This window comes from Cebidichthys violaceus, unplaced genomic scaffold (genome assembly GCF_023349555.1).
Source record: "Cebidichthys violaceus isolate CVI_PGR_0920_01 unplaced genomic scaffold, fCebVio1.0.p SCAF_15, whole genome shotgun sequence".
In the NCBI taxonomy this organism is placed as follows: Eukaryota; Metazoa; Chordata; class Actinopteri; order Perciformes; family Stichaeidae; genus Cebidichthys; species Cebidichthys violaceus.
In genome coordinates this window covers 3,587,435-3,659,523 of record NW_027176318.1, presented here as the reverse complement: position 1 = coordinate 3,659,523, position 72,089 = coordinate 3,587,435, and the positions used below count along the sequence as shown (strand labels likewise).

Genomic DNA, 72,089 nt, shown 5'->3' with positions numbered 1-72,089 from the left:
CAGTTTCCCACTGACAACTGCAATTACACACAAACACAGTTAGACATCACTGTTGATGAGCCTTACCCAGCGAGCTCGCTGAAATGGTGGAGTTCTCTTTACTTAGTAAGGCTCAGTGTGTCATTTCTGATGGTTTTGCTACTGAGCTGTTGCACTCTTCTCTTGCTTGTGCCTTATTTTAATCATCAAACCTTTTCGGTGGGAGTAGATGACGCTTAAAACAGACTGTGACTGAAACAAAAACATTAGTTGTTGATTGAATGCAGAAAGCTGATTTAACATCCGGAAGTTATTACTTTTGAAGTGCTTATATGGTACCTAGTACCATTTCATTTCATAAAAGGTCATTGCAATGGTGGTATACAAAAGTGAACCATAAAAATGCAAATTGAGATCTTTAAAACTGATTGGGATGGGTAGGAGGATTGAAACTTTAAAAAAAGATTCTCCATAGTTGTATTAATATTTGAATGACTTGTTATCATCTAAGATGATATACTCAAATTTAAACTTTTACTTGTTACGAAAACAAAGTTTTACAACGCACACCACCAATATGCGCATTCAAAGGGAAAAATACCATTTGTCAGATTAATGGCAAATACAACAAAGGTGCTCTGTTTACTGAATATTCCAGCCACTCTCTGTCTTTGAACCAAGACCAAGGTACAACAGCAATATCAAACTGTTCAGATAAATGATAGAGCCCCGGTCACATCTGGACTCGCTTCACATTTTAGCTACATGGAAAGTTATCTGGACAGTGTTGTTTGATAGTACATAGCCTATATAATATTAAAACACATATCAACAAACATTATTCTAAAAAGTGAAATGATTTCTTTAAGGAGTTGTCTGTGCTCTACTTTAAGATCAATTCCTAAAAATATTTTGAGAACGTTTCAGCCAGTAAACTCTTTATCTAGGCAGTAATCTGGCACCAAAGTACACTTTTCAAAATGTTACAATTTGCTACAAAACATGCAGCCGCTGCTGTCACTCCGCTCTTTGATTTTGTTTCGTGACCTACAAGCTTCGAAGCGTGCAGATTTACTTGAGCTGTCATCCCTTCAGCCTCCCTTGTTCTCTGTCTCAACACTTCCTCTCCTCCTCTCTCCTACTACTGTCTTACTCTCCTTGCTGTGTATCCTCTTCGCTTGCTATAGCTAAATGCAAAAAAATATTTTCTAGCATACATTTCCAAATGACACATCGGTTGATGTTCAAATATGCTGATTATTTTGGTAATTATAAAACATACGTACAGCCCCAGTTAAATAGACAACCATTATGTCACAGCTGACATAATGTCTACCTCTGAATGACGCTGCTGCCCATCACATGATTGCATTGAACAAGAGACACCTCCTCGTGGCATTCTAAAGTGTTGCTATACCACAGTGCTGACATGGCTTTTCTCTTTTTGCCCTTTATGAAAGCTAGCGTTAGCTTTGAGTACAGCACGCTATATAGTTAAATTGGTTTACCATTTCAACAAAGATGTGAAAATGGTAAAAGGGACAAATGCCTGCCTCGAAAATAACGACAAGTGTTTTTTGCTATACTTGATTGAAATATACCAAGCAACAAAGGTTTACCCACCTTGTGCTCCAATGTCCTGCGTCTGGAACAAACCTGGGCAAATCAGCTGGCACACTATCTTCTGCCAGTATGTCAGTTTCAGACAGTTTCACGAAAGGGTTTTCAGTATTTGTAAAATTCAAAAATATGAACACTGAAATATTTGATATAAAATACAAAACAATTTCTATCCAATCCATCAAGTAAAAATTCCTAATTACCTAATTAATAGTGTTTAAATAAATGTATCTGAAATAATACCTATCCCTGAATAGAAGTATTAAATATGCCTATTCAGTTATTTCTCATCCAATCTAGAACTCTAGAAAATACTATAAGAAGTCAATGTAACATTTTGTAAAATCTATCCAGATAGTCTGAGAAGTCTCCAATACAATGGAGGTGAAAGGTCCTCAAAGTTCTGAACAATTCAGCCCAGTGTCTTAACACTTGGAAAAGGAATTTTTTCCATGTTGGATGATTTCACATCTCCCATTTACATCCAGTGCCAATACAGGAAGTATTGTGCTCTGTATGTTGAGCAACATCGTGGATTAGCATGTAGCTTGTCTGACAGGATACAGGAGCTTGAGTTCTATCACAGACCAGCAATTACAAGAGGCCTTTTAATTAAAGTGACCATGTTCTAACCTTGAGCAGCCTTGCAGAGAGAAGAAGAATTAAAAAAAAACACATTAGCATTAGATGTTAAAAAAAAAATATATATATATATATATATATATATATATATCATAAGTATATCATTGGATGTAATCTGGGGTTTCACAGAATCGAACAATATCAATAGTCTTGTTAGGATTGGGAAAATGACCAACACTAACTTATTGGATAATCAGTATAATATAAATAACCGTTTTCATTTACAAAAATGTTATCAGTGACAACTACTGGCACTGTGTCCTGTGGACTATCTCCTTTGACATTAGAAAAACATGCTGCTGTTGAATTTCTCAAAAAGTTTTGGCTGCTCCATAAAGCAAATCATATTTACCTCCATTGTACTGGTGTAGCCATACAAAGCAAAACTATCTTCATACCACTTGAAGGAATGTAACAAAAAAAAAAAACATACAAAATTGAAATACAATCAATCTTTTTTTGAAGGACACAATGTTTTGGTGTGAAACCATTTGTGATTCTTATCATACAAATACTTTTTTCTCTGTTCTTCCTCTTCCAACCCAACCATCAAGATGAATGCTTCTCAGCATTTTCTGAGGCTTTTGTTCATTGAGAGCTTCAGTTGTATGTAGCAAGGCTCCACTCAGCATGGCATTTACTGCTAACCAAACAGCTCACAAGTAGTGAGGAGAATCAGTGCCTCAATCAGTCAACATGAAGTCGTGGATGGACACAATCATGTTGAAATCCTACATTGTAAGCAGAAGTTATGCCTTATTTTCATGCAATACACATAACGGATCAGTGAAAAAATGGAACAAATAATGGCTGCTTTGGAACAGATGCTCATCATATTTTGTATACGTTCCATATGTTCCATGACAGAAACATTTCACATGGTTCCAGCATTTCCTCAGACATGTGCTGAATGATTCACAAAACATGTAGAGTTTTTGAATGGCCATTAAAAACATGTAGAGATTGGACTGAGTAAACATTATACACCTTCAATGAGGCGCTGGAACAAGTAGATGCAGAATACATCTGTGTAAGAAATGGGCTATTAGGAGGAACATTAAAGAAGAGATATTTTTACTAATACAATGCTAAGTGAATCATAGTAAACTAGAGTTAGCACTCATGCTTTGACATGACTCAAGCAACTGTCATTACCTCTTTCGGCAGTTACTTGGTTTGGTTTAGCCTCATTTGCGACCTCAGTATCCCACTAAGGGTTGCATTCCCTCTGCAAACCTTAGTGGAAAATCCAAAATGTTCTCTTTTTTTCACCAGGCAAACTTTGCTCATTCTGTGAGATGATCACAAAAATACATTTAAAGATGACACCTGCTGCTGGAAATGATATTTCATTTATCTTTTTACGCATTCTAACATACAGGATACTAGGAAACAAAGCGGGCTGTCTTTGGGTTAGTTTTCCTACTCCAACAGCTAATGCTAGAGTTTATGACTGTAGTCTAGTTTCTAAATAATGTAGTGCTAGCAATCATTAGCCAGCAAAGTAGGGCTGGGTATCAACTGAAATGTTTGTGCAGCACTGAACACCCAAATCAAAGGTGTGATCAGATCCAGATGTTGGTTTCTTCTTTGTCTCAATAGTTTCTGTTTTAAATCCAAATTTTGATTAAAAGCTGAGTGCAAACACACACCTATTCTAGTCGCTGGCATACATTAAAGAAACAAATCAATGGGAAAGATCCACATTCATAACTCCATTTTTGGCCAATTCTAGACTCTATTTTACTTTTACAAAGCCCATGTTCGGCTGCTTATCTTTGGAAAACATTTGGCTTTTAAAATTCATCATGTGAAGTGAACTTGTGAACAAACTCATAAAAACTGAGCAAACTCAATTTGCTGATGAAGGCCGTGAGATGCAGTTTAAAGGGCGGCACAAAATAGGGAACACTATTTTGTCAAACTACTGTTCCCTTGGTTAAAATATTGTTTTGTTTACAGTATCAAAACTCTGGTATCACACTGACACATATTCAAAAATGTCAAATCAATTACCAGCCCTATCGTGATGATAGCTGATTTATATCATTTCATAAAAGAAAGATGACATATTTCATCTATAGAACACACATTTTGGACACTTTCAAGAGACATTGGACTGCACACAGATGTGGCATAAATGTGAACTTAACAACCTGGACCTTTTCTCTTCCACCACAGCAGTTATCAGATGGTGCATCCTAGTTCCATCAAATGTTTGATGCATATATAACCCAATAGTATTATCATTTACCTCACATAGTCGTATTGTTTTTGTGCTCTGAAATTCAAAAATAGAAGTGTTAAATACCCCATTTCCCTTGATGAGACATGAATGGACACAATATTTTTCTTAGTTATGTGAAATGTAGAGTTGAATGTGTGATGTTTCAAAGCATTTATGGAAGTTTGCTATTTGTGTCTTGTGAAGGTTTGTGGTTTTACAAGAAATGTTAGCAAGCCGCTCTTTTTTTTTGTTATAGCACTTTTTGTAAATTGAATACCTTTATTTCCTCCAATACTTTTTGTTTAAAACCTTTATTACAAATGTATAGATTATATATTTAGCTCTTTTAGAGAACAATAACATGTAAATACAATATAAAATGTTTTATTTTTACAGGTACAATTTTGACAGTGTTTTTCCTATCAAAGTGTCATTTTTGCTTTACTTGCACAAGTGTTCTGTGTATCTCATTGAGGGGTCTTTTAACAAACAATGTACCTTAAACACAGATTTTTGTTGGCCTGGTTTTTCAGAGGGCCTTCTTTGAATATTCAAGTGTTGGTTTAGGTGACAGCACAAGCGATAATCAAGCTTGGATGGACGGTTCTATAGCACTTCATTATATCATCCTTTCATGGGTTGTTAAAAAGACAAACAATATATACTGTATGTTCACTAACTCGTGGGTGAGTTTGTCCTCTTCTATCATCCTTTGACCTCAGTGTGACATTATGAAAAATATTACTTGATTTCTTAGTGGTTTCTGCCTGAAGCTATTAGATGACAACAAATTTTCCAATCAGCTAACTGCGTCAACAACTTGATGTATTACTCATATGACAGAATCCAGGCATTTGATGTGGAGAGAATGAAAGCAATAAAGTGTGGATCACAGTTGAGAAAAACAACTACATTGGAGAAAGTAGATCCACATTTCAGCTCACAATTCTAAAACTAATCTGAACTTTCCTGGGAAAAAGGAAGTCGTAAAAGCAGAAAGTCTCCCACAGTCGTGTGGTGACCAGGAGACGCTCTTCAGTGAGAGGCACAGACCTTCAGCAATTCATGTCAATCTTCTTTATAAGCTGGTACCAGTGAACTTTATTGAATGTGTATGTAAGAAACACTGCAATACTGCAATATATATTTTGGTATTGGATCAAGCTGCTAACATACTTCTAAAGCTCCTTAAGGTGCTACAGACCTCTTTTCTAGTTCTTTAATGTATCGTTTGTACAAACAAAGTATCCCGTTTAGCTGAACAGTTGGCGTGTGTGCCTGGTTGTACTATATAGCTACATATATTTGATTGTACTGTGACTTTTGTAGTCTTTTTACAGACTTGCCTGTAATATCACATGCCCCCCCCCCTCTCCACCTGTGTGTTGTGATACTGGGACTCTGAGTCATGGTGGGAGATTGTTGTGAGTGAAGTCACTCTGCAGAGATGAAGACGTCGGTGCTGACGCTGACAAACACGACTCCACGTGATGCCATTCAAATGAGCTGAGGAAGTTCAGAAACGAACTGCATTCCAGCCATGTTGGTTTTGTTATACGTTGCATTTCATTAATGCCATCCTGTGACAATGATGGACTCATTGATAATTCTCAATATTTTACTTCAAATCTATTTTACAAACTACTGTTGTATTTTTTATAAATATAGGCAAAGTTATTCACATAAACATATATGTATATATATAAGTAAATATATATGTATATGTTTATAGGTTGTAAAATAAAAATGAATGCTGCAGCATTTATCTGTTGTTTTTTAAACATTGACATCATCCAAAGAGGCAGATTATTTATTGTCTGGCAGAATAACCTGATTTGATTTACATACCTTGCTGCTATGAGATGAAAGAACTGCAGTTGTCAACTCCAGTGTTTTTACACAATGAAAGTTCAATAAACGAAAGAGAAGGATCCAACTGCAGGTCTGTTTGGTCATTCCTAAAAATGTGTCATTCACTATGATTTTGTCTTCTTTTGTGTAAATTGGTGGTTCTGTCCTCATGTCACATGAGCCCACATGGAGTCACTTTAATTACTCTGAGACCCAGATATTGCGAAACCTTTAAAGTAAAATTTCAAAGAGAAGAGTCTACAGCATTTTGGCCAGGTGTCAAACAGATAATCACCTGCTTTGATAAACATTTTACAGTTTTTATAAGAAATGCGTAGAAACGGTGTTTGCGGTGGTGACTGTCCCTTTGCTTCACTGTCATTTCCCTTCTGACAAACTAGGCTCATCAAGACCAACTACCTGACAAAAGACAAAGAATATTAATACTTTTATGCAGGAATTATCGACCTATGGAGGGACCTCTATCTGGCAGGCAGAGATCCCCCCCCCCATCTTACTATCAATTTAAACCAAAAATCCAGAAACTCTTTATGGAAGCTTAATTTAAGTGTACTTGAAAGCCCGCTAATCAAAGAAGCACAAGAGGAGGAAATTCAAGTCTATTTGGAATATATTGATATATTGGCTCTGATTATGGGGGAGGTGGAGATGCAATTCAAGGTGAGGGGAAATATTATTGTACATATTCAAAAAATAAAGACAGGAAAGATTGAATAAACTAAAAGTAAGACAAAACATAAGTACAGCATGGACTTAAATGATGTGCTAAACATTAAAATAGTTAAAAATGAGATTAAAATGAGATTGATGAAATATAATTCTCAAACAGAAATATTTGGTATTCTTTTAATTCATGATGGGATGCTGATTCAATAAAATATTTTGGTGTACAACCAAAAGACCTGGCAGGCTTATCCAACATCTGTTTTGGAAATCTGAAGCTCAAGGCAGATGTAAGACGATGGCATTTTAATCCCCTCCAGAGTATAACTTTGAGAATGGAATCAGTGAAAATGAATATTCTGCCACCACTTCAGTACCTTTTTAAAATGCTGCCTGTGGAAGTGACAACCCAACAGTTTGTGAAATGGGACAAACTCATATCTAGGTTTATATAGAATGTCAGAAAGCCAATACTTAAGTACACTTTAATTGACTACGGTTCTTCCATTGACGCAGTCCTAACAGTGCCAGAGGATCTATCTCATCGTAGTATTTATATGTTTACAGGAATCAGACTAATTGCTTCCAAAATGATTTCAAAAATCGGTGGTATCCACCACCCATTTACAAAAAAGAAAAAGAAAGGAAGTTTGATAGGTGAACACAATTTATTTATTTTTCTTATTGCATTATGATTAGGACTGATAATGAGGATATGGAGTGATTGTGCCACTGGCTTTATTTCCACTTTGCTAATTTATACAATCCTTATGTGCAGGTGGTGAAGATTAGATGAGGTGACTGGAGGAGGTGTTGACATCACCATGGTGACTTCTCTGCTCCAGAGAGCTCTGATACTCTCATCAGATAGTTTACAGTCTGTCTGTGTGCATTATGCTGAATCTGTCACTATGGAATAAACCATGAATGAATAAATAAAGCCATGTTCACCGCAGCGATTTTACTCACAAACACTTTATGAAAACTCATATCATACTTAGTGATATCTGCACAGTATTAGAAGATTATTGAAAACTAATGACGCTCTGTTCTGCAGTTTTTTTAATGTTAGTTGACGTTATTTTACAGAAGATGATAATTTCACCAGCTGCTCCACAGCTGACCACGAGTGTCGGTAGTCCGGTCTCTCCTCTGTTCTCCGTGGTGCAGACAGTGCTGATATTTTAGTTGGTTTATATCTTTAACAATTGAAATGTGCTTTTAGTTATGGCTCTCTACAAGCACAAATAAGACTGCTGGTTTGACTGTTTATGATAAAGTGGATCAAAGTGCAAAGTAACGTGTTATATGAAGTGAAATTAGATGTGTGAGATGTGTCTCACACATTTCATTTCTACAATGCGGCTTCTATTCACCACATCATCATCTGGGTCGCTGAAAGAAGAAGTAGCTTTTGAGATAAATTCCATAAAGTCCTCATTTGAAAGTTATTGAATGCCATGGAGCACCGTAATAATCAAATACTATAAAATGTATATTCACTTCCAACAGCCAACAGCTGGAATCCCCACCTAGAACAAGGAAATGTGAGCGTATATCTGCCAGAATGGAAAACAAGGTTTTTAAAAACCAACTCCAATTTGGGCCATATATATTAACAAGAAGCACTGGAGTGTGAACGATAGTATAATGAGTGTATCTTGTTAGTAGACCGAACTGACACACAGAATAGAACAACCCTTTGTGGTAAACAAAGAAGAAGTGTCTCCCCCAGGCGAGACATGCCATTAAAACCATGATAGCCATGACTATGATGTTTAACTCCTGCAATCTACAGCTACTTGTGACAATGTCACATAATTGTAAACATGCACAGAATTAACAGAACCTTCGTAACAGAATAACCAAAATGCTAACTATAGCGTCCAACTCTGTTATCTAGCATCTGCTGATCCAGCTGCTAGCTCTAGCATAGTTTGTCCGTGTGTTGTTTCACCTTTCCTTGCAATGGTTCTATCAACTCTTTTAGTTATTTACGGACAAAGAAAATCTCAGAACGGAGACTGGGAGAGATGTCAACTTTCAGGGAGTCCATCGTTGTTTTCAAAAGTTCAGCATTAGCTTCATCCACCTGTTGAATAGCCGGTACAGGAAATGGCGAGGCAAAAGACAATTTGATTGGTTTGGTTTATAAAAGTCCCATAAAATAAATTCAAAAAAATATGTTCTATGTTTTTCAGCTATAAGTGACCAGACTACATTTTTGTTACATTCTCAGGAGCAACGAGGTAAACCATCTTACATCCTTGGCACTCAGCAGCGTCCCTAAAACATTTTTTTTTTCATAGAAGATCAGAAGAGGACCTGTATATTAAAGAGAAATGTGACAGGGAAAGTAATAGGGTTTTATCTGGAGAGGAGTGGCATATGATCTGCCAAATACAGTGAAAATCTACAATCTCCCTTATTTGGAGGGAATTTTGGTTGAAAAGGTTTGGTTTGATTCTTCACAACTAATTCAGATTGTTTAAGGCAATGCGAGGAGGCTAACAGTGAGAAACATTACCATATATTTTGCTCCTGTCCCTATGGCCGCTTATTGGACGAATATCCATGAGACTTAGAGAAGGTATTCAGAACCACATTTCCTTTTAGATTTGATGTTCTATACTTATGTAATATCCTTCAAGAGAACTGAAAAGGTAAAACACTTATGACGATTCTGCTTGCTGCATTTTAAAAAAGCCATACCGCTCAAGTGGGTAAAGCCCCAAGCTTTGGTTGAAGACTGGATAGACATAGTTCATCAAATGTGGAAAGTCAACATACTCTCCCACAATACACCAGGCAAAAATGACCAATATCATCTAAGTGGATTGATTTTATCAGACGACACAGACAAGACTTGAGGCGTAAGACACATGTGAGACAAATGTGCAGTGGCGACTGGTCATTAAGGACATAGCCTGTCATCGGAGAGAACAATCCCTTCCTTCCACTAGGGGTCCGTGTCCTGTTAGCTGTCTCTTTCTGTCTCTTTCTGTCTTTCAGGTAGTTGCTCGTCAGCTGATGAGCCACACCTGAGCCTGGTGGGAGTTCCAGCTATAAAGACTCAGCACCTGAACAGGGATCTCGGCTCTTCCTTGGCTGACACGGCTGCTGTTTAGTTTGTTTCAGATGGTTTCACACATGCTGACTCTCCATGTTTGTTTAGTTTTGCTTATGTATTCTTTAAATAAATGTGCTTGTTTATTACTTTTATTACGTCTGGTCTCTCGTCCATGTTGCAGCCTTTGAGCCAGGTTGTATCACTGTGCATACAAATTATGTTATTATTAATTCTCAAAGCTTACTATCTGCTATAATTGATCATCTATGAATATAGCATCTTCCTAAATTGCATATAATTTGTGTTAGGATTTAATTTTGTCGTCATGTTGAGTAGCAAGTGTCTTGCTGTTTCAGACTCGGTGCACACCACCCACTGGATATTTTCATCACTCAAACTGTTGGACGGGTAAATGTCGCTGCCCAAATTGACAGTTTATACAGGCGCAACATTGAGCAGCATAACAGACAGGTGGAGGAAAACAGACATGTGGAAAATGGAGGGAGAGAGAGAGAGAGAGAGAGAGAGAGAAAGAGAGGAAGAGAAGTTGGACTATTGCACACACTTTTTCTGTAAGGTAGTAATTATTATAATAATTTGAATGTTTACGTTATGCATGACGTGTCACAAGTATTCGGTACAGCCATAGGCTTATGATGATCACATATTGCATTCTTAATTCAGGCTTGTAATTTTGTAACTTGTGTAAGTACTCACTTTTGCTCTCTCTGTCTGTCTGTCTGTCTGTCTGTCTGTCTATCTGTCTGTGTCTCTCTGTGTGTGTGTGTGTGTGTGTACAAGACCTGACCTGGTCTGTCTGTAACTTGTGTAAGTGCTCACTTTTGCTCTATCTCTCTCTCTTTTCTCTCTCTCTCTCTCTCTCTCTCTCTCTCTCTCTCTCTCTTTCTCTCTCTCTCTCTCTCTCTCTCTCTCTCTCTCTCTCTCTCTCTCTCTCTCTCTCTCTCTCTCTCTCTCTCTCTCTCTCTCTCTCTCTCTCTCTCTGTGTGTGTTCAAGACCTGGCCACTCAGTCGTGGTTGGTGCCCCATTTGCCACTGCAGATGTGCATTACTTGACTAACATTCATCCCATTATTATTTCTTTTTTTGTTCTTCTTCTTTCCATTTGTATCCATTTGTAATCCAAAGAAAGTCTGTTTCCCTTGGAGGACACAGGGCTGCATGCTGCTGTTGATAGTTGTTCTTGCTTCTCTCCTATCATGTTGTATCATGTCTGAAGATGATACAACATGTGAACAAATCTTAAAGGTTGAGATTTGTATTGAATGGTTCAGAAGGATGCATACTGAATTAAAGAAGACCTAACTTGTGTAAAACAGTATGTAAAGCTCATACCTACCAATGTGAGCAAGGCAAGCTTAACTTCAGGTACCCGATCCTGAGAACGTGAGCCTCCCCCAGGGGAGCCACGCCGCTGTACTCCAGAACAAAAAGCCATTCGACTACGACCTCAGATCAGACGAGACAACCCGCTGAATTTAAGCATATTACTAAGCGAGGAAAATAAACTCACCAGGATTCCCTCAGTAACGGCGAGCGAAGAGGGAAGAGCCCAGCGCCGAATCCCCGTCCGGGAACTGCACTAAGCTGGTTTAACTCCTATTTATCAGATCAATTTTTATATGTAAACAATGAAACATTGATGAACACCGTTAGTCATGGAGTTCCACAAGGTTCTGTGATTGGACCAATTTTATTCACCTTATATATGCTTCCTTTAGGCAATATGATCAGAAAATACTCTATAAACTTTCATTGTTATACAGATGATACTCAATTATATCTATCGATCAAGCCAGATGAAACCAACCAGCTCGCTATACTTCAAGTATGTCTTAAGGACATTAAAACCATGACCTGCAACTTCCTGATGTTAAACTTAGACAAAACTGAAGTTATTCTACTAGGCCCAGAACACCTCCGAAATCAACTATCTAATGATATAGTTTGTCTAGATGGCGTTGCTCTACACAGTAAAGAACTCAAAGAGTTATCTTTGATCAGGATATGTCCTTTAACTCCCAGAAAAAACAAACTTCAAGGACTGCCTTTTTTCACTTACATAACATTTAAAAAATCAGGCACATCCTTTCTCAAAGCGATGCAGAAAAATTAGTTCATGCATTTGTTACCTCTAGACTAGATTGCTGCAATTCCTTATTATCAGGCTGCTCCAATAAGTCTCTTAAATCTCTCCAGTTGATCCAGAATGCAGCTTGTGTACTAACAAAAACTAAGAAAAGAGATCATATTACTCCTGTATTAGCTTCTCTGCACTGGCTCCCTGTACAATCTAGAATATAATTTAAAATCCTCCTCCTCACCTACAAAGCCCTAATTGGTCAGTCACCATCATATCTTACGAAGCTTACAGCACCATATTACCGGTGTGAAGCCGGTAACGGCCCCCGTCGTGCCGGGGTCCGGTCTTCTCGCAGTCGGGTTGTTTTGGGAATGCAGCCCAAAGTGAGTGCAAACTCCATCTAAGGCTAAATACTCGAGACTGATAGTCAACAAGTACCTTAAAAACTTTGAAGAGAGTCAGGAAGGTCCTCAGCCTTCTTTATGATTACACGACCAAGTCTAATCCTGTCTGAGACATTGAAGTAATTAGTTTATTTAATCCTTTGGCAATGCCAAACAAACCCATCAAAACCCATTTCTATCCATTCTCTATTCCACTGTTCACATTTACAGGGAGCTATCCCAACATGAAAGGTCACAAGTCTGATAAGTAATGTGTACAAAGCTCTAGTTGTCCCTGCATCAAATTTAAACTGAGCCAGGCTGTACTTTATGCTGAAGGCCAACTAATTATCTTTCCTGCTCTCACTGTGGTCTGTTGCCTTAACGTTCATGCTTCTCTCCCTTTATGCTTTATGATGTGTGTCTGCTTGGAAAGTTCAGAATTTGTATGTAACTGCTACTATTTCAGGTTGTCATCAGTCAATCCTGCACAGAGACACTGCAAAGCACCTCACAAGTCTATTTTGTTCTATAGATCAGACAAGGAGGTCAACGTGATCATAAGGGAACAGAACAAAAGAATAGCACCGTTTTCCATGAACAGACTGATGGCAGCCCATTGTGAGCGATCTTGTGTCATAATCTCCATTTTACACCGACGTGGTGTTTAGAATGTGATCATCTGTTCCTGCATGCTGGAAAGGTCTTAGTGAAAACACTGAAAAGGACAAGCTCAAGCTCTGAGCTGTGTAACAGGCTCCTCGGTGGAGCTCCCTCCCCCAACCCCCAACCCCCAAGCCTCATGCTGAATCCACTGAGTGAAATTTGTTAGCGTGCACTTCTAAAACTGGACACTGCACAAAAGTGCCCAGCTGTCTAGTTGCTAATTAGGTAGCCCATGGTATGCACACAGTTATTTAGTAGTAATATTATTGTGCTGTAATACCACAGGATGCATAAAGTGTGTCATTTTACCCCGCCCTCCCCTACTACAGAGAGCGTAAACTGAGTTGAACCATCTGGGTGAACCCGTTGAACCCAAACAGAACGCATTACATACTCCTCAACACTAAGTGGCGGTGTGACTGGCTGGCAGCTGTTTTTGCGTGTGTCCGTGCTGAAAAGCTTTGAGACAACACAGCTGCTGATCAGTCAGCAGCAAGCTTCAAGCTGCACACACAAGCCTCTAATCCGCACGATGCCCTCTCCGATCCCCGTGACCCGCCTGCTGCCCAAAGACATCCTCCCCAGCCTGGACATCGGGACCTGCAGCAGTCCGCTAACCAAGTACTCCCTCGGTACCACCTTACAAGTCCCCGCTCAGAGACTCCACGGCAAAATTGCCAGCCGGCTCTGGTCCACTGTGATACACTGGAAGGAACTGCGCTCCCTGCAGCCTGTGGGCTCCGGAGGGTTCGGCTCCGTCTATAAGGCAGAGTACCTCGGGGACACCGTCGCGCTGAAGAGAGTCAAGAAGTGCACAAAGAACAAGCTGGCGTCCCGGCAGAGCTTCTGGGCCGAGCTGAACGCAGCACACCTGCGCCACCGAAACATCGTGCGCGTCATCGCCGCGACCACCTGCGTACCGTCGGATTTTGGAGACGAAAGCAGCATTGGAACAATATTGATGGAGTTTGTGGGGAACATAAATCTGCAGCAGGTCATTTACGGCTGCGCAGAGCCGCTGGGGGAGGACAGGTGGCTCCGGTACTCCGCAGACATTGTACGCGGCTTGCGGTTCCTTCACTCCCACAGCGTTGTGCATCTGGACATCAAACCAGCCAACGTATTGGTGTCCAGTGAAGACGTCTGCAAAATTGCAGATTTCGGCTGTTCTCTCAAACTGGAAACTGGATGTGAAGTGAGCGCCATCAGCCCCCATCTGAGCCACATTGGCGGCACGTACACGCACAGAGCTCCGGAGCTGCTGAAGGGCGAGGGGCTGACTCCTAAAGCGGATATCTATTCTTTCGGGATCACCTTGTGGCAGCTGATCACCAGAGAGCAGCCATACACCGGTGACAGGCAGCACGTGCTCTACGCGGTTGTGGCGCACAGCCTGCGTCCGTCTGTCCAGGACCATCCGGTGTTTCGGTCGGAAAAGGGGCGGCTGTGTAGGACTGTGCTGAGCCGGTGCTGGAGCGCAGAGGGCTGCTGCAGACCCAGTGCCGAGGAGCTGCTGCCTCACCTGGAGCAGCTGCGCTCCCAGGTGTGACTTGAGTTTTCTAACTGGTGCACAGATGTGCGGACAGCTGTGGGTATCATTACATGGACATGTTTTAGGAAGAAGATTTTTGAAGGTTCTCTGAAGTGGCTCCTAATGATTAAACAGCCAGTGTACCGGTTAACCAGCCAGTCATTCTACCAACAGGCTGCTGTAACAGGACTTTTTTTCGAAAGCAGATTTACTATTGGTGTCTTGAAAAAAGGCAGATGATTCCTTTAGTTTTAAGCAAACACACTTTGACTCAAGGAGTTGGTCTAGATACTTGTGTCCTTATTTCAACTTCATGGCAGAAATTCTTGACTTGATGAGAGAAAATCAACTTTTTAAAACTACATTGTAGATTCACTGTTGGTTAAAGTCAAGGCTACAACACTGGTCCCTTTTTAAATACAAACCAATGTTTTAAAGTTGATTTAGTCCTGCACTGCATAACACTTCACTGTCGTTTCATTTGACAACTCAAACAATCCACTAAGTTACTGTGAGAGTTTGTTTTAGCAAGTTTTCTTAAAATATGGAATCAATGTGTCGTGAACTGAGTTTTTGTTGCTATGATGAGATTGTATTGTGAGATTTAAGTGTGATAGGTTTCATTAAAATGTATTTTTATACTATGTATTGTGCTTATCAGCTCTTCCTCACATCATGCTTACAGGTTAACGGTTGGTCTAAGGGCTCACATGTAGAGAAAGACCAACACATTTACACCCATTCATTATAGAGATTCTGGTTAACCAGAGCTGCTCTCAAGCTGAGGAACCCATCACAGGCATGTGAGGAACATAAGACGTCTTTTAGATGGGCTCTACCTCCCTTGTATCACGATGGCTTGAAGTAAACAATCGCATGAACACTGTTCCAAGAAGCCCTTTAACGGATATGTTGGATCAGCTTTGCAGAGAATACCACAGAGCCCGGTTTTATCTAGACGGTGGACCGTAAAAAGACCTGCATCAGGTTTCACTTCACTTATCCACACAACTCAGCTTCTTGAAACAGGCACGATGGTCATACATTGTTAGGTCAACCTAAAAGTTTAACATTTCAATACAAAAGTTTGTAAGTTTCTATATTCAGAAGAAGCTTAATTGTTGTTTTACATCCTGGACAATGAAAATATACAAAAACTTAAGAGTGTGTGTGTGTGTGTGTGTGTGTGTGTGTGTGTGTGTGTGTGTGTGTGTAAAACAAATCAAATGTACATGTGAACGTTTTAAGTCCATCATGTTAAGAATTGGATGATTTCATCGTGTTCATGTTGTGTGGGTGTTGAGACAGACTCTTATCTTTTATATCAGCTTGGCATCAGATATTTGCTAAATCTTTTCCTCCCTCTGACTTGGTGTTGAAACACCGCCACCTGCTGGTCACTGACTAAAGACAGAGACCTGTCCTATAACTTGTACGAATGTTAACGCATGGCCACTCAAGCTGACAAAAAGGACCCAGTGTGTACGAATCTGTTGGCTGCTGTGATGCAGCCATGACACGTCTCCTTCTGGAGGCCTGCTATTGGCTGATTTAGTGCTCAAGGGAGGGAATTCTGGGTAGACATGAGTGTAGTCATAATTTAACTCAGAAACTTTAATCAAAGTTCCTCGTATCTACTTTTTATTACGTTTTTGTGACTAATAAGTCAAAGTTTAGGACCATTCTGAAGACTATTTGTTAGAAGTTGTAAACGTAGTAGCTCAGGTCCACATTGGAGACGGGATGTATGGGTAAGGGAAGAAATAGTGTCATTTAATAGAACAAATATTACAGTCACTTGATGGACTCTCAGCATGAACGTTATCTGAGTGCTAGATGCTGCACTACCCCCTTCAAATATCAGATCAACCTTTCCTTTATCTTTATTGCAACTGCTTCACAAAGTATCTTCAATAGACACACACACACACACACAAAATCAAATGAGTGGACAACAGATTACAAGTTACCTGCAGACTTAATGTGCTACATACGTGACAGACAGCTTTATCGGGTACAGTGCATTGAAGCGCTGCATGGAGACTGCGAGGAAAAGTCACTTACAATCACCGTCAGACATGAAAGAATTGTACTGTGAATAATAGTTACTGGAAACACCAATCACTACTATTCCGGACAACTAACATTCTGCTGTTTTTAGAAAACCAGACTACAAATATGTCTCACTGTCACTTTAATATAATACTGAGACCAATACAATAATCATGGAGAGCAAAGTGATTCTACTGATCTTAAAAAAATGCTCATGGTATAACTCTCACTTTTCAATGAATGCTGTACTTTTATTGACAGCCTGTAGAAATATTATATTTAAGTGAAGGAGGCTTATACAGTACTCTAATCTGAGCTGGTTGTGGTTTAATCAAAGATCAATTCTATTTTAATAATGAGAAACCCATTACTGTCCTGTGACTACAAATTGTTTGATCATGTCAGTGTCTTGCTGGCAATTCAATTAAAGTTGTCTTTCCCATAATTCAGATGCATTTCTGCCAAAATGTGTTGCTACACTTGAGATTCAACTAACACAAGGAAAACACAGTGGAAAAAAAAAAAGTGTTTCGTTAGTGGTGGCTCATTCACTGTGTGAAAATGACTCCATGGTCAGAGTTAAATCCAGAGTAAAGGGACTGGGTTTGTCACTGGTCTGCTTGTGTGTCATAAGAATTGAAGCAGACAGAGCAGAGAAACACAAAATACTTCCTGCATTGCAGCCACTGCTTTTTGGACATTTCAGTCCAGTTTGAAACTAGATTCTGACATGCCTGAGATCGATGGTCCGTCACAGTGAACCTTCCTGTTACCGATACATTACTGCTGCATGGTAATGCAAGTGTTGTGACTTTGAGCGTCGTTAGATTTGATAATGAACATGAATGCTGTGTACCTCCCTGCCTGAGGGTGGAGCTGTACATTGTGTCTGTGTTTTCTTTGTCGAGTTGCAGGTGATTGGACTGGAGACTGTTTAGGCCCGAGATAAGAAGGGCCAAATCCCAATGTCCCCCCCTTACGGACTCACGGACTTTGAGGCGCGCTCCCGCAAAGTCCGTGAGGGTTTAGGGCTGTCCCACTGTCGGATCATCGAGGGTTTCAGGCTCTCTGGCAGACATGTTGAGCCCTTTATGAACCCTTTCCGTAAATCAGCATGGTATGCTGACTTAGCCTAAGGGAATTACCCACAAGTCATTATACACAATACATATTATGGACTGTATGGCAGCAGCACTGGCCATTATTGGGAGTGGGGGAGAGAGGGAGACCCATCGTTATTGTTACACATCTCAGGTTTCCCTCGACCGATCAGTGAAAGAATGATTGATTTCAAAGCTTTTGTGAGATGATGGGAGAAAGATAAATGAATTTATTGGTGAACTGAATAATATATACTATATTATACTATAATAATACCTGCTGTGTGCAAAACAAAAAGAAAGAATCTAAATCAACGTCACACGGATAGGATTGATTAGAGCATGACACTGTATTAAGTGGTACAGTAATACAGACCTGGCACTCTGGACACAGATAATACCAACTAGTGACTGCCTCATAAATAAATGAGTTCTTCTTTGCCAATTCAGTGTTCAAGAATAAAAACCCTATTGAAAAGCAATTTATATTTTATGAAATGTACCAACCTATCAACAGAAATACTGCACATAATTAAAGAGGTACTACAGCAATTTAGTATTGAACGTCCATTGGATTTAGAAAAAAGAGTGTCCATAAATCTGTGCAGAAGAAGCCCTGACATCAAAACTCTGGACCTTCCACTTCCAATAATGTCATTCTGTGGTGTGTTTTCATGAGACCACCCCTACCTGTAAACACCCACATCTTTAAAAGGCTTCCTGCAACACATCTGTATTCTCCATCCTCTTGACACCACTATGACATCATCAGGGCTATGTTCCTGGACTTGACAGATTCAGAGCCGCAGAAGACATTATGCAACTGTTTCAACAGACTGAACTAGTGACATTTGCGGAGTCCCCCTTTAAAGTGTCTCAGTGTACCGTCTGCCAGAACACAAGGACAGAAATAAAGTATTGGTGGAGAATATTCCATTTTACAATTTAGATGGACAAACATAACATAATAGTCATACAAGGTCCGTAGTGAGAGTGAATAGTAACAGCGAATAAGTACACAATTCACAAAAAAACTGTTCACAGTTACAAGGTAAGAATAATAGAATCATTGCTTCAATAAAACGGCTAACTTTGACAACATATGTGAATATCCCAATAAAGGAGCAAATCACATGATGGTAACTCTCTCAGGTGAAACGTGGGCAGCCGAGCCCACTGGCTCCAGGCGCTGGCAGTGGTAGTGACTGCTGTCCACGCCCCGGCGGATCTGGTGAAGCTTGCGGGCCACACAGGGGAGCAGCATCAGCACCTTCCCAAGTATGACACACACTGGCAGGGCCAGGGCCACCACGAAGCTGGGGGGCAGGTAGAAACGGTAGGCTTCCTCCTCAAAGGCTCGCTTCCAGCCAAACAGCAGGCCGTGGAAGGTAGCGATGAGCAGAGCGATGTAGCCCAGTGTGGACTGTAGCAAAGACAGGAAAAGTCATGATGGTACATACATACAGCAAATACTCATAATAGTACACATCTTCTTAGATTACATTTTCTGAGGATATCATTATTAGACGTCATAGAAAAAAAGACTCCCGTTATGAACTTTTGAAGTATTCTTCGGTATGTAAGTAATTCTGTGTCAGTGTTTGCACCTGTATGAAGCTGAACTCCCTCCAGTTGAGCGTGCTGTGGACAGAGGGAATGGAGGTGATGGCCAGGAGCGACAGCAGCCCAAGACTCATGATCCCAAAGGAAACGTACATCTCCACCCTCCACACCTCCTCCTCGTTCCATGCATTCTCAACATTAGCATGGACCTGCCAACACAAAGGATGCTCAAGATGGAATTCAACACAATCATCATTACATTACATTACAGTCATTTAGCAGACGCTTTTATCCAAAGCAACTTACAATTCAGTATCTATCTACACACTGTAGACGCAGCTACGGGAGCACTTTTGGGGTTAAGTGTCTTGCTCAAGGACACATTGACATGAGACTAGTAGAGCAGGAGCCGGGGATCAAACCGCCGACCCTCTGATTGAAAGGCGGCCCTGCTCTCCACTTAGCCACGGTCACATCATCTTTCACTTTTTGTTTTATGCATGGCCAGATCAACCTGCAAACGGTGAGCTGCTTTGCCCCTACAGTGTTTACAGGAATACCTGCAGGTTTGCTGTGTGTTACATTGAAAGTGCAAAAACTGAAATATTGAGGTTCTAAAACTAGATTTGTACTACCCCAAGACATAGTAATAATACCTTAAAACCCTTCTGATGTCAGTATACAGAATATTGCGCATCAGTGGTATGTATTCCCAAGATAAAAGTTAAATTAATAAAACTACACAGAAGTGTGCATGGACCCTCATGGACGTGAGCAGCATTTATGTAGTGTGCTGATTTCACATGTGTAAAACAGGTAGTGGGTACAGAATCTGGTTATGTATAAGTTGTGTGTACGGTTTTGAGATATTTGCCATCACTAACTTGTATTTGCATTTCCTTGGATGTATTCATTAGTGGAAATATATAAACTGTATTCCATCACTTTTATTTGATTTTTCAGGTAATATTTGCCCAAAGCCTGTCCAAAGCAGTGTAAGTGTGTAAGCTACATTGAGATCATCATGGTAAGTGATTGAAGACGGAAACACTGCCTCTTCACATTGCTCAGCTCTCAGTGACATGCAGTTATCAGATTTGGAAAAAAAAGTTACATTTTACTGCATACACTAAAATGTGAGACTAGTCTATTCATAAATGAATCCATTTTGAACCTCCTGTCCATCAAATGGCTTTCTTTCTGAGAGTGAGATGAGAAGGTGGATATTAATCTCAAGTCTGTATGTTTAGTACGGGATGCACACTGGAAGAGGGGATAGTTAGTCTTGTTTTACACAAAGATTGGACTCGGGGAACCAGCTATCCTGGCTCTGTCCAAAGTTATACGAGACTAGGTGGTAACCTAGTACATGGCTGGACCGTCAATGGTCAATGTGCTAAATTGTGCCATATTGAAAAACAGAGTGTGTCTATAATTTCTGGATAATAAATGTCCATCCGCAATTTTCAGTAGTGGTCCCAGTAACATTTGTTCACTGAAGTAGAATCTCACTTGACATTGAGCTTTCAGTCAAATAAATGTGGGCTGCTTCAATTTAATGAATTCAACAATATAATCATGTTATCTTCAATAATGAACTACTTCAGTGGATTACGTCCTACTAAAATATGACCAAGTATATTTATCAGACAGTGAGAAATTAAAGCCTGTCTCTAACATACGCCGGCTTCAAATAAAGGCCTGGCACCTTCTGCAGTTGATGTAAGTAAAGGCTCTGGTCGCTATTAGGGAATATATGGTAATTTAGTTCTTTTTCCAGTGACAGTAATAGCTGTCTTTTTAACAAGCTAGTTTAGCACACCCACAGCCTAACAGCACCTCTGCAATCATTTTAATTTAGGCTACAAAACTGTATCTGTCTAGATATTATGTGTATAGTCTTTTAGTCCCATAACAGACATGTATGTATTAGGAAAGAGGATCAGATTGATCACAGAATTTTTTTTTTTTGTGGTGGCAAAGTTGTTATCAGCAGAATGGCCCTCTCATTTTAAAAAGAGCAACAACCAGTGGATGAACTCCAACTAGACCCAACAATGATGTACCTTCATCACTCACTCAACCAATGATGTACCTTCATCACTCACTCAACCAATGATGTACCTTCATCACTCACTCAACCAATGATGTACCTTCATCACTCACTCTAATAATGATGTACCTTCATCACTCACTCAACCCATGATGTACCTTCATCACTCACTCAACCCATGATGTACCTTCATCACTCACTCAACCCATGATGTACCTTCATCACTCACTCAACCAATGATGTACCTTCATCACTCACTCAACCCATGATGTACCTTCATCACTCACTCAACCCATGATGTACCTTCATCACTCACTCAACCCATGATGTACCTTCATCACTCACTCAACCAATGATGTACCTTCATCACTCACTCTAATAATGATGTACCTTCATCACTCACTCTAATAATGATGTACCTTCATCACTCACTCTAATAATGATGTACCTTCATCACTCACTCAACCCATGATGTACCTTCATCACTCACTCAACCAATGATGTACCTTCATCACTCACTCAACCAATGATGTACCTTCATCACTCACTCTAATAATGATGTACCTTCATCACTCACTCTAATAATGATGTACCTTCATCACTCACTCAACCAATGATGTACCTTCATCACTCACTCTAATAATGATGTACCTTCATCACTCACTCAACCAATGATGTACCTTCATCACTCACTTGGTTACAGACTTTTGCGTTTATATGACTGGTCCCCACTTTGCTGCGGTCCAGCAAACTTACACCTTCATACCAACACCTCTTAAGCTTACTGATTAACATGTCATTAACATTCGTTATGTTGTACACAGAGATGTAAAAATTAGAATTTGTTTTTATTCGAAAATGTATAAAAAAATTAGCTTTTATTTTCTGAGAACACCAGCGTATCATCCACATATTACTTCTGTGCAGCATCTCTACCTATAGCGCTCGTTACCAGATACAGTTTTTTTCTTCTTTTTTTTTTACAGGCTTAATGTTTCCCAAACCTGTCAACCTCACTGTGACGACCAGCCTTCAGGAGCTAAGCTTTTGCTAAGCTAGCCTAAATACACTGTACTTAAAGGACAGACACAGACAGAGAGATTTGTGTTGATCTCCTCCTTTTACTGGTATCATTGGAGCAAATAATTATATTTCTGAAAATGTTGAGCTCTTCCTTTCATTTTGGTGAAAAAAGCCAGCTTTATGTGGGTGGACAGTCAAATGAATGAGTATCAGTGTTAGAGCCTTGCACCCCACTGACCTGCTGGTAGGCAGTGTTGAGCAGCAGGTACCTCTCAGACCTCCTCATGGGCAGACAGAGGCTGTAGACAACATGGACAGCAGCCAGGAAGAAGCTGAGGAGACCCAGCTGTTTCCGGCTCTGCAGCCAGCCCTCCAGCCAGTGTGGGAAATGCCTGTACTTTGTACCATAGTAGAGCTGGTGGGCGGCTGCCAGCTGGCCTGCCAAGTACACCAGGGCCAAGAGAGTAATGGCAACAGTGGGCAATGTCCGGTTCACCATCTCTATGGGGATCTTGTAGAAGTCACTCTGCTTGTATTTCACATATGGGTGGATGATATCTCGTACAAAAGAGTAAGCAAAAAAGAAAATGGAGAGGGCTACGGCAGCAAGGACGGGGCCCTTCCAGCCAGGAAATAACTGTATGGGAATGTTCTCAATATCCCGCGAGGAAGACAGGGTGCCCATATCCACCGGCAGGAAGTTGAGCTGGCGGGCTAATTCCATAATCTGCCTGCGAGCCTCCACCGAGTCGCTGCAGATAAACACCTACACAGAGCCAGCATCACAGAGAGGAAGATGGGTTAGACATACAGCGAAGGCAACCAGGAAGGATGGTGAGCACTGAGAGGTGAGGACATCTGCCGCTGGAAATAGTCCCCAGCAAATGCACTTAGTCCTCCTGTTTGAGTGAACTATTTTCAAAAACAAAACTATTATATCTGTGAACTGTTTTTAAAGACGCAGGTCTACAGTAAGACACAATAACAAGTTGTTGGTTATGCCCTTGCATGGGATTTGTTGACAAGAAGATAAATATAGACTAAATCAAATAAAAGCCTTGCAGCAGTTTAATACGTGCTCTCTCTGTATATGCAATCTTATTACCTTAATTCTCTTAACACTGGCGGTATAAATGTATTGTTAAGTTTCAGCTACTATTACTGTACGTCACGTCTTCTCTTGAGGATATCTGAAAACAAGTTGGTTTGTATTTGCTACCCTTTGTCACAGAGCTGTGAAGACTGCCTTCCTTTTGCCATGCTGTAAGTTAAGCTCCTGCCTCAAGTAAAGTTCCCCTTTCGTCTTCCTACCTGCTTGCCTTGTCAGTATTTGTCCGTACATATCATCTGTCACTGTCAAAAAATCCTCTACGCTGTTTATGCACTATATAGACATCTTTACATGTACATACTGTACATCATCATCCAGTCCATGTATCTCTAACTATCCATTTATCTATTCCGAAAGTATTTCTTTGCTCTATTTGTATTGTTTACAACGTACAGAACACTTGACTTGGATATAGATGTTTCATTTTGTATTTTATTGTTTTCACTACTTGTGTACACAACAGTCTTGTCTATTCTTTACCTTTATCCATCCAGCTTTGTTGTCCTTGTCCCTGACTGCTATCTCTAGTTCTGTGTAAAAACATTGAGAGAGATGCAACCTGGCCAGTAAAGCTAATTCTGATTCTTTGTTGCTGGAATTCTCAGACAGTGGCTCCCTGAGGGCTGTAGACCCCCTGGTTGAGAGCCACTGATCTAAAGGAAGGATGGGACTTTAAAGTTGGTCTCACCTGTTCATTACACCAGCAAATGCATTGTAATATCTTGCTGCAGTATTGCTGATAGCAGGAGTTCTCCATGAAACCCAATGCCCAATTTTAGGTTTAAGAAGCTTCGTAATTGCAGGACTGAAGTTGTGCAGTTTTTATAATCCAAACCATGGATAAGGAAGCTGACTGGCTGGGGGATTATTTGAGAAGTTTTTTCCTATCACTAGGAGCTCTATTATTGTGACTTTCCTGTATAGGAATTAATTTGCTCTGGAAAGGCTCACAAAGCTTTTTTTTTTTATTAATAATCCGTGCCTAAATCATAACAGTATTAATGTGTCAGAGAGCACGCAATGCAGTACTGTCACTGTCTCCGTCACATACAGAGCGTTGGCTGCCATCTCTCCCATCACAGAAGACATGGAGCCGATCAAATCATGATGGCTGTTCCACTTCTTTCCAAAGAACACTGACTTGTTTCAACGTCTACTGAAACAAAATGGTATTAAAGCACAGGGGTGTACTATGAAGCATCTCCAACACAGCCAGGCTTTATTTGCGCTCGACAAAACCTAAAAGCCCGATCAGAGATAACGGGTGTCATGACGACGGCTGTCTGTCTTTGTGAAGCAGGTTTTCTTCATCAGACTCTGTGCGGGTTCCCCATCATTTGAGTCTTCTACCTCACAAAATGGACCCATCATGTACCGCCGACTTTAGTCAAGAGGATACTTATGAATAATGTAAAAAAAATTGAATAGCTAAATATAACGCTGTTTCAGCAGATAAGGCAAGAGAGGAATGCTGACGCCTTCTGTTTATTCCTAACTTGACAGCTGCCCATTCTATGGCTCTTAAACTCAAACTTTATATTACATGGTCATATACATACAGGTACTTACATGGAATTTGACCTCTGCATTTAACCCATCCTCAGCACCTAGGAGCTGTGAGCGGCTGTGAAGTGCCCGGCAAGTAACTTGGGGTTCAGCATCTCGCTCAAGGACACGTGGACGGTAGGAGCCTGGGATCAAACCGCCGACCTTGTGGTTAAAGGACATACTATCTACGACTTTAAAGAAGGTTTCTTTTATAACCAGCATGGACAAATGGCCAGAGAACACTACAAACATATTCAGCAATTCACTCAGAGCAAACAGCCCGGCATACAATGTCCTGAATGCATGTTCCCCCGGCAAAACAACGCAACGCAATGCAGACACTACTGTAATTACACGTCTTCGTCCTGTGAAGTTTGCATACATAACATGTTTTCTCAGCTGACAATCTATATTGTTCATAGAGAATATGGTGATGAAAAGCCAACTATTCGGTCTCTAAACACTCCTCCCCCCGAACAGAAGCTTCTTTTCATTCTGAAACTCTGAACAGAACCTCCTATGGAGCAGGTTAGGCGTGCAGAATAAAGAATCATGGCGATCTAGCCAGGTTAAAAGAGAGCCATCTTTGTGACATTAAGAAATTCTTAACATATCGGATCACCCACTACATTACAGTCATTTAGCAGATGCTTCTATCCAAAGCGACTTAGAATTCAGTTTATATCTACACACCGTAGACACAGCTACGGGAGCAATTTGGGGTTAAGTGTCTTGCTCAAGGACACGTTGACATGAGCGGAGCAGGAGCCGGGGATCGAACCTCTGATTGAAGGACGGCGCTGCTCTCCACTTAGCCACTAATCTCTCCTCATAGTGCACCCCTCTGACAACCGCGACTCCTGACACTTGGAATGGAGTTCTGACGAAATCATAAGAACTTCAGCTCCAAGCTGATTTCAACCACAAGTTGTGGCAATCGAAATATGCTCAGTTGTCATGAAGCTGGCTCAGGTGTCAACACATGACTCACAGTGAGCGTGGAACCGCAGTCACATGAACAGCTGCTGTGTGAATCATCGTCTTTGAACAGAGAAGAACCAGCTGTTCTCATGTGACTGACGGTCCACACTTATGTGACTTGATGATTGCAGAGCCGTCTCAGAGAGATAAAGTGAAAAGCCACTGAAATGTCCAGAAGAAGCTTGTAAGTGGACCTTGATTATTTAGTTTGTTTTTTCAAAGAGTAGAACATGAGTGATTGTACCTGTGTGCTGGCGTCTTTGGGGCATCTCTGCTGCATTGCCCAGGCTGAGATTACGTTGAAGCCTTTGACCGCAATGGAGTCTGGCAGCAGTGAAGCCAGATACTCAGCGTTAGACTCCGGATACTGGTTCACCCTCCTGTTGTTACTCACATCCACCAGGATCTTACCTGCAGAACAACAAGAAGAAATCATGATTTCTCTAGTTAAAGACATTCATATATACTAAACTGTCAGCTGCACGATATACCTTTCTCAACTATTTGGGATTGTATGAGTGAACTATGTGCAATACTAGATAGTCAAACCCTCTTTGGCGTTGCTTCTGACTTTGTTTTTGTCGGCAGCATGTAGTATGAATGCAAATGCTTAAAATGACGATGCATCGTTGCATATGTATGAGGTGCTTCAGCGCAGTCACTCTAATCATAATTATTACTATTTTGCATCTTATTGAGGATCCAGAATGAAGTTCAAAACCTATTCTGCCTACAATAATTTGCAATGTAGGTCTAAGTATTGTGTAATTTTGCATCTGAAAATTCTAATATGAGCCTTCAACAGTCTGAGGTACTCAAATCTTCCAGAGTAAGTCTTTTTGTGTCACTATTTCTCTGCTGCAGCTCAGCAATAAAACATAAAAAGGCAACTTTGTTCCTAAAAAAAAAAAAGTATTTGGAAGATCCTCATTTGTATGCCTCAGGCTGCTGATGATCTTCAACTGAACTTTATAATGTGGATATTGTCCCTTATTTCTCACATTGAAATCATACTGCAAAGGGATCCCTTAATGGACAGAATGAGAGATTAAGGAGGCCAAAACATATTTCAATATGGCATGTGGGTATTAAGATAAACTTCAAAAGAACCTTTTATTTCATATAGAGCAAAGTCATTATAGTGTAGTCTATGCCTCAGTGTTATCAAGTGGTTACCAGTCTATTAGACTACCTTGTCTATTAAACATACTACTTTCTTTCAGTGAGCCATTGCTTTGCTGTTTTGTGTATAGAGGTATTATTGGAGCACCTGTGACAGTGGAATTTGTAGTTGTAGAAAATTGTCACGCATGCCTAGAGGCAGGAAGAGAAGTAAGAGACACGGTGTCTGAATGTGTTTTGCACCATATTCACTGCAGTAACTGTAGCAAAAAATGTGAGCGTGTGAGTTTCTTAATTTGTCATTTTTAGAAAAGGATGCATTTGAGTCACGGTGCAAAAGTGAAGAGAAATTGTTGTGATAACATTGACAGTTAGTGTTCTCGGTGTGATGTATGTTATTTACCCTCCAGTAGATGCTTGAGGTCCCACAGGACCGAGTAATGCTCACGGCGGATTGCCAGGAACACGATGCTGGCCTTCCCCACAGCGTCTTCATGGTGTGTCACATCCACCACGTGAGGAAATGACTGGGCCGCCAGTTTAGGATGGCGGCTGCCCACCACCACATGGAAGCCACAGCGCAGCAGGCGGATGGTCAGGCACTTGGAGAAGTCCCCTGAGCCCAGGATGGCCACTGTGGACTGGGCAGGCAGACAGACAGTCTCTGGGTCTCCAACTCTGCTCTTTGTGCCGTTGGGCAGGAAACAGGCCTGCGTGTGTCGGAGGTGGTGGGAGGACGGGGCCGTGAGGAACAAGGGGCTCCTGCTGCCGCCCATCATAGAGATGGAGTCCATCCTTCACTTCTTCTGTGGTTGTCTACTTAGGAGGATTTCAGTGGGTCTAAGGGACAGAAGAGGAAAGGAAAAGAGGGGATTGGTTTTCTTGAAGTCCCACATATCATGACAGGTAGACGGAAATAAAACATCTCAGTAGATTATGATGAGCGCTACACATGCTCAGATTTCATGTCTTTAATCAAAAATGAAACTTCAAACCTGGTCTAAACAGATTAATATCAGTCTAATAGAGTGCTGCAGGAATGAGTCATAAAAGCAGGAAATGAGTTGCCCTCCAAGTTCCCTTGTCTCGAAGTCAATGTGTCTTTTGAGAGGGTTTGTGGTTAGATGCATGAAACGGTCTGTGGATAACACAAGCTTAAGACATTGTCAAGTCTTACGATTTAAAATATGTCAGTAAATAATAGATTTACAAGTCTTGAAGGTACCATATTGTCAGATTTTCATATCAGGTTTATATAAAGCAGGTCTAATATCTATACTATCACAGTATAGATACTGTAAAGCTCAATCCATGGAGAAATACACACAGCCCGTATTCAGAAACTGTGCCTTTAAACAAGCCGTCAGGTTTTCCATACAGTTGTGATGTAACAACTATACAATATACATCAGGGGTCACTAATAAGTGGTCCGGGTCCGGACCCAGACGCCGTTGTATCTGGACCCTGAAGATATAGATAATCGAGAATTATTACATTTTGACGAAGCGCTTCTATTTTAACAGGCGCAGCTTTTCTAGCCTTTACGGCACTCGTTACTCAGCCAATCAAGTATGTTTATTCCGATAAATATCCTGACTCGAGTGAGATTTACACTCACGGGGGAGACGGGCGACAGACCGAGTCGTTGGAGAATAATACGTGAGTCAGAGAAGTTATTTCACATGACCTTCTCCAAAAAGAGAAATGTGGACAGTGAAACCAGAGAGACCAGAGTCTTTAACCAAGAACGAACAGACTTTGAAATGTTAATTCTTCCCACAGGCAGCATGTCTCATATGTTCAGAGACCATGACAATTATTAAAAGCCATGAATGAAGCACCACTACGAGACAAAAGCACAAATCTTTTGAGCAAACGTACTATAGTAACTAATTCCAGCAACTAGCCACTCGGCTGGGAAAAGACCATGTTTCTTACTCGCTTGAATAAAGAGATTCCAGGCTCTTTCACTTTTGGGTGAGGTTCCGGTTTCATTTAAATTTTGGTTTGCAAATGATGATATGATATGATATGATGACTGACTTATCTTCCTGCTGTCTCTCTGGTATGTGCGATCTCCCCATCACCCATGCCTCATTACCTGTCTGTTGCACCTGTGCCCCATAATACAAATGATCTGCCACACTAATCCACGCTGCCCGTGGCCAACCTGAGGTAGGCTCCCACTATAAACAGATATAATACACAGGCATAACTAATGGCTCCTACACGTACCCACTCACAACAATAAACAATCTAAGAGCCCAATATGATCAGAATCCTAAAACACATTCATTCACTGTCCAACAATGACGTTAACAGAGAGGAATAGAGCTGAAACAAGTGGTTTAATAGCCACAGATAAAGTCCCTGAACACAACTTTCTCTTATTAGAAAATGAGAAAATAATAATATGGTGGCTTTTTTTGGTTGACATTACTTCACACCTGAATTTAAAGCTGCAGGACAATTCAGTGAAATTACTTTTTCTAAGATTAAAGTACTTTAATTTAAGAGGCACATTTTTCAAAAGCTTTCTGTTACGTCATTTATTCTTTGATCCATCCTTTATTTTACTTAAAATGAGAGACCATTTACTTATTAATAGCGTATGTATTATTTATAATTCATCCAGTTTAATTTGAAAACTGAAATAATCATAAATATTGGTGAGATATTATTTAATTGAACTTTCTGTATTTGATTTGACAGTCAGTTGTTGACTACATACAGACGTTAATACAACTGTTGGCTAATTCCATATATATATGGGACTAAATCATAGTTCAAGTTAAACATGATGTTCTGGACCTTTGCGTGAGGAAATTCTCTCTAGATGGACCTCGCTGAACTTTAATTGAATACCCCTGATAAACATAAACCATTTATATAAACCGAGCTGGTTTGCTATTTTACTGTTGAGGAACTCCTTTACACATTACGGACCGGCTGCTTGTCTGAGTTAGTCCTACTCAGCCCGTAACAACAGTTCAATGATTCTCTGAGGCTACATCCACACTAATACGTTTCCGTTTTAAAACAAAATGATCTACGTCCAGACTAGCGCGCCTGAAAACGAACATCACGTGGCTATTCTCGTACACTGGGCATGCGGGTGAGTGCCGCTGTAAACAGGAAATGGATCGGTTGCTTAGTTCAAAAATAAAGTAATAAAGTAGTCTTTAATAATGACTTAAGATCTTCCATTAAACTCTTCCTCTATAAACTCAAACAGACACATTTCGTGGAAAGTTTTAGAAGTTTTATTCTTCAGACTAGGTTACAAAGCTGCAGGTCTTCCTCTCTCTCTCTCTCTCTCTCTCGCTCACATCAAATTTCCTTTAAAATCAACACTTACACATCAAAGTTTACTAGACTATGGGTGCATAAATGTGGTCAACACTCGTCTCTCACTCGTTTCCTCTGTGTCGTTGTTTCTGTTCTCACTTGTAGCTCTGCTGGTGACTGAAGTCTCTGTTCCTTTATAGTTTAAGTGTGTGGACTTCACAATAGTTGTGCAGAACAAAATAAACATTAATAAGAAAAGGAAAGTCTAAACTAAGAACCAATCAAGTAGCGAACACGGGCGTCCACGTCGTCGTTTCTAAACTTATGCATTTACGTCGTGGACCTTCAGTGCAAACGTAGCAAAACATATGCGTTTTCAAATGGAAACGTAGTAGTGTGGACATGGCCTAAGAGCTGATATGATGATGTCATAGTGATGTCATTTGGGTTATCTTAGCTTGAGCGTGGACTTGGAGACCACACATTTAGAGCAGAAACCAAAACTGGAGGTGTGTTGTTTGGTGTGGATGTTTACCAGGCATGGAGGGTCTAATAAAAAGATGCATTATGGGAAATGTAGGATCCAGTGTTCCGGTAACTTTACCTGTGATCGGCACTAAAACCCAGGACATCTTGTGCCTTTAAACCATTCTTACCTATCATCGCTGCTTGAGCTGATGTTTACAATGTTAGCCGAATGTGCTTTGGCAGCATTAGAATGTACATAAAACATCTTAAACTAATTCAATTGTTATAATAATGAACATTATTCAAATAAATCATAATTTTTCCAAAAAGGAAAGGACCGGAGTGCTCAGACGTTCAAACCAGTGTAATGAAGGTTCTCTATGGAAGGGGACGCTCAGAAGGTCCAAGGCTCTCTTCTAGCCTTTAATCAGGCAGACATGTGATCATGAAACACCCAGCTGGATCTCAACATGTACCACTGTCTATGTTGTTAGTTCTTCACAATAAATAGACGTCTGATTAAAGGCTTAGATGAGTGCCTCAGACCTTCTTTCTTTTTTAGAAATAATTCTTTTTGATCAAAGTATTTTAGCAGAGGGGGTTCCACAACGTAAGGGAGGTAACTAAGGCACGTTTGTAAGGTGTGGCCAGTGTTGTTAACTGACCTTGACCTTGACCTTGGAAACAGCAACTGACAAAGACGATCTCACCACAAGGTCCACTCACAGTAGATGTTCTGGAGCTTGAGGTGTTTTTTGAAAGTAAAAACATTGGCACTACTTTCTGATAAGTCCTTGCTCATGAAGGGTTGATAACTATAATGGCTTCATTTTTGGTAAATAAAACAGTTACTAATGCTGTATAGATCAGTTATATGACACCAATGATCACACATGTTGGGTTGCCAGGTTGCAAGGTGAAACCAGGCGGGTCCTACAGCTATCCATCATCTGCTGAAGCAGGTCGGTAAAAGCCGATCAGACATCCGTCCACCGGGAGAAACTGCGTCTTCCTATGACCTTCTGTCTGCAGAGACGGTGTGTTGTGAAGGACACGGCCGTGTGTGTGCACAGCCTGAGTGCACCTGTAGCGCTGCAGCACGGCCAACATACACCGCACAGCTAACTGATGACAACACGCACGCACACACGCATGTCCGACTCAGCCCACAGTGAAAGCACATACAGTGTGTGTGTGTGTGTGTGTGTGATGGTATGATACCGACCTGTCATCGAGCTTCACGCAGACCAGCTGCTAGCAGCATCCTCCTCCTGATGCTCTCTACCTCCTGTCTGCACACATGCTGCGTTCACGTCCCGTGGGGAAGATCGGAGATAGCAGCTTCCGTCTTAAAATAACGTGTATAGTTTTTGCATACTTGTTTGAATTAAATGAACGAATATTACAAAAGCAAAACAACATAAAGGACTGCACTATACAGTTAATACTTTGAGCAGCAGTAACGTATAAAATACAATAATCTATACAACTAAATACATACATGTTACAAACTTAATCTTTAATAAAATAACCAAAACCCCTCGAACAAATTGTACGCAGAAAACAGGAAAATGGATATCATACAATTGGTTAGTTAGCCTATACATTGCCAGTTGTTTACATAATGTTAAGGATTACATTACAGTTGTTTTTCTCAATAGCTGAAAAGTCGTTAAAAACTAAGATTATTATTATTATTATAAGAAACATTATTGCATGTAGAAATTGGTTGTTATCACAGTCCCAATGTTGTTACAAATGAATCCAAATCTTTGTTCTGCATGAAAAAAGGGAACAACTAATGTAATGTTGAAGATTATGAATTATATATTTCCTAACCAGCAATTCATGTAATCTATCCCAAGAGGTTTTATACAATCACAGCTATAGCAAACATGTCTCCTGAGTTTTTGGCAGTGTACAGTTTGGACAATTCACACGCTAAAAATTAAAGCAAAATAAGGTTTATGTGATCCTGCATGAAAAAGACATGTATTCTTTACGTGCGTTATTGTATGCTATCTTTGCACTATTTTGATAAATGCACAGGGTGTACAGTTCTCCGCACTGCAAGTCCATGACACTGTACTTTAGCCTTCGTATGAGGAAACGTTGACCAAAGTCACCATCATCTTCATCCTTTTGGTCGGAGAGATAGGCTGAGATAAAGCACTTCATTTATTTGAAACATTTTTGTTGAGAGTCATTTCCACGTGTCACATATTACATAATGATGCAGTGACTCAGTGGCATTTCGTATGTCATATCTAAAATAAACAGTGTTAAAAATAAATATGGTCTGTTTGGTTACACATCTGAGGCACTGGATTCGTATTGTGTTCCTAACAGGTTATCTGTTCATAATGAGAAACATGGTGGCTGATCATTTTTTTTCTTCAGACCAGCCCTGGTGAGCCAGTAGCTGAGAGGATGCACTCATTGACATGAGGACATTTAAAAAAAATCCCACATAAATCTGAACTCCCTTTGGAAATCCTCATCTGGTTTTGTGCGATGCAGAGAAAGCTCCAGGACTGGCTGCAGCTGCAGTTGATTGTAGACCTGTACCATAACTCGGACTCCGCTTTCTAACCCTCTTCACAATCTCCTCAGTGCCGTGACATGTTTACTCTGATATTCAGTACAGCAAAAAGGAGAGGAACATCATTCAGCATTGTAGTTCATTGTTTGTATCTTTCTGAATTTATAAGGACATAAACAGCAAACATGTTTGACTTGTGTGGTCTTAAATAAGCTCAAAATGACCATACACATAGAATATGTATTTCTACTGTACACATTTATTTTCTATTAAAACTGGGCTAATTTTATTAACCAGCAACATTTGCTCAAAAAATGGGAGCATACACATAAGAAGGGTAATAACTTCTACACTGTGAACAATAGACCCTGAACCAGCCTTAAAAAAGGTGAAGGGTGGGGACATCTTTCAAAACTCTGAACCTCTGGTTTGAATCTGCTCAAGAGAAGAAGAAAGGAGGCTGGTCACTGTGGAGGACTCCGATCCCTCAGTATGCGCTACAGGCTCCTGAAGCCCTCCGTCAAGTCTGCACTGTTCTGTGCTGTGGTGTGCCCCATGAGGTGTAGCATGAAGGCTGGTGAGGCCAGCTGGTTAGGAGGACCAGCTAAGTGGCCGGTTTGGATGCACTTTGTGGTTGGAATGGACCATCCTGGTTAACCCCTCTCAGCCTCTCTGTAGCAGATCACTGGATCAGCCCACCCAGGTGCACCACAAAACGCTTCAGGCTCCCCTTTGTACCTCCATATGTCTCTATATGCTCTTCGCATAGTATTATTATAGTAGTATTAAATATTTATTTTACTTTCTCTATTTATCTGTACCTATTGCAACTCTGCGAAGCTGCAACTATCAAATACTACTTACTTACTACACACTAGTAAGTAAAATAAAATAACTGGAACTGCTCGTGGTCGTTAACAACAAAGTCCTGACTAACAAACAAACAAGTTCCCTTGAGGAAGTTGTGCCTGAAAACCTGAACTCAGGGTTCAAACCCCAAATAAACACATCTGCTTTGGTCCTACAGAGCCACCGTAGCTGTCATGGCGTGCCTGCTAGGAGCTGTGTTTGCTGTTTTACTTCTATGTTTGTTATTTCTTATCCGATTATATCATGTTGTGAAGACTGGCTCGAGCTATAAACCTGGAACCAGAGGTCCGGTCGCTGTTCTCGTCGTCGCAGGATCAGGTGCGTTAACGTTGATGACGTTAGCTTACGTCCATGCACCACAGTAACCGTATCCTTATCTGAAGCGGTAACTTAACGTTACGTTAGTCATAGCCCTACGACCACAGATACGACTTAGCCTTATGTCGTAACGTTACTCCAATGTGTCAGACATTATTTAAAATTCCAATGCACATGCGCGAACAAGCAACATTCGTTTTGAAGTTGTTTCATTAGCTGTCCTCGTTAGCTTCCACGCTAACAACCTGCAGCGTCGCTGGACTGGGCTCCTGACTGGACTGGGCTCAATTGTTGGGGTGTGTTGGGATGGAGCTTTTCTAAACCAAAGCTTTTCCAGCTTCTTCATATTTTTACAGAGAGTATTCCCTGACAAGCTGAACAACAAGTGAGCCTAACAGTCCTGAACTCTGACGAAGCTTGTTAGAAAAATAACCAGACCAAATAACACAGTTCTAATCAGCGATCTCTACCATTTGGACACATGTCCAGGTCTCTTCTTTTGTCGTCTCTTCTTTTGTCTACTTATGAAACAGTTCTACTGCAATAACTCTTACATTCTTTTTCAGGAACCTCATCAATGCCTGACTATAGAGCAAGGGGTCTGTCTGTCTGTCTGTCTGTCTGTGGGATTGTGCTGTAACTTTGTACGGTAGATATCAGCAGAAGACATGTGATAATGGACAGGTTGTTAAGTAAAGAAGTAAGCCAGTACCTCACACAACGACAAACCTACAGGATCAAAATACTGTGTCACATGCATCGTCGCTCCAGCGGTCCTCCTCATAGACTGAAGGAAGAACTGAAGTACCGTAGTCCAAGTTGGCCCAAAGATGGCGCTCACACCAAAATAGTGTGGCAGCAGTTACCCACAGTCACCCGGAGGTGATCTCACAAACAATTCACAGCAGTTCTTAGCAACAAATAACACTTTTTTTGATCAATCGGCACCGTCTGTGACAAAAGACAGGAAAAGTGTGAAACGGAGCATTATGAGAAGTTTTGACATTCACCCCTAGACATTCAGTTCCAGCAGAAACCGAGCTTTCACTGAACACCTCTGATAGATGATATCCTTCGTGGGAATGTGTCCCATCAAATATACTAACTATCAAAGATCAAGGAAGAACACTTCACATGAGCCAACAGCACAGTGCTGCTGGCCAGTCTGCACCAGTGTTCACTTCTACTGAATCAGTGGGGAAAAGACATGTAAGCGTACATGCATGGCATGGAGGCGATGTAGTGGAACAGGTGGGTCTGGTTTGTGAGGACGAAGCAGTGAAGCGGTTCCTCTGTACTGTCAGAGAGGTTTAAATGAACGTGGAATAAGACATGTGTTACCATATCTTCTATCTGACGTGGTTGCTGAAGCTCCTGCTCCTGCTCATCACGTGGAACTGACGGTGTGTCTCGTGTGTTTCCAGGTGGTCACACCACTGAGGTCCTGCGGCTGATGGAGTCCCTGTCTGCAGCCTACACACCGCGACACTATGTTATTGCTGACACTGACCGGATGAGTGAGGAGAAAATCTGCACCTTTGAAAGCTCTAAACGACACTCAGACTCTGAGGAACAGGTACACAGCTGTCTAGGGGATGGACATGTCACGTCACCAACATGCATTGGACCCGTTAGTTAGCGATCACCATTTGATCAAAGCTGGTACCAACACACAGACAAGGTGAGGTACAGACTCACAGGCCAGCTGTCGTCATTGGGAGTATTTGAAATGATTTAGTGAAGTAAAACTACTGTATTACAAAGTGAAAGAATCCTTAGTATTATTAGTTACCTACCTTCTTATTATTATAAGTATTAGTATTGTCAGTGTAAACTATTATATCATCACATGTTTTTGAAGAGGTACTGAGGCCATGAAGTGTATACAACATAATAAGACGTGTTACCGTCTTCTAATCTAATGCAGTGGGTGGAGTCGGGCTCAGACCTATGGGTGGAGTTCCACTTTGACGCTATCGCATCAATGCATATGTACCATTTGACTGTTGCAGCAGTTGCTTTATATACAGTTAGTGTTAGATATAATGATTCATTTTAGTTTCAGACGTATATTGTTTATAGATGGCTATATAATGAAATACATGTTGAATGAAGTAAACATTTGCAGAATCATGCTTTTGGTGCGTGAATATTGATGTTATAGAGCAGTGTGCATATTGCCTTTCTGATAAAGAATGTCCCACTAAAGGGAAAAGCTGACCTCAGGTCCACAACTATTACGGTCTGTGCTGCACTGCTAATATTCACCAGTAGGTGGCATGACTTTTCATCTGTGATCATAACCACATACCAAACTAATTTCTCCTTCCCGTCTATTTGACTATCAGTGAGCACTAACTGTGATGAAAAGGAATATGGAGTACTGTACATTCATATTGTTATTTGTTTGAACCTTTATTGTTAGCTTAGTTAAAAGTGTAGACTGTTCATGTGCTGTTGACAAGCTGAGAAATCGGAGATATCCGAGTTTAAAGCTCGTTCTATCCAAATAAAACACAACAGTGACGTCTCCGAGCTCCTCTGACAGAGGTGCCCTTGTTCCCCAGTTCACCATCTGTCGGATCCCACGGAGTCGGGAGGTGCATCAGTCCTGGAGCTCCTCTGTTCTCAGTACGCTGGACGCTCTGCGCTACTCTCTTCCTCTGGTCTTCAGACTCAGACCTGACATGGTGAGTGTAGCAATGCCTGTATCTCTCTCTCTCACACACACACACACACACACACACACACACACACACACACACACACACACACACACACACACACACACACACACACACACACTACTGATAGATGTTACTGGGTTGCATTATGGGAAATGCAGGATTCATTTCTTTTGGAGCTCGATACATACTACGGACTAAAAGGCAGGGTATCTCAGCCTTTTCTTCTTTTTATGATGTCTCTTGTGAGTCGTTATAGAAGTAGAGTTCAAAACTGCTTTAGTATCCCTTTAAAGATTGATTCCCTCTGAAAGAGCACAAACCCATCCAATTCCGTCCTGCACTTACAGGGTCCACATGCAGATAATGTACAAATATGAACACTGCAGGGCTCAACAATAGGGATGGCACTGGGCAAGTAAAATGCCACTTTGGGCTAATAAATCTTGGAATGAAATAGAATTAAACACCAAGTTTTGTTTTTTTTCCGGAGCTGATGATGGAAGTAGCTCAGGGGTGAGCCATCTCGCTTCTTTTTCATCTCTATTGAGTGTTGCACATGCCCAGTACGGATTGGCACTGAGAAAATGGCAGCAGATAAGGACAAAGAGCAAGCGAGCGTTTCAATCTGGTCTTTGTTGTTAATTGTTAACCTAATAAATACAACAATTCTGGGTTAAGTAGATATCTGACCCACCTACCAGCACGTGAAAGATTTGAATTACATATATCTGCAATACATATCCAGTCTAGCTTTAAAATGTTAAAACAGCTTGCCATAGCTGCTGAAGACCCTGCTGCAGTAGAATGAGAGGTTTTCTAAAGGGACGCTGGCGCTCAGAAACACTACCACTGCAGTCCACAGGGACGACAAAATCAGCACCAAATCAACGTTTGTTGTAGTAGCTTGAAATAAAGAAGTTGGAATAAACCTTCCTTAAAAGGTAAACGGGCTTAACGTTTATAAAATGCGTTATACTGTACATGGAAATGACCTCAGATCAACGCAGCTAAAACTGAACCAATTCATTCACCTTTCCAGAGACACACCGTAGGAAAAGGTCTGACTGTACCACGGTATTTGTTTGAATACTGAGGCTCTGAGAGATCAGCTGTTAGATAGAATAAAGGTGTAAAATGACACCTTTACAGGGAGGTGTTTGTGTCGGGCAGCTGTGCATACTAGCCTAACACCTCTGCGATGACACGCTGAACCAGGAGCACACACACACACACACACACACACACACACACACACACACCGGAATGACGGAGCTCTTTGTCACATCTCTTCTACTTCCACTACAAACGGCTCATTTAATGAGCGTTTGGAGAGTCACTCAGCCGTCTCATCTTGTAAGTCACTCCCTGTGGTTCAGTGATTGGTCAGGCCTCCGGGCTCAGTTGACCACTAGTAAATGTTTTACTTGACTACAGTACTCTTGTCTGTAAGATATTGCTTTGGCCCTCTGAGGTTAGTCTATCCCAGAACAGAATAATGCAACTGGCTCTCCTCCTGTGAGCCCCCCCCCTCCTGTCCCCAGCTGTAGTGCCATGTTCTCTGAAGATTGGAAGCAGACACCTAGATTGTGACGTGGGAAAGGTAAATGATCTGACAAACACAAAATCCCAGCACTTATGCAAAATGTATTGCTTTTCCACAAATACTCTAGTTGGTCCGCTCTCAACCCTAGAGGCTCATGTCCCAGTGTCTTCAACCCTCTAGTTTCTGACAGTCTGAGACACGTTTGTGTTTATTTTTGTTGTACTATGATAAACATATAACTAAAATCATTATTAAAGGGGACCTATTGTGCACATTTTCAGGTTTATACTTGTATTTTGAGTTTCTACATGTGACTTGCGATTGAAAGAAAAAGAAAAAGTAACTTTGCGAAGGTATTTCTCGATATTGTAATGACATAGGAAGGGGGTCCAGATCTTAACGGTTTTCTGATCACTGCTGATTTTCTTTGCTTGTTTTTCTGTGCAACAAATATGAGAATTATTAGGATTTTTTTTTTTTATTGTTTGCAGTGTTTACATTTTGTAAGAAGGTTAAAAGACTGCTGTGAATGTTCCAACCAAGCAGCACATAATGGTTCAGTCAACATGGGGAAAATTAGAAGGTAGGTCAGCTTGGACGTCATCGAGCCTCCATGGTGCATGATGGGCTGACGGAGCAATAGGTGTGATAACACCAGTCAAGGTTTCTGGCCTTAAGAACTTTACCAGTGACCACACAGGTCATTGGTAAAACCCAAATACAATGGAGGTGAATGCAATTTAATGTGTGCTGATCAAAGCATTGAACATTTTCATATGGAAATTCATCAACCACATCTCTTTCCAGAAACAATTTCCCTCTTACTCTTTGCTGAATAAATTCTGATGTATTCATCTTCCATGACTGATGGGCTGTTTTTCGCTGTCTGCTGTCTCCCCGGATATATATATATATATATATATATATATATGTGTATATATATATATATATATATATATATATATATATATATATATATATATATATTTATGTTGTCTTTATCTCCGGACAACATGAAATATGGCCAGTACTGACATGAAAGATCAAGGAAAACCCTCCCATCAGAAACAAGTTCCTGAAGGCTCTCCATTTTTCTATCCTAGAACTGAGCCCATATCGCCGAGTTGTGACCAAACTGAGCAGCAGAGTTAGTTTATTCGCTCCAAACCAGTTGATGATGTGCCTAAATCTTTCAAATGTTCCCTTAAAATTCACTTCACAAATGAAGTGTGGAACCTAAATATTCTGGGAAACAAGCTTGCTGCGCTTTAGTCAGTGAAATAAACGTGTCAGCTTATCACTTCGGATAAAGAGCGGATAATGCAGCTTCTCTCTCGTCTGTGTGAACTGTATGTTGACGCGGGTGAGAATAGTGAGAGCAGATTCCAGACCTGTGCAGCAGAACCCTCTGGTTATTGGCGGCTGGTTTGAAACAAAGCCGGGGACTTTCAGACAGTCATGCCAGGAATGTTCCAGCCAGGCTGAGGACCAGTAAACCTGGGGCCGCCCTTATGAGCATGGTACTAATTCTGATTGGGCAGAGGATCTATAGATGAAAGCAATCATGAACTGTACATATAAAACAAGAAAGAAATGTATTTTTAGATGAACTCTTCTCTCTCTCCAAGTTTGGTCTCCATTGTTGAGTCCTATTTATAGTGTTCAAGCTCTGCTTTCTGAGTGATCTAATTAGTTACAGGTGTTTTCACAGGTGCATTCTGGGTGCAGGTGGTTGATAATTGAGTGTGGTATTTCAATGGCAGTGATTAGCAAACTACAACCACAGGCTTTTAGTATTAAATGATGCGTTTAATGTCAATAACCTTTTGTAGTTATTTGTGTTTTAGAATTTCAAACTTAGTGAAAAGCAGAATACAGTGCTAATGGTTCAGCAGACCTGGTCAATAGATGAGTCAGTGATTTCAATAGTTTTTGTGTTTTCGCATTGAAAAACTGAAACTCATCTACCAGAGTACTGTTTACTGCAGCCAGAGGGAGCAATCTGCTGAAATCTGCTGATGCTTATGGCAGACTCTGCTGGCATTTTTTTTTTTGGTTTATTTACTGCACAGCAAAAAAATGTAAACTGACCGCTTCATTTTACCAGTTAAATGGGAAATTGTAATGATTGCATCTGCTGCCACATGAACCATTTCATTTTGTGGGTGTAAAGTATGTCTATTGGTGAGTTGTGAGAATGAAGGGCAGTGTGCAGAGGTTATTAGTGTGGCTGTGTCTGTTCTGTGGAGCTGTATGATGACTTCTCCAGACTCCAGAGCAGCTCCGTCTGGTTTCCTGAAAACCCAAACTCCCTCAACTCCCTCCGCTGCCTTCAGCCCTGAGGCCACTTACTCATCCAGCCCCTCCCCCTCTGTCTCTGAGTCTCACTGAGCTGCCTTCACTGCTGCCTCTGAATCACACGCATCTCTTTCCTCGTAGTTTTGGGACCATTTACTACAGTTCTTCATTCTGGTTGTTGAGGGATGGCACATGTTCAGTTGTACATGTTTATGTTCGTGTTTAGCTTGAAGCATACTGCATAACTCTCACTCTTTATAAAACAGGTAGATGTGTGTCTGTGGTGAGCAACATGACGTGATGGAGATTGTTTTAAAATAATTTTCCGTAGCAGAGTCCCAGGAAACAATAGGTTTCCTCTGAAACCCAAACTGTTTCCTTTACACGGGTAATTCTTTCCAGCCACCTGAAGGCAGCAGGGATCTGTTCCATCTGCAGTCTCTGGAGACTTTTTGTCCCGTCACATTCAGCTATTGTAGCGATGCAGCTAGATCGCAGTCAGGGGCGCCCTGCCATGTGCATCAGGAGCACGTTAACGCACTTTTGGCCATTTTGTGTCCAGGCTAACTTAGGGCCACCTGTGGGACCATTGTTATAGATGGGGCCCAGTAGAGAGTGATGGTAGAGACTGGCTCAGTGGAGAGCAGGGTCGATCCCCGGCTCCGCTAGTCGCATGTCGACACTTAACCCCAAAATTGCCCCCATGGCTTTGCCTACGGTGTGCAAGTAAGTAAGTAAAATGTATTTATAGAGCGCTTTTCACAGACATAGGTCACAAAGTGCTTAACGGTGCAGAAATTACAAACATAAAAAAACACAATGTGACCATAGGGCCAATAATGTACATACACACAGAAAATACAAAGTTAAAACATGGTTTAAAAGCAGGTCTAGGACATGGCGTTTTATCCAAACGCCAGTCTAAAGAGGTGAGTTTTGAGCTGGTTTTCTGAATGCGTTGACAGAATCTGCAAAGCGTAGGGGTGCAGTCAGAGCATTCCACAGCCTTGGTGCTACTGCCTCAAAAGCTCGGTCACCACGGGTCTTAAGGCGAAGTGCGTGGGACAAGACAGAAGACCTAAAACGTTTGACCTGAGAGCGCGGGGGCGGGTGAATAGGGGTGAAGTAGATCAGCTACATACGTAGGAGCCTGACCGTGTAGTGCTCTGTAAATGAGAGTGAGAATTTGAAAGTGTATCCTAAATGCTACCGGGAGCCAGTGAAGAGGTCGGAGCATGGGGGTGATGTGAGACCGTCGATTCGTCCTGGTGAGTAATCTGGCGGCAGTGTTTTGGATGACCTGCAAACGGTTAAGAGCAGATACACTGAGTGATGACAAAAGTGAGTTACAGTAGTCAATGCGTGAAGAGATAAATGCGTGTATGATCATCTCTAGTTCAGCTGTTGATACTACAGATCTCAGTTTACTGATATTTCTTAGGTGGAAGAAACATGATCTGGACAGCTGCTTAACATGGGGGTCAAACGACATGGATGGATCAAAGGAAATCCTTAGATTGCGCAGGTCGCAATGGGCAGCCGAGGAGAGCGGACCAATGCTCTGCTTGATCACCGGGACAAACTCATCTGGTGCAATAACTAGAACCTCCGTCTTATTGTCATTAAGTTGTAAGCGGTTTTCTGCCGTCCAGTCTCTGTGTGAATGGGTGAAGACCTGCTGCCACTGAAAGTAGAGTCGAGAGGGAGGAGAGCCAAGACAGAAGCTAAGCTAACTCTGCTATTCCACCGCCCAGTCTGCAGAGAAAACTCAGGCTAACCCATCAAGCAGAGACAGGTGGCCACACAAAGACCTGCTTCCATTGTGGATCTAGCTGCACTTGACGGGTGGAGCGCAGGACTCTGTATGCAGGGAGACTCTGTTTGCATCAATGATGCTCGGTGCTCAAATACAGTCAATTTTGTACAATTGACTGTTTACAGTGTCATTTTGGATTGACATCACTGCAGTAAGAGAGAGCAGAGGGGTGCACTGTGCTGGCTCTCTTCATGTACACTTAACTCCTGCGCACAAATGGTCAAAAATGTGGAAATTAACTGATTTGAATTGAGGCCAAGAACTAGTATATTGATGAAAAACCAATCAGTCTGCAATCTATCAATGTAATGGACACACAGGGATTAAAGCGATAATGATTTTAAAACGGCAAACACACATCGCCCAGTATTGTTCCTTTAACCAGATTGCTACTTCCTGGAAATGTGCTCATCCCCCTCCTTTGTCTCTCTCTCTCTGTGTGTGTGTGTGTGTGTGTGTGTGTGTGTGTGTGTGTGTGTGTGTTGTTTCAGGTGCTGTGTAACGGCCCAGGGACCTGCGTTCCCCTCTGTGTGGCAGGACTCCTGCTTGGAATTCTGGGAATGAAGAAAGTCCTGATAGTTTATGTTGAAAGCATTTGCCGGGTGAAGACGCTGTCCCTCACGGGGAAAATCCTGTACCCAATATGTGACTATTTCTTTGTGCAGTGGTCCTCTCTGAGAGACAAATACCCCAGATCCATTTTCCTTGGAAGAATAGTGTGAAAATATCAGTTACACGGAAACACAAATGTAGGATGAAATGTGTCGTAATGTTTGTTGTAATGATCATAAATAAATGCATTTTTCTTTTTTTAAAGTTACGTTAACACCTTGTTATAATTTAATAGTTCTGTAAGGTTCCCTAAGCAGTATACTTGAAGTTGCATAGAAAAGCATTAGATTATCTTATTTATAAGAAAACCAAAAATCTAATCTTATAAAGGAAGAAATGCCATAGTTCAACAACATAAATACCTTTCACAGCCAACAGGTTGTTCCATTCTTGTCAAGGAGGTGTGCTTAAAAAGGAAGTCTGAGGCTCAGCCACACAAACCAAAATATTTGGCTGAGCTGTGGCTCACAGGGTGTCTAGCACTAGTCTTTTTCACCCCTGCAGTCAAAAGATCCACCCAGTTCAGTCACGCATACTTGGGTTGGTTGGGGCCAACTATATAGGCTCACATCAGTAATTTATGCACAACGTGCTCCCATGCATTTGTACAACCCACCTCGGAATGTGTATGAGAGCCTTTAACCACTGGCCACAACCTGGAAAAAAAGGCACGTCAACACCACCATTTTTGTTGTGTTAAGGCGTAAGAACAAAGCTTGTTAACACAACCAAACTGTACGTGTTAACATGCATTTTAATGTCTAAGTACAAAATCTCCTAGGCCTTCCCAATGGCCTTCCAATGCGTTGAGGTACAGTGTTGAGTGTAGCGCACCTGTGTAGCAGATTGTGTAGATAACTGGACTGAAAAAAAACCACCTGTACACGTGCCGTCTTATGAAACTGCCCACGCCGAATAAAGGACATGATGTCATGGAAACAATACACAATATATGAGAGCAACACTACAATGTGTAGTCCACACTACTCCGGTTGTGTGATAATGTACTAAATATGATCAAACACAATGAAATTATAACTAAATGGGCTTGCATTTGTACAGCGATTTTCTATTCTTCTGACCACTCAAAGCACTTTTACACTACATGTCACCATTCACCCATTCACACCCATTCATACACTGATGACGGGGACTACCATGCAAGTTCCCACCTGCCCTTCAGGACTATCTAACATTCACACGCCGTAGGCTATGGGAGCAATTTTGGGGTTAAGTGTCTTGCCCAAGGACACATGGACATGGACTAGCGGAGCCGGGGATCGAACCGCCGATCCTCTGATTGAAGGACAACTCTAATCTGAAAGTGCTTTACACTGCATGTGGTCATTCACCCATTCACACCCATTCATACACAGCCTTCGGGAGCAATTTGAGGTCCAACATGGACTACAGGAGCTGGGGATCAAACCTCTGATCTTCCTATCTTGTGGCTCTACCTCTGACCTAGAGCCGACTTAAACCACTTAGGCTACATCCACACTAAGTTTCCATTTTAAAACGCATGTCTTTTGCTACGTTTATGCCTAGTGTCCACACTGCTCCGGACTTTTAAACCTTCAAAAACAGAGGGGTTTGGAAACGCTGGGAAGGCCGCACGAAAAAACACCAAGTAAAGAAATGAATGAAATATCCAACCAGGATTTACATTCTGACAGACAGGAAACCTTCAATACAGTGTCTGTCTCTGTAAGAGAGAGGAGAAAGATATATAAATATATATATATATAAAGATATATAAATATATATATATATATATATTCAGTTTAAAGTAAGCAATCACTGTTTTAACTCATGGTGAAAGAGGATTGTGCCGCAGCAGTTCTATTCATGTCAACATACAGTCAATGTTAGCCCAATGACGTCATGAACACAACTGTATCTGTTCCAGTAATATTATTTTATCATTTTAGATATCTGCGTTTTTAGTGTTGAAGTTCATCCTTGAAGAGCACCAGGAGAGGGAGTAGCCCGATCCACATCGGCTGCTCTGATTGGCTGTTGTGGGTACGTCAATCATTGGTGGAGGTCGTTTGCTTGGTGAGCCCGTCCTGCAGACAGAACAGTCTCTCTCGCTGCTCTCTGTGAAGCCCACTGGACTACTTTCCTCCTGCTCTGGCTTTTTCTAGAGGAGCCGAACAGCTGCTGCCTGAGGAGTTCTCCACAGCCGGCTCTGAGCTACATTGTAGCTGAGGATTTTCATCTGGCTTTTCGAACGAATTCAAGAAAATGACACATTTTAACAAGGGACCATCGTACGGATTATCTGCTGAAGTGAGAAGCAAAGTAAGTGTTGAAGTCCCGTCTCTACCTTTGTGTGTCGGGGGGGGGGGGGGGGGGGGGGGGGACAGACGTTAACAAAGGCTCAGCTAACAAACACAGAAGCAAACACTCGGCCACACTTTAATTAATGTGCATTTGGGCAGCAGCAAAGGCGGCCTAAACTTTCCGAAATCTCCGAATGTCGAGAAGCTCTTTTCCTGCTGGTGTAGAACAGAGTGAGAGCTCACTGCATGCGGGGAGATGGACGGAGACTGGAGGCAGATGAGAGAAATGGGAGCAACGTTAAACTGTTGCTATCTAGCTATTTACAGTATCGAGGTGTGTAGGAGTCCAGCTTCTGATCTCTGCCGGAAGTTGTCCAAACTTTGGGGTTGTTTTGACGGTAACGGGCTCGGTACCGTTATTAAGTGATTATTGTCGACGCTAGGCCGAACTGACCTCAATGATGGGGGGGAAAAAGTTTCCTTCCGCCACTCTTTGTTTGTGGATTGGATCACTTTTCAAACGCAGTCCAGGAACTAAAGCTGGTGAGTGGATTTGTTCGATGTGATGCACCGTGTGTTTGCATTGTGAACAATCTTTGCCATGGTGCACACTCTACTGTAGTCATGGTTAGTGGAGGCAGGAGGGCCCAGCTGGCTCTGTGTGGCTGACTGCTGAGGCCTGAGTCCTGGCTCATAGACATACAACAGCTATTGATTTATGTTGAGATGTTGTTTTATCATTAGGCACTTGGAGCTAGTGTAACTGTAGTCGCTTTCTATTATTAAAATGATAACAAAGGAAAATATGCAGCAGGGCTACTGGAGGCCGCGTTGCAAAGAAAGTGTCATTTGATGTTATTCTAGACGGGATTGTGGAAATGTCTAAAAGATGGCTTCTTCAGGAGATCATGTTCATCACACACATCTGGATATCTACTGATACAGCTGTGTCTCAAGAAGAGTACTAGAGAAAAGGACCATAGTACAGTTAGAGCCTGTTTTCTGATCATTATTTTTTAAAGCGTACAGTAATTTCTGCCCTATGTAAAGCGTCTTTGGGTACTTAGAAAAGCGCTATATAAAATTAAAGCATTATTATTATTATTATTATTTCTGTTATTTCAAATGTTTTTCCATTCACTTCAGCATCAATGGGTTTCCACTGGTTTTATAGTGTGACATTTGGTGACTTAAAGTGAACTTGATTTTGGTAATCCATCATTAGGAACATCATATCCGTGCTAAAGTGAAGATTGATTAAAGTCTGCGCTTCATAACAAAGTTACGAATCTGTAAGTTGACCTCACTGCATTATTTTTTTGTTGTTGCGCTGTAAATAAACACATCTACTCTTTGCAGATGAGAGAGGAGTTTGATAATCCCATCAGATCAAATTAAAGCTGCAGCAGCAGTGATTGGCCCTCATGCCCTCGCATCATGTCGAGGTCACCGGCTGGATGCTGGCTGATGAGGCCGTGCACTTCCTTGACTATCAGACACTGCGTGCACGAGTTACACAGTGTTTCATGCGTGAAGCAGCGACGTCAGCAGCTCATTTTGCAGGGGCTTAAACCTCAAATCTTTTGAGTGTCTTTCTGAATACTATTTCAAATTTAAGCCTGTAAAGATTGAACATTAATCTTAATCTGCGCCATAGTTTTTGTAGCAGAACAGTCAAAGTATATGCAGGTCTCTAAACCAACGTGTTTATAGTGAATACAGAGAGAAAAGTGGGGTCAACTTGCTGTTAGTCGAACTCTGAAATTAAACAAAGTGAGCTTTCATTCGCAGATGTTTTGTGATCATTTTAGTCTCTTCTGCATTTTCAGAATGTAGTGCGGATCATTCAGTTTACTGCTTTACAGATGATTTATACGAATGCCCACCGACATGGCTTTAAAACTATTGTTGGCAAATTTCTGCTTTACAAACATTTTAAAATGCATATATTAAGAGAAAGGAAAGCACACGTTTTTCAGAAGGCATGCCCCGATCCCCCCTAGTAAAGCTCAGTGTTTGGACCTCTCTATTTCTGAAACCCTGCTTATGGCCATATGACTATATGACTATAGTCATATAGTGTATGACTATAGCGCATGCAGAAGTCCTCAAGCCATGACTCTAATCAAGCATGTCAAGTTTGGGATTGTTAATGTTTTGATTAAATTTGAAGTTGTTCTGATTAATTCGCTAGGAGCAGTTCATTAAAGTACAGCCTGGAAATGGCAGAAAAACAAAAGAAATTCATACAAAATAAAAAATGGCCGATTTCTGGTTGGGTTTGGAGCATGACCCCAAGAGACTTTTTTTTTTAAGTCAACATGTGACACCTTTTATCTAGGTGAAAGTAATGTGAGGGCTGCCTCGTTGGAATTTGGTAGGGGGCACTATCTTGTCACTCTGAAGCATTAAAATCACAAGAGAACTACATTCAGGACTTTAAATGTGTTTTAGGCCCCTCATAAAAAAAGTTATTTCTTCATAGCGAAGAATACGGTCCACGAAACATCAAACTTTGCTCCGGCCCTAATAAAAATATGCATTAGAAGAGCAATAGGTACGTCAGTGCTCGGGCCCTAATTATGTAAAATTAATATTATGCAAAAAAAGGTCAGTGTCAATAAACAAGAACAGGGCCCAATAGTAATGCTTGCCAGGTTGCCATTGGCAACCGTTCTTTGGCCTTTGGTTGCCATCAGTGGCACTACTGGTATTTTGTATACACATTAGCTTTAGATTCCAGTTCAGTACAGTACATCACACAGTAGAGTAGAGTCAGCACTAGTGGTGCAACGCAGCATAAAACTCGCGGATTGGATCAGCACAAAAGATTCAAGATTCAAAGTCTCAGATACTGTGATAAAGCTTTTATTCCTTTATGTTTCATTTTCATAATCGTGCTATCTTAAGTGTTTCAAATACAAGGTGACAGAAAATGGGAACCATGATTTCAGTTTCGGCAACTAAAAACTATTGCCAGCCATGCAACCACTATAGTTAGTGTGAGCCCTGAAGAAGCCACAAATCCGTCATGACAGGGACAGGCCTACTTGGAGGAAATTGTTGGGGATTAATCCTATTGTTCGTCCTAATGTTAATGTTTAGGTTATTGCTGAAGTTGCATACACTATTAGCCGTTGCCAAATCACAACACAAAAGAGCCTGGTGAAAATGCACACCATCTAGACACAGGCCTCAGGTAATGCTATTCATTTATTAACTGTGGATTTGATCCAATAGATTTGTGCTTCCGGTTATGGTTGCAGCAGGGCAGCTTATTAGGCTCAACTTAACGCCATGTTGCTGCAGTGGTAACAGTTTGAATCGGATTAGTTTTACCAGTACAAATACATGAGCACAGTATCTGACTCAGTCCCTGATACTGGTATCGTATTGGTGCATTCCTAGGTTTATGTTTTGGTTTTGTTATTTTTATGGAAGAAGTATCCATGTGTAGTGATATAGAACATTGAGGATGTAACACATTGAGATGCCCTCGAGAATTGTTGTGCATTTCAATCAGAGTCAGGTGAATTGTAATGGAATCATGAGGCCAATAAAGACTCACTCACTCATACAGAGCAGACGGTCATCAATAGGCAGCGCATGGCTGCAGTTGTTGTCGGGTCTTTTTGATTTTAGATTCATCAACTTTACACAGATTCATCTGAGTGTATTAGAATGTTTCTGCTGCAGTACCTCCACAAACTCAAGTAAAGATTACCTACTCAATTAATACATTTTTACATTTCAACATTTTTAGTAATAAAAAACTAATTTGAAGTTCCATGTTCAATGGGGTGACCGTGGCTAAGTGGAGAGCAGGGCTGTCTTTCAATCAGAGGGTCAGCGGTTCGATCTCCTGCTCCGCTAGTCTCATGTCAATGTGTTCTTGAGCAAGACACTTAGCTGTGCCTACGGTATAGACATAGATACTGAATTGTAAGTCGCTTTGGATAAAAGCGTCTGCTAAATGCCTGTAATGTTCATTACTTTTCCCGATGTTTTAAGTGTTTGCCGTGGTATCATTTCAGTATGTGTATAGAGATATTTAGGTAGGCTATCGTAACAAAGTCACCATTGTGGTATCGCGATAACACTACTCAAATCCATCATGCCTCGTCACGAAGAGTCATTACAAAGCCGACCAGAGCAAACTATGACGGGGGCAGCATGTGGAAGAAAACATATTGTTGAACTAAAGCCAGTCTGGTCACCATGCATTTGAATGCGGAATTGTGATAGGATAAATTAATGGAAAGTTATACTCAAATGGCAGCTTTTCAAATGGTCTTTTTTTTTTCTCAGAAAATTGCTGAGGGTTGCAGAAAATATCCCATCTGACGACCTGAAGCTGCACTTTAATGCTCACTCTGTGGAACCTCTGAGGAACTATCGTCTTATTTTCCTGTTGAGGTGGAGTATGTTCTACAAAAGAGCATCCTCTTTTGTAGAACATACTTAAATTTCATGATAAGTCATTTACAAGTATTTTAGAAGGCCTTCCTGGGACCATTTGGAGACACTACTATGACCAGGACTAAAACCTGCACATCTGCTGTCGATTTGGGCATTGTGCACTAATAATCGACCCATTTCCACTACTTCCCAAACAACTAATAGCCGGTGGCACGTTTCCCTGTCAGTCAGTGGAAACCACGCCACAAGTGCGCCCACAAAAGGCATTCACACTTGGCTGCACATGCACATCAAATGTCAGAAAAGTTCCCCAACAGTCCAAAGCAATGTCCACCACATTGCCAGCGGGGGGTGCTTTTCTGCCCCCAATAGAAAGCATGTATTTTGACTGTCATTCGGGTGTGTCTTCACATCAAACAGGAAGCGATCGCTGGGCAGTGGTGCGAATAAACACAAATGGTCTGACCAGAATTTCATTTTAAATCTTTAAAGAAATGACCTCACAAAAGAATGTAAAAAAGGAACAGTTATGACATTATGCCAAATATGCCAAAGTGTTGTGATCGTTTTTTTATTGTATTGAACCCAAAGTAGCAGAAACAAGAAAAGGACCTTGTGGGCAGGTGGATACCCTCTTTTCCAGTGTGAGGCATCTGTATTTTAATTCCATCTGTGAAGTGGGATGACTCTGATGTTCTGTCATAATTGCAATAGCACAGGCCGAGTTCATTGCAGTAAAACCTCTGTGAATAGAAGGAGGTCAGGCAGGGGCCCTCATGTGGTGTGATCAGTAGTCCGTGCTCTTCTCCGCTGCATACACCACATTCCTGAAACCCTTCGGTGAACCCCCTTGATGAGGACCCCATCCACTGGGCTTTCTGCCCACTGCCTCACTCCTCAGTGTTCTTGTAGCCTGCGTAGTAGACATGTGTTTCAGGTTAGCTTGTGGCTCTCTTTCTCTGATGTTTTGAAAGGTTCAAATTAAAGTAGATTTGTACAAATCACAGGATATTCTGGTTTGAAGGGTTATTTAAATAAAAAATAGTTTTTCTAAGTCTTACAGAATTTAAATTAAGCATGTCATTAATGAATATTGTTTTGCACTCACAAACACGCACACAACGTAATTAAACCTAATTGAAGGTTGTGAGTGATAAGCATACAGTAGCTGTGAACCGGTTATTGATGATAAATAGAACTTGTCTTTGAAGTGATTGGTAGGCTTTGAAACACGGTAGATCATGTTTCAGCTGAGGACTTTTATCAAACGCCGCATGTGTCCCTCTCTGCTTTCCATTCGACTATTGTGGCTCTTCACTTTTTATTTACTAATCGGAACATTCTTACCAACTCCAGCATCATTACGCAACAACGTTAGCGCTGCATCTCAACTGTCAGATGTGTAGAAATGATACAATCACAGTTTAAACCACCTAATGCTTACTGCAGAGAACACTGACTGGTTCTGTGCCCCACCACGGAGGGCCTGGTGTCCTATTGTTATTAGGGGTGGGAATCACCAGAGGTCCCACGATATGATATTATCACAATACTTAGGTCACGATGCGATATTATCACGATACGATATTATCACGATACTTAGGTCACGATACGATATTATCACGATACTTAGGTCACGGTGCGATTTATCACGATACTTAGGTCACGGTGCGATATTATCACGATACTTAGGTCACGATACGATATTATCACGGTACTTAGGTCACGATACGATATTATCACGATACTTGGGTCACGATACGATATTATCACGATACTTAGGTCACGATACAATATTATCACGATACTTAGGTCACAATGCGATATTATCACGATACTTAGGTCACGATGCGATATTATCACGATACTGCGAAATGCTGAGTATTGCGATAACATATATTGTGATATATATTACCTTTTTTCAACTGCAAATGATGTCCCCAAAGGAACACTGTGTCATGTTTTATCTAATAAGATAAAGTTTTCAGTCTGTTCAAAACAACACTGTCAAAACACTGTCATAAGTGTTGCATGCACCTGACAAACTGAACTGTTTGTATTACAGTCTGCATAGTCCAATTTAACTGAATGCAAACATGTGTGGACTCAGTATATGAACTATAACTTGTATACGTAAGATATATAAGTTATATAACTCGGTATAATTTGTGATGCGTGGACATCATGCGCCGCTCTCTCCCTATGAGCCTGGATACTGTTGTCAGATTTAACGGCCGTCGTGAGGCCAGATTGATATAATAAAAGATTGCCACTTAAAATATCGCGATACTATGCTGTATCGATTTTTTCCCCCCACCCCTAATTGTTATGACATGACAGCAATAGACAATTAAAGTAGAGCTGCTGTTTCAACTGCTATTCTTATTTCCACAGGTATTTTGTCTAATTAATTAAACTGCTTTTAATGTGTGACCATTATTGTGTGTTTTATGTTTTTTATAGTGTATAGCTTTTATATATGATGATTTTAATGTAAAGTGTCTTTGTCTATGAAAAGCGCTCGATAAATAAAATGTATTATTCAGTGTGGCTTTGTAGCACAAGGCAGTAAAACTGCCTGTGCCAAAGCACACTGTATATAATCCATCGGGCTTAATAATCTTTAATGTTTATCCAGAAAGTTTTTCCTCACACAGCGTTGCCAACACCTGTACAAAAAATACGCCAAAATGTGCGGCCTGATCGGGAATGGTGTGCAATGACTTTTATAAGAGATTCGCCCAGCGGTTTTCCCAAAAATCCCAAAAAATGGAGCAAAATTTCCCCATTGACCTGAATGGGGTTTCGTTGTGAAGAGAGCTAAAAAAACACTTAACTTTGGACCCATATTGACCAGCCATACATTAACGTAGAAAAATTATTCAAAGTTTTAAACATAGACAAAATGATGGACGTTTTTGAGCCAAATGGACATTTTGATAGCTAGCACAGTTTTCATGAAGTCACCGATTAAGTTTCAGTAAAATTTTGGGTCCGTTTCAGATTTTATAATGGGTGTGTATTGCGCAGCTCGTTAAGTGTGTCTGTCTGTCTCTCTCTATGTCTGTCTGTCTGTCTGTCTGTCTCTCTCTGTCTGTCTCTCTCTCTGTGTCTGTCTGTCTGTCTGTCTCTCTCTCAAAGGTGTATATATCTCTAATACAGGTATGACACACACACACAAATAGATTTAACCATGGCTGCTAGCATGGCGTTAGCTTTGGTTAAACAGGACAAAATGGCTGACACATATTGTTTAAGATTTTACTCTGTGAGACAGGCAACCTTTAAGAATGTGCTTGTGTGTGTGTGTGTGTGTGTGTGTGTGTGTGTGTGTGTGTGTGTGTGTGTGTGTGTGTGTGTGTGTGTGTGTGTGTGTGACACAGCTTCTCTGTAAAAGCAGTTTTTATTTTTTATTTTTTCAGTTCACGGTCTCTCACAAACGCGTGCACACACACAGACACACACGCACGCACGCACACTCAAAAGAGCCTGTCATTAAATAACTTATGTTTGTGTGTGTCAAACATGATTCTGTCTCCTCTCCCCCTCTCTCACCCACCCAGTCCCACCCTTTCAAAATAAAAGCCCCACAAATACAAGATTCAATCCAAGAGTATGAATCTAAAATGCAGAAACGAGAGAAGCGATATCTCCATCGAACCTCAACGATACTACCGGTAACATCAGCGTGTGTATATATATATTGCGACGTCTTCGGGCAGTAGAAGCCACACTGTCAAAATTTCTTGCGAAATTTTCTAGTTATTATTATTATTATTAATTATAACATTATTACTGGTACTGTTAAGTGGTTTCCACAACAGTGCAGCCTCTACTTTTACAAACGCATCAGATCAGCTGACTAATCAATCAACCGATTCAGGCTGAAGTAAAAAAAAAAAAAAAATGTCTTCACCTGTGGTCCACCTCTCTGAGCCCACCAGTGGTCCACCTCTCTGAGCCCACCTGTGGTCCACCTCTCTGAGCCCACCTGTGGTCCACCTCTCTGAGCCCACCTGTAGTCCACCTCTCTGAGCCCACCTGTGGCAGGTAGGAGTCGGAAGGCAGCAGTCACTGAGTGTGGCTGAGGAGAGCAGCTGCTGTCTGTAGTGACTATCATGGGATACACACCCAGGTGTGATCAGCCTGCAGAGGGCTGCCTCAGCTCAGGGTGTCTTGTGATAGCATTACATGTGGTCTAACTCAGTTATGTTGCTCATTCTGTACACGACATCTGTATTTGTTCCTGTACAGATGTGAGGCTCCTGGGACAGAGGATGTCGTATATGTACAGATTGTAAAGCCCTCTGAAGGCAAATTTGTGATTTGTGATATTGGGCTAAACAAAATAAACTGAATTGAATTGGATTGAGGTACACAACTGTAGAAGTGTCAGAATGGAAGCAACATCATGTAATGGGCATCTTGAAGAACAACCCAGGCCAACTAGTGCAGACAATTACTAATCCATCAGGTTCCACTTAGGCTTCTCTTGTGTTCCTCTCTTTTATATGGTTGTAAACGGAATATATTTGAGTTCAGGGCTCTTGGAAGGAACTAAACAATTAAACAAAAAGTGATTTATTGTTCAGTGACAGATGAATTTATACAGAAAATAATGAGTAGTGGCTGCCTTACATCTAGCATTCCTCTCTCCTGAGTTGGCGACATGGCTCCCCTAACCACAGTATACGTGGTATGTTGCGTGCTTCCATCTTTACTGAACAGCAGCCTCTCTGTTTGCTCAGCCTTGGTTCATCACGCTGTTGAGCCCCTGTGGTGGGGTGGTTTTGTTATCACACTTCACTGTACTCTCACTCTGGTTGGACCGGTTGGGACTACATAACCCCTGACTGGTGCACTGTGATGCGTGTGTAGCACTCAACCTATTTTTGAAATGTGTGCAGTTTTGTGTTGTCATCAAAAAATGCTTTTGGGTACAGAGATGAAATAGGGAGGGGGTTTGTCTGGTTTTCACTTCCAGCTGGCTCAAATCATAACCTAGCAGATCAGTCTAATGGTTCCATCAAAAGAATGAAATCCTTTTTTCCACTGCCTGTTTTTTTTTTTTGAGAGCTCTTGGCAATCTTCCTCGAAAGTCACTGCTGGGAGAAGTGAAGAAGAGAAACCCCCCTCTCTAATCATCGCAGCTCTTTGGCCTCTCAGTGGCTTCCTCTGTGTTGTCAAACTCCACCGACAAGAAGCCCCTCCCATCAATTCCTAAGTGACAGTATGAGAGGAGGAGCTCTAAGCTTTCACTACAGCCTGGAGGTGAACAGAGATGGCGTTATCTGAGTCTGATCCACCATCCATCTCCGTCTGTGTGTGAGTGGGTTATACCAATGTCATTTCAAATTTAGCATTTTCCAACCTAATATTCATTGACAAAACTATTTAGTGCCTTGATGTATTATTGGCATACAATCAAGGATGAAATATATTTCCACCTCCTCCCACTGTACTTTTCATCTTTCGCTCCCGTTTCATTTTTAGTTAAGTTGTATGAACCCCACCACCATCCCACTTTAGCTGGGAGGCATTGAGCAATCAGAAGGCTTCTACATAGCGCGTAACATCTTAAGCGGATGAATATTGACCAATGTTACCGATGTTTCAATGTTACGACTGAGGAAATGCACACAGCTAGAAACTCATTTTGATGGATAGGTTGTTGGGGTTTGATAGCAATCAGCTGCTAGCTGCTTTAGCTTAGTACACATAGTGTACAACATGTATTATATTTCATTATCTGTTTAATTACTCCGTTTATGTGATTGTTATAACACGATAGTGTCCAACCTAAAGCCACATTTCTTGTTGTAAACGCAGTAATACTGTGGTTATGGGCAATACCACCATTTTTGCCACCAGAGCACGTATCGACCACATTACAGTAACATTCATTACTTTATCTGGGGCCGGGGCCTTCTTGTGTCTTCCTGCAAACACATTTGGTAATATATTTATAAATGCGGTGGAAGTAGTGGTGTGACGGACCACTGTTGATCCTCCTCGTGGTTCATATTACACAGTTTTAACAGTAACCATCACAGTGTGAAATACAGTTTTACTGACGATCGTCATCGGTCAATATTCAGTCAAATATGCGATCAGGACATCATTCATGCTTTTCTAGTCGCCGATCTATTATAATGTTACATAGTAAACATTGACAGGAGAACCAAGGTTCCCTTCAGTTCCATTATGATGCGTTCAGGCTCTATTCAGTGAAAATTTGTATTGGGCGAAGGTAAATTACAAAGTTATCATGATGTGTTCACATGTAATCTGTAAAATCTAGTGTTAGTGAGAAACTGGAATAAATCCAGTTGTTTGAAGGACTTAAATAGATATTAAGAGATGAATTATGATCTGTTTAAAGTAACTCTAACACATCATTAAAACTACTAATGACAAGATTTGTTTTAATCCATAATACAATCTTTTATGTTCTTATCATTTCAATTGTGTGTCTTTATGATAAAAATTACTATAACAAAGAAATTATAAAATTTTTAATTTTTGATGGTTTACTGACTTCAGAGCGGTTGAAATGATTTTTGGAACGGTGGAAAACTAAATAGTCTGGTAAATGGACTGTACTTGTATTTCTCTTTTGTAGTCTTCCGACCACTCAAAGCTGTCACGTTGGTGGACCCAAAAGCAGTCATGACCAGGGATCTTGAGGGAAAACAAAAGGGTTTAATTCAGGGTAGACATGTATTATATTTTAACTGAAAATTCACTTTCTCTCATTGTACAGAGCTGCTAAATCCAGAGCTGCAGTTTTTATTGATATTCACTGTTTTTGTTTCCAATGTGGAATGTAGATTAAACATGTTTTATTTATTCGTCAGATTGCTCAGAAATATGACCTCCAAAAGGAGGAGGAGCTCCGCTTCTGGGTTGAGGAGGTGACAGGAATGTCTATTGGAGAGAACTTCCAGAAAGGCTTAAAGGATGGAGTCGTCCTCTGCGAGTAAGTTCTGTCAGTCTGTCTGTCTGTCTCTATATGTCTGTCTGTCTGTCTGTCTCTATATGTCTGTCTGTCTGTCTGTCTCTATATGTCTGTCTGTATACTGTATGTCTGTCTGTCTCTGTGTCTGTCTTTATATGTCTGTCTGTCTCTATGTCTGTCTGTCTCTATATGTCTGTCTGTCTGTCTCTATATGTCTGTCTGTATACTGTATGTCTGTCTGTCTCTGTGTCTGTCTTTATATGTCTGTCTGTCTCTATGTCTGTCTGTCTCTATATGTCTGTCTGTCTGTCTGTCTCTATATGTCTGTCTGTATACTGTATGTCTGTCTGTCTCTGTGTCTGTCTTTATATGTCTGTCTGTCTCTATGTCTGTCTGTCTCTATATGTCTGTCTGTCTGTCTGTCTCTATATGTCTGTCTGTATACTGTATGTCTGTCTGTCTTTATATGTCTGTCTGTCTCTATGTCTGTCTGTCTCTATATGTCTGTCTGTCTGTGTCTGTCTGTCTGTCTGTCTGTCTCCATATGTCTGTCTGTTTACTGTATGTCTGTCTGTCTCTGTGTCTGTCTTTATATGTCTGTCTGTCTCTATGTCTGTCTGTCTCTATATGTCTGTCTGTATACTGTATGTCTGTCTGTCTCTGTGTCTGTCTTTATATATCTGTCTGTCTCTATGTCTGTCTGTCTCTATATGTCTGTATACTGTATGTCTGTCTGTCTCTGTGTCTGTCTTTATATGTCTGTCTGTCTCTATATGTCTGTCTGTGTCTGTGTCTGTCTGTCTGTCTCTATATGTCTGTCTGTCTCTGTGTCTGTCTTTATATGTCTGTCTGTCTCTATATGTCTGTCTGTCCGTCTCTATATGTCTGTCTGTATGTATGCTGTATGTCTGTCTGTCTGTCTTTATATATCTGTCTGTCTGTCTGTCCTTCTCTATATGTCTGTCTTACTGTGTGCTGTCTGTGTGTCTGTAACAGCACCCTCCATAGCTAGATCACATTTAGTTCTGATGGATTTGTTTCTTTCCTCTCAGACTGATTAACAAGCTGCAGACTGGTTCAGTAAAGAGAATCAACCTTTCCCAGCTCAACTGGCACAAGGTGAGACCTGTGAAGTGGAAACAGTGGAGAAGCCCCCAGCATTCCTGACGCTTTCACTGCTTCTTCACTGACAGCATTATTTGTGCTGTGGTGGACTCCCAGCCCCCATCACTCCTTGTTTTTCTTTTTTCTGCAGCTGGAAAACCTTGGGAATTTCATCAAAGCTATCCTGGCCTATGGCCTGAAGCCCAATGACATCTTTGAGGCCAATGACCTGTTTGAAAACGGGAACATGACTCAAGTCCAGACCACACTGCTTGCACTGGCCAGCATGGTGAGTGAACACAGAGTACAGAGGGTCATTGTCTACTGAGGATCACATTTTCTACTGCTATAGGAAACAAATGTACTGTCCTTTGACTAGCATGTTCTCTCTGTCAGGCAAAGACTAAAGGTATGGACTCAAAGATCGATATCGGGGTGAAATATGCAGACAAACAAGCTCGACATTTTGACGATGAGAAGATCAAGGCCGGTCAGTGTGTCATTGGACTGCAGGTAACTATGACTGGTGATTAAGTGGTTCTTAGAGCCAACACATGAACCTATATCTTTAGGCTGATGTCCCTGAGAGCTGATGTTTTGTTTGTAGCTCTAAATATACCCACTTTAATCCCAGAGAAATAAACCGAGTCAGCACTGTCCCTAGAGAGTCCTATTTCTCCTGCAGTGACACAATGGTTGGGCTCTTTAAATCAGAGCGAACAGCCAGTCAGTGACAGAAAAAGTTTCAATTACCTTCATCTACAATGCCAATGGTACTTTTTAGAGTTACTTTAAAGAAGTTGGGCTGATAAGTGATTGCATTTGGTGAGATCCTATCGCTGGTCTTTTGCCCTCAGATGGGGACAAACAAGTGTGCGAGTCAGGCTGGAATGACTGCTTATGGAACCAGAAGACATCTGTACGATCCGAAGACTCAGACTGACAAACCCTACGACCAGACCACCATCAGCCTGCAGATGGGAACCAACAAAGGAGCCAGCCAGGTTAAAGCCTGCTTCTCTTATAATGCTGCTCTAATTGGATCTGTTTATATTCAATACATCCTTAAAACAACAAATGTTTTGTCTACATATGCAGTCTGACGTAGCTTCGGGACACAGTTCCATGTTGACACTGCTTAGTTGCCATGTTAAAATGATAAAGCCACGTTCTTTATCCTGGAACATGGGTCACTTCATCCTGCCTGAAGCATTACATATGGCTAGTGTAAATATAGCTTCTGATGAAGCAGCTATATGTGGAGGATTGTCTCTGTATCTGTTCATGCAGATAGTTTGGCTTAATGTCTCCAGGTTTGACTGAGATTTCTGCACCTACCCTGATACAAGTTGAAGGTGAATGGAATTTAGTTGTGCCGATAACGGCATTGAAAAATATGTGGATTCATACCGGATCAGCCTGCATTAAATCAAACAAGGTGCTGTGGTGGTGGCGGCATGTTGTGTCAAACACCTGTGATTTACACTGCACAGTGATTTAGAATACTCTCACGCAGGACTTAACAACTCTATTTTACTTTTGTCGCGAGTCATAGAAATTCTCTCTTCAGTTGCATACAGGAATGTGCTCTTGCATGTATTTGATTGGCCACTGCAGCGACTTGCTGGATGATGTTGTGTACACTGTACACAACACAACATTTTGTAGCAAAAGTTTCATTTATTTGTATAGCAACTCTACCAATATCACAAATTCTCCTCTGAGGGCTGTACACATGCGACATCCTCTCTCCCAGGACCCTCACATCGGAACAGGAAAAACTCCCCAAAAAACCCTTTAAGGGGCAGAAAAGAGGAAGAAACCTTATGGAGAGAGACAGAGGAGGATCCTCTATCAGCATGGACAGAGGTGTGATAGATGCCATGTGTACAGAATGAACAACATGACATAATAATGATTATCAGTAAGAAATTATACATATCATGATAGTAGTAATAGCAGTAATAATAACAATGGAAAAGTAATTACTACCAATAATAACAGCAGCAGCAGTGGATGAAATAGAATAAAGAAGTAATAGTAGCAGTAAAAGTAATAGAAACTTGGCACAAATGGTACCTGGACTCATGGTTGAACTGATTAGAATTTGGTGGTCAACGGTCATTGTGACTTTTTTAGCCAGAACTCAAGGATTGAAATGTTAATTACAATAATTTCACACAAATGTCTACAAGTTTCAAATGAAGTGATGACATTTTAGACGACGTGGATGCAAACTGCAACTGGTTGGTGGAGGTGTACAACCGAGAGACGGTAATTCTAATTTCAGTCATTCTTCAGAGCTTTGAGCAGCACAAAGTGAATTCCTTTCACCTCTCGAGTATTGGGTTGAAGGCAGAATCCTCAGAGACAGATATCTCAAAACCTGGGAGGTAAAAGCAGATCAAAATTGTAAAATGTTGTCCTTCAGGTGTGGAATAATGTGACATTCTGATATGACAGTTCATAGTCTTTTCACATGCAAATGATTTACTGCAACAAATCTCTGATTTAACTTTACCTAATCTTTAAATGTATTTATCTACAAGAATTAGTCCAAAACAGAGCCTTTAGTACAAGGGAAGTATATGTATACTACCTTCATCATGTGCTAAAATGTCTGCTGCCTCCTGGTTTCCTTCAGGCGGGCATGTCAGCCCCTGGTACCCGCAGAGACATCTATGATCAGAAGGTGGCGCAGCAGCCGCTGGACAACTCCACCATCTCCCTCCAGATGGGCACCAACAAGGTGGCTTCTCAGAGGGGTATGAGTGTGTATGGTCTGGGTCGACAGGTCTACGACCCCAAGTACTGCGCCCCCCCGACAGAGCCGGTCATCCACGCCAATGGCAGTCAGGGCACCGGCACCAACGGCTCAGAGATCAGCGACAGTGACTATCAGGCTGAGTTTCAGGAGGACGAGTACCACGGACCTTACCATGAGGACTACAGCTCCCATTACAATGAGCATGGCATTGACTATTAGTGGAGAGCTCCGGCTCCAAATCAGTATTAACTAGTGTGTTTTATCAACTACACAACAGAGCAAGAGTTTTGCTATCCTCAATAGTCTTTTTCTTCTCTTGAAACAATACAATGAACTGTTGCCCTCAGTGCTTTCCTTCTTCACTTACACTCTCTGATCTGAGCAGCAAAGGTTGTAAGAAGCTGTAGTGGCGTAGAATAATGAGGTACAGTGATGGAAATGTTTTGAGCTTTTTAATACCCACTTTTTAAAAGATATCTTAATGATGGAACACTGACGTAGTGATAACTTTGTGGAACGATGGTGCAGCGTCAGGTGAAGCTGCTGCATTCCTGTGTTTGTATTCCTGAAATGAAATTGGGCTGATGATCCATGTGAAATTAATTCAACAATAGGCTGCTCCTCTCAGTGGTGTGTCTGTATTCAGCCACTGTTATCCAGCAAAGGTTTGTGATCCTGCTGTTTTTACTACATTTAATCACTAGATAGTGTTTTTTTCTTCTTTTAATGATGAGCACTGTGGCTGCTCAGACAGTGCAGGTGAACAAACCCAAGCTGACTCTATATAGACGGACTTCCTTGTTCCATTATATGAGCTATATTTTCATATTATTCCCTTTGTATTCCTAAACTGTATTTATTGCAATGTTTCTCATTGTAAAACAGTCCACTGTTATATGGTAAAGAAAATGCTATGTTATAAATAAAGCCTTAAATTCTTCAATTCTGGAAGCCTGTCTGCACACTACTGTTACATTCAGTTCAAGCTATTTATTTAGTTCAATCTTAACATTGTATATATTGTGTATACAGTATACATATATACAAATATTTTTTTTTTACATATTACATTGGATAACATAGTCTTAGGTTTGAGTTCATCTGATCCGAAACATCATCAGTTTGTGCATATATATATATATATTGTTTTTTTCAGCAATTGCACATGTACAATTTAACAAATTGTACATAAGAAACGGCAAATACAGAGATTTAAACTAACATGCCAGGGGGGCAACCGGCGATAATACAAAATATAGACAGAAATAAAAGTATGAAAAATAAAAATAGAAAAAAATGTAAATAAATAATATAAAGAGAAAAAGGAGACACTACATATAACATATATCACAAATAAATAAATATATAAATACATTTCAAACTCTTTATAAAAAACACAAAAATCGTTCTTTGGCTTGTAAACTTACACTACAAAAATAATAAAATAATTTATGATATACACCCTTTCCTCACCCCAGTCGGAGGGCCCGACAGCGAGCGCCTGGTGGCCGGGTTTGCCACGGAGCCCGCCGGGCACAGCCCGAAGCAACAACGTGGCACCCCCCTCCTCTCCATCCTGTGGGCTCACCACCTGCGGGAGGAACCGCTGGGGTCGGGTGCACTGCCCCATGGGTGGCAGTGAAGGCCAGGGACCTCGACGGACCAGACCCGGGCGGCAAAGGCTGGCTCTGGGGACGTGGAACGTCACCTCTTTGTGGGGGAAGGAGCCGGAGCTTGTGTGGGAGGTGGAGCGCTACCAGTTAGATCTGGTGGGGCTTACCTCTACGCACTGCATCGGTTCTGGAACCGTACTCCTGGATAGGGGTTGGACTCTTCTCTGGAGTTGCCCAGGGTGTGAGGCGCCAGGCGGGTGTGGGAGTACTCACAAATCCCCGGCTGAGTGCTGCTGCGTTGGAGTTTACCCCGGTGGACGAGAGGGTCGCCTCCCTAGGCCTGCGGGTTATGAGGGGGAAAACTCTGACTGTTGTCTGTGCATATGCACCGAACAACAGTTCAGAGTATTCGGCCTTCTTAGAGACCCTGACTGGAGTTCTGTATGGGGCTCCAGTGGGGGACTCCATAGTTCTGCTGGGGGATTTGCGCACGTGGGCAACGATGGGGATACCTAGAGAGGCGTGATTGGGAGGAATGGCCTCCCTGATCTAAATCCGAGCGGTTGTTTGTTGTTGGACTTCTGTGCTAGTCATGGATTGTCCATAACGAACACCATGTTCGAGCATAAGGATGTTCATAAGTGTACGTGGTACCAGAGCACCCTAGGCCGAAGGTCGATGATCGATTTTGTTATTGTATCATCGGATCTGAGGCCGTATGTTTTGGACACTTGGGTGAAGAGAGGGGCGGGGCTGTCAACTGATCACCATCTGGTTGTGAGTTGGGTCAGAGAGTGGGGGAAAACTCTGGCCAGACCTGGTAAGCCTAAACTGGTAGTGCAGGCAAACTGGGAACGTCTGGAGGAGGCCCCTGTCCGGGAGATCTTCAACTCACACCTCCGGCGGAGCTTTTCTAGCATCCCTTTGGAGGTTGGGGGCATCGAACGGGAATGGATGATATTCAAAGCTTCTATTGCCAAAGCTACGGCGGTGAGCTGTGGTCTCAAGGTCTTAGGTGCCTCAACACCATGGTGGACACCGATGGTCAGGGAAGCCGTCCAACTGAAGAAAGAGGCCTTCCGGGATATGTTATCCCGGAGGACTCCTGAGGCAGTTGCAAGGTACGACAGACCCGAAGGGCTACAGCCGCTGCCGTGAAGGAGGCAAAGCAGCGGGTGTGGGAGGAGTTCGGAGTAGCCATGGAGAAGGACTTTTGGTTGGCACCAAGGTGTCTCTGGAAAACCATCCGGAACCTCAATTGGGGGAAACAGGGAAACATCCAAGCTGTATACAGTAAGGATGGGACTCTGTTGACTTCAACTGAGGGGGTAATCGGGCGGTGGAAGGAGCACTTTGAGGAACTCCTGAATCTGACTAATACGCCCTCTATTGTAGAGGTAGAGCTGGAGGCTGATGGGGGAGCATCATCAATTTCCCTGGTGGAAGTCACTGAGGTAGTCAAACAACTCCACAGTGGCAAAGCCCCAGGGATTAATGAGATCCGTCCAGAAATGCTGAAGGCACTGGGTGTGGAGGGGCTGTCTTGGATGACACGTCTCTTGAACATTGTGTGGAGATCTGGGACGGTGCCTAGGGAGTGACAGACCGGGGTGGTGGTTCCCCTGTTCAAAAAGGGGGACCAGAGGGTGTGTGCCAATTACCGTGGTATCACACTACTCAGCCTCCCTGGTAAAGTCTACTCCAAGGTGCTGGAAAGGAGGGTTCTGCCAATAGTCGAGCCTCGGATTGAAGAGGAACAATGCGGATTCCGTCCTGGCCATGGAACAACAGACCAGCTCTTCACTCTCTCAAGGATCCTGGAGGGGGCTTGGGAGTACGCCCATCCGGTCTACATGTGTTTTGTGGACCTGGAGAAGGCGTATGACCGGGTCCCCCGGGAGATACTGTGGGAGGTGCTGCGGGAGTATGGGGTGAGGGAGCCACTTCTGGGGGCCATCCAATCCCTGTACGCCCAAAGCAAGAGCTGTGTCCGGGTTCTCGACAGTAAGTCAGACTCGTTTCCGGTGAGGGTTGGCCTCCGCCAGGGCTGCGCTTTGCCACCAATCCTGTTTGTTGTATTCATGGACAGGATATCGAGGCGTAGTCGTGGGGAGGAGTGTTTACAGTTCGGTGGGCTGAGGATTGCATCGCTGCTGTTTGCAGATGATGTGGTCCTGATGGTTTGATTGTGCTGTGACCTCCAGCACTCACTGGATCAGTTCGCTGCCGAGTGTGAAGCGGTTGGGATGAGGATCAGCACCTCTGAATCTGAGGCCATGGTTTTCAGCAGGAAACCGGTGGATTGCCCACTCCGGGTAGGAAATGAGTCCTTACCCCAAGTGAAGGAGTTCAAGTACCTCGTGGGTCTTGTTCGCCAGTGAGGGAACAATGGAACGTGAGATTGGCTGGAGAATCGGAGCAGCTGGGGCGGTATTGCAGTCGCTCTACCGCACCGTTGTGACGAAAAGAGAGCTGAGCCGCAAGGCAAAGCTCTCTATCTACCGGGCGATCTTCATTCCTTCTCTTACCTATGGTCATGTGGACTGGGTCGAGGGTACAAGCGGCCAAAATGGGTTTCCTCAGGAGGGTGGCTGGCATCTCCCTTAGAGATAGGGTGAGAAGTTCGGTCATCCGTGAGGGACTCGAAGTAGAGCCGCTGCTCCTTTGCATGGAAAGGAGCCAGTTGAGGTGTTTCGGGCATCTGGTGAGGATGCCACCTAGGCGCCTCCCTAGGGAGGTGTTCCAGGCACAACCAGCTGGGAGGAGACCCAGAGGAAGGCCCAGGACCAGGTGGAGGGACTATATCTCCAAACTGGCCTGAGAGCGCCTCGGGATCCCCCAGTCAGAGCTGGCTGATGTGGCCCGGGAAAGGGAAGTTTGGGGTCCCCTGCTGGAGCTGTTGCCCCACAACCCGATCACGGATAAGCGGTTGAAGATGAGATGAGATGAGACCCTTTCCTCACATTTTCTGTCATAACCAAAGAATCCAAATATAACCTGTTCATAGAATAATGCAAAATCATTTTACAAAACATTGCAAATACATTTTGAGACATTTTCCCATAACTTTTTAGAGTACTGACAATGCCAAAAAAGATGAGGCACAGTTTCAGGTTGAGATATGTTTGTGTATATTGTGGCATCACAAGGGACCAGGTGGTAGATGGGTGCTACATTCCCTTTAATGATCAGCAGCCACATCACAAAATGGCCACCGAGGCACAAACTACAGCTCCCAGAAGTCCTCGCCACTTACCCAGGTGTGGGTATTTAAGTCATTAAGACAGGACTGGAGAGCTGCAGGAGGAGAGGTGAGGGAAGAGCACACACAGCTGGAAGGAGCTCTGAGAACTAACCGGGACTGGAGAACGGCGTAAAGTAAAGTACCGTAACAGACTGAGGAGGATTGAAAGGAAGAAGACCCGGTAACTGGTGAAACCAAGGACACATTAAGTTGAGTTTTTTTTTTAATACTGTTCAGTTGAACGAAGCTTTATCTCCTCTTGGACACTTTTTGTTTGTTTTTTGGAATTTTTGAGTTTGATTACCTGAGTTGCCAGTAACAGAAGAATAAAACTAGATTTTTTTTGCCTGTTTTTGTGAATTACCTTGCACCACCCCACCCTAGCCTGCCATATTGACTTCTCATGACATTACAATATGCTTAGCTTGGATGGAAAAGTAAAGCCATGTTCATGGTTCGTAAGTTCACACTGTTGGATGACCTTCCCTTAGCAAGATCACCAGTGTCCATCTCTAACGTGTGTCCAAACAGTGAGACATGGTCTGATGAACCCTGCTGCACTGAACAGACTGGGTTCACAATATCCTTTATCGAAGAGCCAGTGAGAGTAACGAAACTCCTGGTTCTGTGATGCAGATGAACTGGTGCTAGGAGACCTCTTGTGTTGGACACAGGCAGATTAGGGACACATAATCACAAGACATTACTGAGTTTTCTTGTTCTCCAGTGATTTAGTATGTACTTACTAGCCTGGACTCTGGTTCATAAAGGTTGATTGTGCCAACTGCCAGCTATTTCTACTGGTTAGAGAATTAATCGGCCAATCACAGCTTTGTAAACAGGCACCACATCTTCCTTTATAGTCAGCTAGCTACATCCGTGCAAGATAATGACAGAAAACTGACCAGGAAAAGGGAAACAAGCAGGAATGAGATGGGTGCAGCTGTACAGCATAGTTCATTAAACATGGTAAAAAATATTATGTACCTAGCTTTCAACTGTGTTGACTAAAATGTAGACAGATTATGTCCTTTGCTACTGATTGTTTGGTCATAACAAAACAAGAGAGAGCAAATAAAAAGAATGCTCACAATGTGTTTATCCTGACTTTTAGTCCTGAGTGGGTCAAGCTCCAACAATACTGGATCCAACATTTTCCACAACGCAACTTGATAACATCTTTCACCCTACCTGCAAATGCCCACATATAACTCCACAATTCTAATTACTACAACAGACTGTGTTATAAATGTGTAGCTTCAAGCTTAATCTTAATATTTAGCAGAGACCGAAGAAGTCAGACTTCAAACATGACCACTTATCATAATACTCCAGCTTTTTTCTTCCATGCTGTCAATGGTTTACATAGTGTTAAGTGTGTTTGCTGTCGAATGAAATAATGACAGTTTGAAGAGCCATGGAGATTTTTTTTTAATTCAGTCATTTGTCATTGTGATGAGTGGATCAAACAAGCTCTGTCTGTTCAGGCACCCAGGAAATACAGAGAGTGAGCGACCAATGGGATTCATGAGAATGTAATGGCATTCATTCAAAGCCCCCCCCGCCACCACCACCAACCCGTCCGCTGCTCAGGAATAATCACTGCTTTGTGCAAGCCTGCGGAATCTAGGGTGAAAACCCAAGGCTCAATTATAGAGAGAGAATCCAAAAAAACATGGTAACTGCGGCAACCACAGAGGGCTCTTAAAGAGAAGGCATAAAAACACAACCAGTCTTGTAGGCTTTCAAGCTGAAACCAACACGGTGGCACCCTCCTGCTCCACACATGCTGCCAGAAACATGTCAGAGTTATTTTCTGCCAAAAACTAGTAATAAATTATCAAGTTTCATTTCCAGCAGCCTAGTGGACAGCTACTGCAGGGCTCTGCTGCTAAGTCGGTTCATCGGCTTCTCATCAAAGTGATGAGGTGGATGTTTGAGGTTTGTGATATATGCAGACAGCGTTCAACTACTCCACAATGACACAGCTGACGTTTTTTCTTGAGAGATGCTCTAACCAATGCCCACATTTCAACTTCTCCAATATTCTCTTTGAACTCATCAACTGAGTTTTGAGTTTTTCAGCTCGGATCTAATGAATCCAGTGACATAACTAATGCTGCCCGTCCTGCAAGTACAAGAGTACAGCAGTCTGTGGAAGCGCTCTATGCCTGGATTTAATTTGCATTGGATAGGGAGGGAGTGCAGCTTTTTGTTGGGATAAGTTGTATTTTTTCCGGCAACTGACAGGCCGCTGATCATCCTTAGCTGCCCATGCTGGCTGAGATGCCCATCATTCTCATTGTTTGATAGATTACACTTAGGGAGGAGTCTTTTGTCATAGAAATTACATTTCAGCATTTGTAAAGATTCCCTAGAAGTTACTTCTGTATCAATTACTCCTGTATTAGCTTCTCTGCACTGCTCCCTGTAAAATCTAGAATATCATTTAAAATCCTTCTCCTCACCTACAAAGCCCTATTGGTCAGACACCATTATATCTTAAGAAGCTTATAGTACCATATTACCCTACTAGAGAGCTGCGCTCCCTAAATTTAGGGTTACTTGTGGTTCCTAGAGTTTTAAAAAGTAGGATGGAGCCAGAGCCTTCAGCTATCAAGCTCCTCTTCTGTGGAACCAGCTTCCAGTATCAGTCCGGGGGGCGGACACACTCACCACATTTAAGAGTAGGCTTAAGACTTTCCTCTTTGATAACGCTTATAGTTAGGGCTGGTTCAGGTTTATAGTTAGGGCTGGTTCAGGTTTATAGTTAGGGCTGGCTCAGGTTTATAGTTAGGGCTGGTTCAGGTTTATAGTTAGGGCTGGTTCAGGTTTATAGTTAGGGCTGACTCAGGTTTATAGTTAGGGCTGGCTCAGGGTTATAGTTAGGGCTGGTTCAGGTTTATAGTTAGGGCTGGCTCAGGTTTATAGTTAGGGTTGGCTCAGGTTTATAGTTAGGGCTGGTTCAGGTTTATAGTTAGGGCTGGTTCAGGTTTATAGTTAGAGCTGGCTCAGGTTTATAGTTAGGGCTGGCTCAGGTTTATAGTTAGGGCTGGCTCAGGTTTATAGTTAGGGTTGGCTCAGGTTTATAGTCGGGGCTGGCTCAGGTTTGCCTCCAGCCCCTAAATGTGCTGCTTTAGGCCTAGACTGCCGGTGACTTCCTAGGATACACTGAGCTCCTCTCTCCTCTTCTCTCTCTCCTTATGTATGAATTCATATTTCATTAATGCACATTACTAACTTTGCTTCTTCCCCGTGTCTTTGTGCTTTCTCTCCTCACAGGTTTCCATGGATTGTGGTTATATCTGGACTGTGGTCCAGCCTCCTGCCTTGGACCTGCTGAAACCCACTGCTACTATCATTATTATTATTAGTCACATTTCTATTACTATTACTAAAATCAATAAATGCTTTCATTATCATTATTATTCTACTGCTGCTGTTATTATGCATCACTTTTCTATTATTGTTCTATTACTTTGCTGTACAAATTAAATTGAAGTTAACTGAATTGAATCAACAATGTTTCAGCCATGTTTTTTTTTACAGTGTATGTACTGCATAAACTCCTAAAAGCTTGGTCTGGTACTGCCAATTTATGGACGTATGGCATGGTGAGTATATACTGTGATGGAAAATGTTCCCTGTGCTAGTACTTTTCTATTGTGACTTAGCTTATGTGCATTACTCACTAAAAAAAACATATATGTGACATGTGATTGTGTACCTAGCTGATTGGTAACAAGACTATTTGAGGTATGTCTGCCTTTGCTTCCATAAGAGGAAGTAACTGAATGGGGGTGCAGTTAACCAGAGAATGTTTAGGTTAGGAACAGAAACAGATGTCTTAGTGTGACAAGGCTCAGATCAGATAAGAGGAAGGGGGTGTCAATGGGCAGTTAGAAACTGTTGACCAGATGTTTTAGTGTGAACTCATGCTGCCCCCCTACCCTGTTCTCAGGTCCTTTATAAGCTATAGAGACGGGACACTCTTTGCTCATCCTCCTGCAGACTACACTGCGCAGAGAATAAATGCTCCAAAGACAAACTTCTTTTGTCAATGTTCCTTATTTCAGTATTATAGGACTGCAGGGTTGATTGAACCCTACTGTGTCTCATCACCTGCACCCTCCCAGTGTATTTAAACCCTGCATGTCCCCTGTCTCATTGTCGGGTCGTCTGTTGTATTACCTGGTCTGCTGTGCTCTGCTCTGCCCGAATAAGATCATTCATGGTATGTTCCTTGTATACACATGGCAAACCCATGCAGCATCATGGAGCTGGCTACTGGTGTGAGCATATTTGATTAAAAGTAGACAGAAAATAAATGCAGTTATTTAGATATCCAACTAACTGGTGTTGAATTCATGAAATGCTTTAACAGTAAAACTTGACTGAAAGTTTTGAGAAGAGAGAAGTGGTTTATGTGGAGCTATGGCGTCTGTCTAAGTGGAGAGCACTTCCTTACGTCCTTCAATCAGAGGATCGGCGGTTCGATCCCTGGCGCATGCCGATGTGTCCTTAAGCAAGACACCTAACCCCAAGATTGTGCCTACGGTGTGTGAATGTGATAGTCTGAAGGTATCCTCCATCAGTGTGTGAATAAGTGAATGATGACAAATAGTGTGAAAGTGCTTTGAGTGGTCGGAAAGACTAAGCGCTATACAAGTACAGTCCATTTACCGTATAACACCCTCAGCAGTAACTTGTGGATCTGCTTAATGTGTTTTAATTAATTAAACACATTTTAGACACATTTTTCCATAGATATTTACAAAATGAAATAGCATCCACTTAACTGCCTGCAGCCTTGATATGCACACATACACACTTTTGCTAGACATCTGAACAGTGCAGATCATTAGAGGCAGGACGATGACAGCAAGAACCTCTACATCACAGCATAACTGATGATATGATGTTACATGCAAATGCAGAACGCATTGTGAATGATGGAAGTATCAAGGTGAGTCTGGGATGATACTGACCTCCTGTGGATTGTCTGCAGAATTACTATTTGACATTAAAATGACAAAATGGATTTGGTTTCCCAAGACCAATTTTTTCTGACATACACTTCTCACCAGAAGACCAGCACAAAGTCAATAATTATAGACCTGGAAGCATGCTGCCTTTACTTTGAAAATTTGCTGAGAAGGTTGACAACTTAGCTTAACAGCAATTTGGGTTTTCATAAAACACAGATTGGCTTCAGAGCAGGGCACCTGCCTTTCGCCTAACAGAGCAAATAGAGTGTATGTTTAATAAAGGAGTCGTTGGTGCTGTATTTGTAGATCAGCATAAAACATTTCATACGGTCAATTGTGACGTTCTCATTTCTCAACTGTCTAAATTCCGTTTTTAACAGTGCTGGCATGTCTTCAGGCGGAATTAATTGGAGAGACTTATTACAGTCCTGCGACAGTCACAGGGTTTATTTAGTATTTGATTCATTGATTGCTGTTAGGATGTAATATGAACTTCAACAAAATAATATATATTTTTTTTAAATTACCAAAAACAAGAGCACTTTCAGTAGGCTGCTACTAAGTGTTTGCAATGTGTTTCACTTGCTAAATCAATTCGGTTTTGTGGTTTTGTGTTGGTTGTGTGGTATAACTGAAAATTGTGTGAAAGCAATGATAACTAGTTCAGCCATTGGCAAGAGGGACTCTTGCTGCAGTGCAAAGAAGGTGTGAGCATTAGAATAAATTGACCCGTGAGCTGATAAATGTATGTAATAATAGTAATTGAGAAACTGTAAAATGGCTATAGGTGACTTCTTCTGCTTTGGAGCATTTGATGCCAACATAGGGGCGACTGTGGCTCAATGGTAGAGCAGTGTTGTCCTTCAATCAGAGGATGTCTGAATGGGTGAATGACGACATGGAGTGTTAAAGAGCTTTGAGTGGTCGGAAGACTAGAATAGCTCTATACAGGTAGAGTCCA

General features: G+C 41.7%; 4 protein-coding genes across 4 annotated transcripts; 3 read left to right on the top strand and 1 right to left on the bottom strand.

Annotated features, from left to right (window-relative positions):
- The first annotated feature begins 13,694 nt into the window (after positions 1-13,694).
- On the top strand, positions 13,695-15,400 carry mos (v-mos Moloney murine sarcoma viral oncogene homolog). The gene has a single exon (XM_068709467.1). It carries the CDS (start codon positions 13,756-13,758, stop codon positions 14,770-14,772), a length of 1,017 nt encoding a protein of 338 aa, XP_068565568.1. The 5' UTR covers positions 13,695-13,755; the 3' UTR covers positions 14,773-15,400.
- Positions 15,401-18,237: 2,837 nt separating this feature from the next.
- steap2 (STEAP family member 2, metalloreductase) lies at positions 18,238-32,355 on the bottom strand. The gene is made up of 6 exons (XM_068709627.1): positions 32,290-32,355; positions 27,711-28,147; positions 26,430-26,596; positions 22,784-23,311; positions 19,514-19,678; positions 18,238-19,329 (listed from the first exon to the last, which is right to left on the bottom strand). The coding sequence occupies exons 2-6, from the start codon at positions 28,099-28,101 to the stop codon at positions 19,036-19,038; spliced, it is 1,545 nt and encodes a 514-aa protein (XP_068565728.1). The 5' UTR covers positions 28,102-28,147; positions 32,290-32,355; the 3' UTR covers positions 18,238-19,035.
- Positions 32,356-34,626: 2,271 nt separating this feature from the next.
- alg14 (ALG14 UDP-N-acetylglucosaminyltransferase subunit) lies at positions 34,627-43,954 on the top strand. Its single transcript, XM_068709466.1, has 4 exons — positions 34,627-34,794; positions 36,219-36,370; positions 37,362-37,484; positions 43,630-43,954. Exons 1-4 carry the CDS (start codon positions 34,650-34,652, stop codon positions 43,858-43,860), a joined length of 651 nt encoding a protein of 216 aa, XP_068565567.1. The 5' UTR covers positions 34,627-34,649; the 3' UTR covers positions 43,861-43,954.
- Positions 43,955-45,834: 1,880 nt separating this feature from the next.
- Positions 45,835-62,226, top strand: cnn3a (calponin 3, acidic a). Its single transcript, XM_068709626.1, has 7 exons — positions 45,835-46,054; positions 57,312-57,433; positions 58,465-58,531; positions 58,668-58,805; positions 58,913-59,029; positions 59,374-59,520; positions 61,161-62,226. Exons 1-7 carry the CDS (start codon positions 45,998-46,000, stop codon positions 61,500-61,502), a joined length of 990 nt encoding a protein of 329 aa, XP_068565727.1. The 5' UTR covers positions 45,835-45,997; the 3' UTR covers positions 61,503-62,226.
- The last annotated feature ends 9,863 nt before the right edge of the window (positions 62,227-72,089 follow it).

Excerpts from the sequence above, each read along its gene's own strand:
- mos (XM_068709467.1), top strand. The coding sequence starts at position 13,756 with ATGCCCTCTCCGATCCCCGTGACCCGCCTGCTGCCCAAAGACATCCTC.
- steap2 (XM_068709627.1), bottom strand. The coding sequence starts at position 28,101 with ATGGACTCCATCTCTATGATGGGCGGCAGCAGGAGCCCCTTGTTCCTC. Across the intron at positions 26,597-27,710 it reads CCTCAAGCATCTACTGGAGG|GTAAGATCCTGGTGGATGTG; the intron begins GTAAATAACATA and ends GTTGTTCTGCAG. Across the intron at positions 23,312-26,429 it reads CCAAAGACGCCAGCACACAG|GTGTTTATCTGCAGCGACTC; the intron begins GTACAATCACTC and ends GGCTCTGTGTAG.
- alg14 (XM_068709466.1), top strand. The coding sequence starts at position 34,650 with ATGGCGTGCCTGCTAGGAGCTGTGTTTGCTGTTTTACTTCTATGTTTG. Across the intron at positions 34,795-36,218 it reads TCTCGTCGTCGCAGGATCAG|GTGGTCACACCACTGAGGTC; the intron begins GTGCGTTAACGT and ends GTGTGTTTCCAG. Across the intron at positions 37,485-43,629 it reads TCAGACTCAGACCTGACATG|GTGCTGTGTAACGGCCCAGG; the intron begins GTGAGTGTAGCA and ends GTGTTGTTTCAG.
- cnn3a (XM_068709626.1), top strand. The coding sequence starts at position 45,998 with ATGACACATTTTAACAAGGGACCATCGTACGGATTATCTGCTGAAGTG. Across the intron at positions 57,434-58,464 it reads GATGGAGTCGTCCTCTGCGA|ACTGATTAACAAGCTGCAGA; the intron begins GTAAGTTCTGTC and ends CTTTCCTCTCAG. Across the intron at positions 59,030-59,373 it reads AGTGTGTCATTGGACTGCAG|ATGGGGACAAACAAGTGTGC; the intron begins GTAACTATGACT and ends TTTTGCCCTCAG.